Source organism: Gossypium arboreum, chromosome 11, assembly GCF_025698485.1.
Source record: "Gossypium arboreum isolate Shixiya-1 chromosome 11, ASM2569848v2, whole genome shotgun sequence".
Lineage (NCBI taxonomy): Eukaryota > Viridiplantae > Streptophyta > Magnoliopsida > Malvales > Malvaceae > Gossypium > Gossypium arboreum.
The window spans coordinates 93372756-93444844 of NC_069080.1; the positions used below are offsets into that span (position 1 = coordinate 93372756).

At 35.1% G+C, this 72089-nt stretch overlaps 1 protein-coding gene, 1 long non-coding RNA gene and 1 other non-coding gene across 3 annotated transcripts; 1 reads left to right on the plus strand and 2 right to left on the minus strand.

Moving 5' to 3' along the window:
* Positions 1-16731: 16731 nt before the first annotated feature.
* LOC128284666 (small nucleolar RNA R71) lies at positions 16732-16837 on the minus strand. The gene has a single exon (XR_008275088.1). It is a non-coding gene; the product is annotated as a small nucleolar RNA R71 (small nucleolar RNA).
* A 16248-nt stretch (positions 16838-33085) lies between these two features.
* LOC108471692 (F-box/kelch-repeat protein SKIP25-like) lies at positions 33086-34371 on the plus strand. Its single transcript, XM_017773272.2, has one exon. The coding sequence runs from the start codon at positions 33135-33137 to the stop codon at positions 34281-34283; it is 1149 nt and encodes a 382-aa protein (XP_017628761.2). The 5' UTR covers positions 33086-33134; the 3' UTR covers positions 34284-34371.
* A 4384-nt stretch (positions 34372-38755) lies between these two features.
* On the minus strand, positions 38756-39789 carry LOC128283509 (uncharacterized). Its single transcript, XR_008273872.1, has 2 exons — positions 39659-39789; positions 38756-39195 (listed from the first exon to the last, which is right to left on the minus strand). It is a non-coding gene; the product is annotated as an uncharacterized LOC128283509 (long non-coding RNA).
* Positions 39790-72089: the final 32300 nt, after the last annotated feature.

Sequence of the window (72089 nt, forward strand, 5' to 3'; positions counted from 1 at the left end):
AGTGTGCGTGCTAGAAATATAAGGCACTAAGTGTGCATGCTGGAAAAATATGACACTATGTGTGCAAGTGGAAAAATCTGACCTTTGGGTGTGCGAGCTCGGAGGGTATGGCAATTGTGTGTGCGGGCTTAAATTACGTGGCACTAAGTGTGCGAAATCGAGTAGTAAGCCTGTGTGTGCATACTCTATATATATGGAGGGTGTGTCTCCATTGAATTGAGTATGGACAGCAGATCGGGTAAGTACCAGAGCTCATGACGAATAGAGAATTCGTTCATGCTTGGGGATTGAATTTGGCAAGCCTTAAATCTATGTGATGATTGAAATTGTATGGTTGTGCTGGAAAATGAGTTAATGTGTAAAATGCTTGATTATCTTGTTGTGTAGAATATGAAATGTGGACGTATGACTTGGTGCGAGATTGGGCGAAAGGTCCGAGGTATTACTGTATAGATTCGATATGGATGAGTACCTAGCCTCGTTTGTTGTACATGTTGTAGTAACTTTATCGGTGGATTGATGAATGCTTATGACTTCTTGAGTTGTAAACTCACTCGGTGTTTTCTTGTCACCCATTTTAGGTCTCTCGGACTCTTATTGTTTGCGTGATCGGGACCGTCGTTGAAGTCATCACACCGGCTGAAATCTTGTGGTATTGTTTTCGTTGTTGAAGAACATTTGGCATGTATAGGCTATTATATTTTGTCGAATTGTGGGTTGTAAACTTTAAGCCATGTGAAAATGGCCTATGTAGTCGTCGAGTGGGATGCTAGAACCTATAGCCACGAGTCTTAGAAACTCTAATTTTGATAAGGTGGCCATAATTTGTGTCATGTATGATGGATGATTAAGGCCAAGGAAAGATTCATGAAATTGGCATAGTCTCTGCAGTAACTGTTGCGGACAGCAGCAGTGAGATGAGATTGAAAATCACTAAAAATAGTAGAAGTAGAATTAAATAGTGAGTAAATTATGAAATTGAACCTTGATGAATCTATTTTTATATGGACAAAACGAAACGACCATATGAGCAGTATACTGAGAAATATTAAAGTCCTCGTGAGACAGGGCCAGAACGGTTTCTGGGTCCCCTGTCACGACTTTGAAAATTTACCATAAATTATCCAGAAAGAATTAGGAGTCATGCCTTATATGTACAGATTCCATTTTGAGTCTAGTTTCATTAGAAACAAACGGCACCAGTATTAAAGCCCTGTACAGAGAGATATTCAAGTTGTAACACGCGAAGGTCAGAGCAGTCGATCCCTGTAACATGGGTGACTTTAACTAATAAAATGTACCAATTGGCCCAACCAAAAATTCTAGAAATAAATGCATGGATGGGTATGTGAGTCTAAATTCAGGGAAAATTTATGAAACCAGTTTCCGAGTTTTGAAACTCGAGATATGATTTTAAGGCGACGGTGATGCAGTTTTCCAGCTGACTGGAAATGTCAAATTGGTTGGTACCTTGAGAGGATTTGGCGTTAACCTCTCGTGTCCGACACCGGCGACGGTCACGAGTTAGGGTGTTACAATTTTATTGGTATCAGAGCTATGGTTTAGTCGGTTCTAGGACTACCATAGAGCGTGTGAGTCTAGCTATACATGCCAAATTGTTAGTGCTTAATAATGTGGTGACTTGACGGTGAAATTTTTGTTTTGATTAGCGATGGAACCCGGTAGAGAGACCCTTGGCGGATGACATCGAAAGTGTAGCGGCTGCCCTGCGCAAGGGACACCGCTGTTGAGCCTCGGTCATCCGCGAATAATCAAAATGAAGGCGAAACAAGCCTTCTTCACCATGATGAATGAGTGGGTCGCGTAATATGCCGAACCCATTCGGTGTCCAACCATTCCCGAATTTAAATAATCCACCCCAAGAGCCCGTAATGCCATCGATTCTTCGATCCCGTGAGGCTGAGTAAACCACCGTGGACTTGATTAGGAAGCGTGGGGTAGAGGAGTTTAAGGCCATAGTTACCGACGATGCCGAAAGGGCCGAAGTTCTGTCTTGATAACACCATTAGAGTGTTTGATGAATTGTCATGCACACCGATGAATGTCTTAAGTGTGCTATATCTTTGTTCTGAGACTCACCCTACTATTGGTGGAGGACCTTGATTTCCATAGTCCCAAAGGAACAAGTTACTTGGGATTTCTTTCTAACGAATTTCGGAAGAAATATATTAGTCAACGGTTCATCGATCGAAGCGTAAGGAGTTCCTGGAACTCAAGCAAGGCCGTATGATCAGATCTCGAATCTGAACATGAGTTCGTAAGACTTAGTCGGTATGCTCGAGGAGTGTGTGGCTGATGAGGTTGCTATGTGCAAAAGATTTGAAGAAGGATTGAATGAAGAGTTAAAGTTACTAGTGGGAATTTTGGAGATAAAGGAGTTCGTGACACTAGTCGAACGAGCCTGCAAGGCGGAAGAACTTGGGAAGGAGAAGAAGAAGGTTGAATTTGAAGCGAGAGATTACCGTAAAAGATCAATGAGTAAAGCTCCGTTCTCGACTGTAAAGAGGTTCAGGGAGGACACCAGTAAGTCGAGGGCGACTGCGGGAATTTCCATTAGAGCCCGACCATTGACGGACTCCCGAGCTACATCGGTAGCTAGTGTGGGCAATAATCATCAAGAGAGACCTGAATGTCCCCAATGTGGAAGACGACACCTAGGTGAATGTTGGGGTAAGTCTATTAATAGGGCTCACATTACGGATGTGGTTCAAGGACCACTTCATTAGAGATTGCACGAGCTAGATGAGAAGAATAAGATGCAAGGTGCAAGATCTAGTGGGCAACGGCTAGAGGTAGACCCCGAGGATTTCAGGAGGTAGGGGTGGTAATCGAGAGGAGCCACCGATACTGGCTGTTCGATCCGAGACCAGTGCTCTGCTAGAGCATATGCCATCCGCAAGCACGAGAGGAGGCATCCTCCCCGACGTTATCACCGGTACTTTTACTCTCTTTGATACTAGTGTGATTGCATTGATTGACCCCGCTCTACTCATTCATATGTATGTGAAACTTTAGCATCCAAGAAGACTCTACTGTTGAGTCTCTCGAGTTCGTAATTCAGTGTCAAACCCTTTGGGTCAATACATACTCGTTGATAAAGTGTGCAAAGAGATGCCCCTAATAATTCGAGAATCTGTTTCCTACCGATCCGATGCTTCTACCATTTGATGAATTCGATGTTATTCTTGGTATGGATTGGTGATGTACATGATGCGGTGGTGGATCGCAAAAGGAAAACTATTGATTTGAGGAGTGCAAATAATGAGGTAGTCCGAGTCGAGTCTATTGATTTAAAAGGAGTGCCGCGATAATATCTTCTATGACCGCTTCGGAGATATGTGAAAAGGGTGTGAAACATACCTTGCGTATGTGTTGGAAAGTAAAGAGCGAAAAAGAAACTCGAATCGGTATCGATGGTTTGTGAGTATTCGAGATGTCTTTCCGGAGGAGTTACTGGATTGCCACCGGTTTGAGAAGTGGAATTGACATCGGTTGTACCGCACTACGCCGATCTCAATAGCTCCGTATCGTATGGCATTAACGGAGTTAAAGGAATTGAAGGTTCAATTGCAAGAATTGACGGATAGAGGTTTCGCTCGACCGAGTTTTTCTCCATGGGCGCACCAAAGTATTGTTTGTGAAAAAGAAGGGCGGAAGCATGAGGTTGTGTATCGACTACCGTCAACTCAATAAAGTGACGATAAAGAATAAATATCCGTTGCCACGAATTGACGATTTGTTTGATCAATTAAAGGGAGCCTCGGTGTTTTCAAAGATAGATTTGAGGTCGGGATACTATCGGTTGAGGGTCCGAGAATCGGACATACCAAAACCGCTTTTAGAACAAGGTACGGTCACTACGAATTCTTGGTGATGCCGTTTGGGCTCACTAATGCCCTCACGGTGTTTATGGATTTAATGAATAGAATTTTCAGGCCATACTTGGGTCGGTTCGTAATTGTATTTATCGATGACATTTTGGTCTATTCGAGAGATGAAATCGAACATCTTTGAACACCTAAGGCTAGTGTTGCAAATCTTACGAGATAAGCGATTATCATAAAGTTCAAGAAATGTGAATTTTGGTTGAAAGAGGTTAGCTTTTTGGGGCACGTGGTGTCCGCATCGGGTGTCAGGGTGGACCCGAACAAAATTTCAGCCATAGTCAATTGGAAACCTCCAAGGAATGTTACCGAAGTTAGGAGCTTTTTGGGGCTTGCCGGTTACTACCGACGGTTTGTAAAAGGATTCTCGATGAAAGCCACATCAGAAAAATTATCCAACCCATGATCTCGAATTGGCTGCCATCGTATTCGCCTTAAAGATATGGCGACATTACTTATTTGGTGAGAAGTACCGTGTGTATTCGGATCACAAAAGTCTCAAATATTTGATGACTCAGAGAGACTTAAATCTGCGACAAAGACGATGGCTCAAGTTGTTAAAAGATTATGAACTCGTCATTGATTATCACCCGGGAAAGGCTAATGTGGTTGCGGATGCCTTAAGTCGAAATCACTTTGTTTGCTTTCTGACGATGAATGTACACTTGTCTATCCTACCCGACAATGTGTTAGTAGCCGAATTAAAGGCCAAACCATTGTTGGCTCATCAAATTCGGGAAGCTCGGAAAGTTAATGATGAGTTGGTTGCAAAATGGGATGAGTGTGTTCCGAACAAGGACTTGGAATTTCAAATCGATGATGACGATTGTTTGAGGTTCAAAAGTCGTCTGTGTGTTCCAAAGAATTCGGAACTTATTTCGATAATTCTGAACGAGGCCGAATGGCAATCCACCCGGGGAGTACGAAGATGTACAACGATTTGAGACGTCGGTTTTGGTGGTATGGTATGAAACGAGACATCTCGATTTTGTCTCGAAATGTTTAATATGTCAACAAGTGAAAGCGGAACATCAAGTGCCATCCGGATTACTTGATAGATCACGATACCCAAGTGGAAATGGGATCGAGTCACAATGGACTTTGTATCCGGACTGCCATTGTCAGCAAGTAAGAAGGATGCGATTTGGGTCTTTGTAGATAGATTGACTAAGTCGGCTCACTTTGTCCCCGTACGTACGGATTTCTCAATGGACAAACTAGCCGAATTGTACGTTTCTCAGATTGTGAGACTACACGGGGTGCCTATTTCCATCGTGTCGGATAGAGATCCGAGATTTACCTCGCGATTTTGGAAGAAGTTGCAAGAGGCTTTGGGTACCAAGTTGCATTTTAGCACTACTTTTCATCCCCAAACCGATGGTCAATCCGAACGGGTAATTCAAATCTTGGAGGATAGGTTGAGATGTTGCATCCTTGAATTTAGTGGTTCATGGGAAAGATATTTGCCTTTGATTGAATTCGCTTACAACAATAGCTTTCAATCAAGTATTAAGATGGCGCCTTACGAGGCTTTATACGGTCATAAATGCCGTACCCCATTATTCTGGACTGAACTTAGTGAAAGCAAAATCTTCGGGGTTGATTTGATTAAGGATGCCGAGCAGAAAGTTCGAGTAATTCGTGAAAGTTTGAAAGCTGCTTCGAATCGCCAAAAGTCGTATGCGGGTTTGAAAAGAAAAGACATTGAATATCAGGTTGGAGACAAGGTATTTCTCAAAGTCTCACCCTGGAAGAAGGTGCTTAGATTTGGCCGTAAGGGCAAATTGAGTCCGAGGTTCATCGGTCCGTATGAAATATCTGAACGAGTTGGGCGATGGCGTCGATTAATTTTACCCCCCTGAGCTCGAAAGGATCCACAATGTTTTTCGTGTCTCGATGCTTCGACGATATAGGTCTGACCCGACACACGTAATTACTCCATCTGAGGTCGAGGTTCAGCCTAATTTGAGTTATGAAGAAGAGCCGGTTCGCATTCGATGTGCGAAGTAAAAGAGTTGCTTAATAAGAAAATCCCATTAGTGAAGGTGTTGTGGCATAAACACGGAATTGAAGGAGCCACTTGGGAACTTGAGGACTCTAAGAAAGAGCGATACCCAAACCTATTTACTGGTAAGATTTTCGGGACGAAAATTTCTTAAGTGGGGAGAGTTGTGACACCCTAAAGTGACCCTAGTCGGAAACGGTTTGGGACCGCTAAACCGAGTCACTAAATTATTTGAGTATGATAGTTCTTGTCTAATATATGAATATGCATGTGTGATAATTTCTTTATTGAATTTTTGCCTAATTATAGGTGAATTTTTAGTGATTAGGACTTATGTGAGAAAATTTAGAAATGTGCTAGGCAAATGTAAGGTGGCCTATTAATACATGTGGGAAAAGGGTTGTCCTTGCATGTCAAATAACCCCTTTTCCTAAGGTGAGTGGCCGGCCATGACTAGGTGATGGGCAAGGAAAACATGTCCTAGACATGTTGGCCTAGTGCATGATGTAAGGGAGAATAGAATAATAAAAAAAAGAAAAGATAATGATGAAACAAAAAAAATGGGTGTGGATGCTCTTTTGCCGTGAGAAACAAAGAAGAAAAAGGGGAAGAAAAATTTGTTGCTCATCCTTGGGTGCCTTGGCTGAATAGAAGAAAGGAAATTGAAAAAAAAAAAAAATATTGGCTCATCTTCCTCCTAGCTTAGCCGATCCTTCAAGAAGAAAAGGAAGACTTAGCATTCGGTCACTTGAGCTTGAACTAAGGTATGGAATCCATGTTAGTCTTTGAAATCTTTGCATGTATGAAGCTAGTTACTAAGTCCTTTACTTGCTCATGTCAAAAAAAATTTGAAGGTGGTAGTAATACAAGTGTTCGGCCATGGAGGATGTTTAAGGAGATGGTTGTTGCCTTTATGATGTAAGGAATAATTAGAAATGGGTGAAAGAAACAAGCCCTTGTTCTTGATTCTTCTTGGCCGATTCTAAGGGAGAAAAAGAGAGCAACCATGTGGTTTCTAAGCCATAAATAAGGTGACCCATGTTAGAAATTGTGATTTTGAGGTGACTAGAACATTCGGCCATGCATGTTGTTTTCCTTGGTGAGTGTTTTGATGTTGTTGTGATGAAAGCATGGAGATGAGTGAGTTCGAATGTTTAACAAAAAGGAAATTTTGTGCCATTGAGTTCTTGTTGTTATGTGTGTGTGTGCATGAGTATTCACCATGCTATAGAATTTATGTTGCAAAATGATTAATTCTTAATGAGATGTATAATAGTACTTGTGAATGAGCTTGAGAGTATTTAAACAATTAGACATGAAAAGGGTGGTAATGAGGCTGAAAAATTGTTGGATGGTTAATTGGGTAAGGAATGAAGCATTCGGCCATATGGGGTATAAATGGGCATAGGTGTTAAATACCTTGTATTGGAAACTTTGATAAATAAGTAGCAATAAATTAAGATGAGATTGAGTAAATTTTCAACTTAGTTGTGTTAAGTATTCGGCAATAACCATAATAATGCATGTGAATGCCGTATGTTTGTGTTTGATGGAGAGATAAATTGTTTGATTTAGCTCAAAAGCAAAGGGAAACTAGATTGGACAAAGGAAAGGAGAAAGCAAACGAGTAGCCGATTTGGAACCATTCTACCCCAAACATGTAAGTCATTAAGCACGTATTTGATATTGCTTAAATGATTGTAAAAATTATGCAATTGTGTTTAATGGGATGATATATATATATAAATGAAAATGTATGTGTATGGAGTGATGACATTTGTTGAATGTAAAGAAATAGTGAAATGTGTAGAAAGTTTGCTTTCGGCACTAAGTGTCTTGAACAATACGTGTGTGCGGTGACGAGATCGGCACTAAGTGTGCGTCTTTGGAAATATATGGCACTAAGTGTGCGTGCTGGAAATATATGGCACTAAGTGTGCGTGCTGGAAATATAAGGCACTAAGTGTGCATGCTGGAAAAATATGACACTATGTGTGCAAGCTGGAAAAATCTGACCTTTGGGTGTGCGAGCTCGGAGGGTATGGCACTGTGTGTGCGGGCTTAAATTACGTGGCACTAAGTGTGCGAAATCGAGTAGTAAGCACTGTGTGTGCGTACTCTATATATATGGAGGTGTGTCTCCATTGAATTGAGTATGGACAGCGGATCGGGTAAGTACCCGAGCTCATGACGAATAGAGAATTCGTTCATGCTTGGGGATTGAATTTGGCAAGCCTTAAATCTATGTGATGATTGAAATTGTATGGTTGTGCTGGAAAATGAGTTAATGTGTAAAAATGCTTGATTATCTTGTTGTGTAGAATATGAAATGTGGACGTATGACTTGGTACGAGATTGGGCGAAAGGTCCGAGGTATTACTGTATAGATTCGATATGGATGAGTACCTAGCCTCGTTTGTTGTACATGTTGTAGTAACTTTATCGGTGGATTGATGAATGCTTATGACTTCTGAGTTGTAAACTCACTCGGTGTTTTCTTGTCACCCATTTTAGGTCTCTCGGACTCTTATTGTTTGCGTGATCGGGACCGTCGTTGAAGTCATCACACCGGCTGAAATCTTGTGGTATTGTTTTCGTTGTTGAAGAACATTTGGCATGTATAGGCTATTATATTTTGTCGAATTGTGGGTTGTAAACTTTAAGCCATGTGAAAATGGCCTATGTAGTCGTCGAGTGGGATGCTAGAACCTATAGCCACGAGTCTTAGAAACTCTAATTTTGATAAGGTGGCCATAATTTGTGTCATGTATGATGGATGATTAAGGCCAAGGAAAGATTCATGAAATTGGCATAGTCTCTGCAGTAACTGTTGCGGACAGCAGCAGTGAGATGAGATTGAAAAATCACTAAAAATAGTAGAAGTAGAATTAAATAGTGAGTAAATTATGAAATTGAACCTTGATGAATCTATTTTATATGGACAAAACGAAACGACCATATGAGCAGTATACTGAGAAATATTAAAGTCCTCGTGAGACAGGGCCAGAACGGTTTCTGGGTCCCCTGTCGCGACTTTGAAAATTTACCATAAATTATCCAGAAAGAATTAGGAGTCATGCCTTATATGTACAGATTCCATTTTGAGTCTAGTTTCATTAGAAACAAACGGCACCAGTATTAAAGCCCTGTACAGAGAGATATTCAAGTTGTAACACGCGAAGGTCAGAGCAGTCGATCCCTGTAACATGGGTGACTTTAACTAATAAACTGTACCAATTGGCCCAACCAAAAATTCTAGAAATAAATCCATGGATGGGTATGTGAGTCTAAATTCAGAGAAAATTTACGAAACCAGTTTCCAAGTTTTGAAACTCGAGATATGATTTTTAAGGCAACGGTGATGCAGTTTTCCAGCCTGACTGGAAATGTCAAATTGGTTGGTACCTTGAGAGGATTTGGCCGTTAACCTCTCGTGTCCGACACCGGCGACGGTCACGAGTTAGGGGTGTTACAATAGAAGCCATTTGGTATGGAGCTATTGAAATTGGAGTCGTCCCCAATACAAGATCTATTACAAATTCAATTTCTTTGGTCAGTGGTAACCCTAGTAACTCCTCGAGAAACACATCAGCAAATTCTTTAACTATTGGCACTTGATCAATTTTTTATTCTGAAACCCGTGAATCAAGAAGGTACGCAAGATACGTCTCACAACCCTTTTTGATCAATTTCTGAGTAGACAACGCTGAAATTATATTTGTAGCATAGCATGTTCCACAAGTTTCAACATAAACAAATTCACCATCTTGGCATTTCAAAGTAATCTGCTTCTGTTGACAATTTACTATTGCATCATGTTCATTCAACCAATACATACCCAAAATGAAATCAAAATCATCAAATGGAAACAGCATCAGATCGATAAGGAAATAGTGACCCCGGGTTTTCAGTGTACACATTCTACAAATTTGATTAACTAACACAATGACCAAACAGATTTGTGACTCTGACAGTGTAATTAGTTGACTTAACAGCTAAATTGTTTTTGTTTACTAATGCTATACATATATAAGAATGAGTTAACCTAGGGTCAATCAATGCATAAACATTAATATAAAAAAGGGAGAATGTACTGGTAACAACGTCTGGAGTAGAAGCTTCCTCACGAGCTCTAATAGCATAGGCCCTAACAGGTGCTCTAGCCTCTGATTGTTATGTTGTATTAAAAATTTTCCACGACTCGTGATACTACCTCTACTATAACCCGGCTTTTTACCTCTTTGAGAAGTAGTCTCAAGTTTGGAAGCTTAATTCACTAAATCGTTAAATTTCTTTGGACAATTTCTGAGGAAATGTTCATTGGAACCGCATTTAAAATAGGTTCCCAACTTGAATTGACATTCATCGAAATGACCTTTACCACAATGTTTGCAAATAGGTCTTTCAGTATTTCTAACACTGCCTACACTAGTAACCGGTGAATTTATAGATTTCAAGCTGCTCTATCTTGGTCTATCTCTACCAGTGAAACCTGAAGGAAAAGTGAAATAACTAGCATCAGTACAAAATTTCTTTTACGGAGAAGTCTTGGATGGCCCTCTTTTACTAAAATCCCATGACTTCATGTCTGATTGTCTTTTATCTTTGCAAATCTCTTCCATTTACTGTGCCTGCTCTGACAATTTTACAAACTCTCGCAGTTTTAATGCTCCCACCAACATTCAGATTTCATCATTTAGTCCATCTTCAAAACGAATACATATCTCTTCTTCTGATGATACGATGTTTCAAGCATACTTACTCAAACAAACAAATTCTCGTTCATACTCTGTTACTGACCGATTTCCTTGCTTTTGCTTAGGGAACTCTTTCTTCTTCCTATCCAGATACAATCGACTAACATATTTCTTTTTGAACTCTACCTGAAAGAAATCCTAGTTAACTCGATTATTTGGAACCATAGTTGTCAACATACACCACCATAAGTATGCTTCATCTTTCAATAGTGAAATCACACATTTCAGACTGCCCTTAGGTGAACACATAAGTTCAACAATTACTCTTTGTACATTCTCAAGACAATACTCAGCTTTAAAAGGATTATCGTCAACTTTACCCTTGAATTCTTCAACCATACATTTAGGGATTTTATCAATAGGGGGTGATGAACTATAGCAGATACAAGATTTTGAGCACCCGGAGGAGGTTAAAAAAATAGAGGAAAAAAATGGTGTTAAAAAATACGAGAATATTGGAGGAAAAAAAAAAGAAGGGTTAGACTTGAGTCAAGAGGTTAGAGGTACTCAGGGGTGAAGCCAAAAAAATTTATTGGGAGGCCAAAATTAAAATTTTCATTTTTACGATAGTAAAAATGCAATTTCACCATTTTAATAGCCTATATCTTTATAATTTTTAAAGCATCAAAACAAATTTTTATCATTTTGGGAGAAGGTCAAAGTGCAAATTTACCATTACTAATTTAAAATTTATAAAGTATAAAAGGGCCTAAATAGAAAATTTTCCATTTGAGGGAGTCGGGGCCCCTGCTATGTAACACCCCTTACCCGTTACCGTCGCCAGAACAGGATACAAGGTATTACCAGAACATAACACATACCATTAAACATAACCGAAATATAAATATGTCATCCAATTTGATAGTGCATCGTATAATATATGTCTTGAACAATATTAGCCAACTTTAATGGCTTGTACAAATTAGCTGGTCGAAATCTTGTAACTAATATTTTAAACCTAGACAAATATGACACATAACAAAATAATTAAGCCTACTATACATGCCATAATTCAAAACGTTTAGTTCAAATACCCTAAAGTATGATAGTGCGGGTAGATCTTCACGATCCTTAACTCCTGAGCAAGCCGAAGAACACTATAAGACAAAAGAGAGAAACAAAGTAAGCTTATAGCTTAGTAAGTAAGTATGTAAATACTAATTAAAAAAAAATCTAACATGTTTACACAACAATTCAAGTATATCTACTTTAACTTCACTATTCATTCCACTTTGTTTAAGCTGTCTCTGCTGCGTCATATTCACTAAATAAATCATAACTCGAGTTACAAAACTCGAAATTCAAATCCGTAAAATTTCCCTGAATCTAGACTCATAAAGCTTTTTGCTAATTGTTTTCTATAATTTTTGGTTCATCCGATTAGTACAGTTTATTAGTTAAAGTTTCCCCTGTTACACAGCTCGACTGATCTGACCTCTGTTCATTACAAATTGAATTTCTCTCAGTACACAATTCAAACAACCCTGAAGTCTGTTTCATTTAAAACTAGTCTCAATAAGGAATTTAGGCATGTAAACTATATTTCTTAATTTTCTTTGTACAATTTTAATGATTTTTCAAAGTTGGAACAGGGGATCACGTATTCATCCTGAGCAAGTCACATACAATTGTAAATATCTCAAAATATAGAATTCCTTTGCTTGCTCTGTTTCTTTTATATGAAAGTAGACTCATTAAAATTTAATTTCACATCTCATTCAACCTCTAATTATATTCCTCCTATTTTTGGTGATTTTTCAAAATCACGTCACTGCTACCATCTAAAAACAGTTTTAATGCTAATTTCACTCTTTCACACATTCTTTATGCTAACCTCATTTTATCTTATATATGTATATACCACAAATCATTTTCACCACATTTCATTCACCATAAGTGTAGGTCCAAACCACAATATCACCACAAAACCATCCCGTTGAACAATTCGGATCAATCCTCGATATTTAATGGTTTCAGCACACAGCCCCACCATCATACTTCGTTTAGTTCGGCTCTCTTGTACACATGGTGAACACTTAGTACCACTCATGCGACCCAACCGATTTGTCTCGTAGCTCTCTTGTCTACATGGTGTCCTTCACTTGGAATCACGCATGCGACCTAGCTACATTTATCTTTCACGTAGCTCTCTTGTCTACATGGTGTCCTTCACTTGGAATCACGCATGCGACCTAGCTACATTTATCTTTCACGTAGCTTTCTTGTCTACATGGGATACATCTCGTATCACACATGTGACCTAGCTACTACTGAGGTGTCTCGTAGCTTTCTTGTACACATGATGTGCACTCAGCATCATACATGTGACCTAGCTACGCTCCTCTATTTCATTCGATCTCTCCAATGTTCAACCGGATCTCTCTCTATATTTATTTCCATTCTTCCAATAGTCGATTTATATTTTAACATCAGCTAGTATATTTATATAATAGGCTGAAATATAAGAATGTACATGAAATTATTGTAATATTTACATACAAACTTACCTTGGTGCAAAATGTGGAAATTTTGCAATTTAGTCCAAAACTTTTTCCTTCCCCGTTCGAGATCAATTCGCGTCTTTCTTGATTATGGAGCTTGAAAATTGAAGAAACCCTAGCTATGGAGAGAGGAGAATTCGGCAGCAACTAAGGAGGATGATGATCAATTTTGTGTTATTTTTCCCATTTTATTTCATTTAATATCCAAATGACCAAAATGCCCTCCTTACTAAACTTTCAAAAATTCCTTCCATGTCCTAATTTTGTCCATGAACTTAAAATTGGTCAAATTGCTATTTAAGACCTCCTAATTAATATTCCAAAACAATTTCATACTAAAACTTCGGGATGCAAATTTTGCAACTTTTTCGATTTAATCCCTACTTTCAATTTAAGCACTTTAGGCATAGAATTTCACCACGAAATTTTCACACAATCATGCAATCATATCATAAACCCCAAAATAATTATAAAACAATTATTTCTATCTCGGATTTGTGGTCACGAAACCACTATTCCGATTAGGCCCTAATTCGGGTTGTCACATGCTAGCCCCCAGCTTTGCCATTAGAGCTGTTCCAGCAACTTGCTCACTGATCGTAACGGTCAAGAAAGAGGTATTGGTGAAGAGGAGCACACATAAAAAAATCGGGCCAACCTAGCGATTGGTGATGAACTTTTGGGCTTGGGTAGTCCAAAAATTGAAGATCTTTTTTAGATTTTTTGAAAGCATTAAACTGAGGGAAAGGTAGAGGAGAAAGAGATTTTTATTTTGGTGGCCTCTGATTGGAGCTATGGTGGCGTATTTGACAGTAGTGGCTAGGGTTACAAAGGGAAGAGAGGAGAAAAAAAAATGAAAGAGACAAGTGAGAGTAGTGAGAAACAAGAAAAACAATAAGAAAAAAAGGAAAATGGATAAAAAGGAAAAAAAATTGAAAAGGTTAAAAATTTAAAAAGATTTTAAAATATGTGTTGATGACATGGATGACAACTTTTAACTGTACAATTTGTGCCATGCCAAACTTTCATAACGCTGCTAATTTTGGGTAAGGACAAAATGACTGAAATGTTACATATTGATGACATTAGTAACAGAATCATAACAAATTAAATTTTAGTGACGAAATCGTAAACTTAACCATACATAAGTGACTATTTTTGTTGTTTACCCTAGTCTACAATATTGTAAAGGTTAAAATATGCCTATAGTCCTTATACTTTTAAAAAATTAGGATTTAGTCCTTATACTTTTATTTCTAAAATTTAGTTCCACTACTTTTCAAATTTCAAAATTAATGACTAATTGTAAATTTTTTGTTAAATTCAAGTTAATTACATCATCTTTTTTAATTAATGGCTACATAGTGAATAGTTTTCTTTTATTATTTCAAAATGTCATAACAAATTTAACAAAAAGATCAACAATATAGTTAAGTCTGAATTTTAAAACTTGAAAAATAAAGAAACTAAATTCCTAAAAGTGGGACTAAATTTCTTATTTTTGAAAAATACAAACATTTTAACTTAATGTGTTAGATACATAGGTATTTGATAAATCGTAATTTATACATATTTTTCTCTCAGGCTTAACGCATTTATGGATGATTTCTCCTTAGATTTGTTGAATTCGATGCCCCTAATCCTTTAATTTCATGTTTTACACTTAGGTGAGCATAAGAGAGTAAAAAGAGTGAGAAACGGACCGAAAATAGAGAAAATGGGCCAACGTGGGAAATTAACACGGCCAAGACTTCCTTACACGGGTAGACCACACGCCCGTGTCTATTCAATAGACTCGAACATGGGTTGAAGCACTTGCACACGAGCGTGTCCCTGTCAAGCCCAAGTCTAGTCCTATTCGGGAAAGGCCAGTCTTGAGGGTTTTGAAGCATCCTAAAGCCTATATAAACACCCCAGGAGGTACTTGAAAAGGGGACAGAGAAGAAGAAACAAGGAATTACTTGAAGGAAGCCGACTGATCCATCTCAGAAGCCGGATTCACCTTCAAGACTGAAGATCTCCCTTCAATTCCCTTCAAGATTTCTTGGGTTTTCTTTATGTTTTGTTATCATTATTCTTTTGATATGTTTTCTTTCATAAATATGAACTAAACCCCCTAAATACCTAAGGGGAATGAAACCTAAGATAGATCTTGTTATTATTATCTGAATTATATGATAAATATTTGATTTGTTCTTAATTATGTGTTCCTAATTCTTGCTTTGATATTCCAGGATATTAATTCAAGTTTTGATGTGCTTATCCAGTGGAGCAAAAGTCCCTGTCTAAGAGTAGATCTAACATAATTAAGTGGAGTTGATTGCATGCCTAGAGATTGCCGGATTAGGGTCAAACCTAATAAGGGAATCCATAAATCAAGTTAATGCAACACTAGAGGTTTTAATTAGAAAGAGATTTCAATTAATCAATCTAAGATTAGACGTTGTTAGTCTCGAGAGAGATAATAGTATAAATTAGGGATTTCTACGAATCAAGTCAAATGAATAAATCATCTAATTCAGAGTCAATAACAAGTGAAGTCTAGGTCGATTTTTCCTTAGGTATTGTCCAAATCATTCAGTTTTCCCAAAAGTTATTTCCCCAATTCACTTTCTGTGCATTCTTAGTTTAGTAATTAGTTTAGATAAAACAAATCCCTTTATTTTTAGGCTAGATAATAAAAAGAAAGTTAATACTAGTACTTTTAGTTCCTTTGGGTTCGACATTCCGGTCTTGCCATAAGCTATACTACTATTCGATAGGTGCGTTTGCCTTTGTCGTGATAATAGTTAGTTTTCAAGAACGGTCATTCATAAATTATAAAACTTATCACGATTTGTACCTCAATCAAGTTTTTGGCGCCGTTGCAGGGGAACTAAGATATTAGGAACACTTAATTTTTACTACTTTAGCCATTTATTTTATTGCAATTTAAATGTTATTTTGATTTTTGTTACTAAATTTTCTTTTTCCTTCTGGCAGGTTTTTTATAGTTTATGACTAGAAGAAATCCATTGGGACCATTACTTTTTGATAGTGAGATCGATCGCATAGCTCGCAGAAATCGAAAAGAAATAAGGCGAAGCCTAAGATACATAGAGGAAGAACAAGAGGACGATATTTCCACCACAACCGAGGAGATGGCTGAAAATCAAGAAAATCCGCTACCTCTTGCGATTGCTGCTGATCCAGTAAATCAGAATCCTGCTCCACGCACTATGTATGATTATGCTAAACCTACTTTAATAGGAACTGAGTCAAGTATAGTTAGGCCTATTGTTACTGCAAATAATAACACGATTCAAATGATACAACAGTTTGTTCAGTTTGATGGTTTGCAGGATGAGGATCCAAACACTCATTTGGCAATTTTTTTGGAATTCTGCAACACTTTTAAAATCAATGGCATTTCTAATGATACCATTCGCCTTTGGTTATTTCCCTTTTTGTTGAGGAACAAAGCTAAACAGTGGTTGAACTCGTTACCATGAGGGTCAATCACTACTTGGGAACAAATGACCAAAAAATTCTTACTTAAATATTTTCCGCCAGCTAAAACGGCTAAATTGAGAATAATATCTCTTCTTTTGTGCAGATGGATCTAGAAACACTCTATGATGCATGGGAGAGATACAAGGATTTATTGAAAAGGTGCCCTCACCATGGGTTACCTTTATGGTTGCAGGTTCAAATGTTTTACAACGATGTGAACCCCTCAACAAGGTAACTTATCGACGCAGCTGCTGGTGGGACTATCAATAACAAAACACCTGAAGTGGCATACGAATTTATTGAAGAGATGTCACTGAATAACTATCAGTGGCAAGTCATAAGAACAAAGTCGACAAAAGCAGCCGGTGTTTTTAACCTCGACGCGGTCACTATGCTATCAAATCAAGTAGAACTTTTAAATAAAAAGATTGACGATTTGTGTGGTTCTACTCGGGTACATCCAGTGATGAGGTGCAATTCAAATGGAGGAGGAGTACACACAGAATATCAATCCTTCAACCCTAGCACCAAGGAGGAGCAAGTTCAATATATGGGTAACAATAATTCTAGACCTCAAAATAACTCATACAGTAATACTTATAATTCAGGTTGGAGAAACCATCCCAATTTCTCGTGGGGTGGTCAAGGAAATCAAAGGCCACAACATCCCCCAGGTAGCAGGAAAAGAAGCCGAACCTTGAAGAGATGCTAACGAAATTTATCTCAGTGTCAGAGACTCGTTTTCAGAATACCAAAACAACATTTAATAATCAACAAGCGTCAATCCAAGGGCTCGAAACTCAGATATGCCAACTTGCTAAATTAATTTTTGAATGACCACAAGGTAGCTTGCCAAGTAACACTGAATCTAACCCAGGGGAACAACTCAATGCGATTACCGCTTGAGAAAAAGAAGGGTTAATTGAACTTGAACTAGAATCGACGCAAAGAATTGTGGTAAGTAAAGGTAAGGATGAGGTGGACCACAGTGAGCGGAAACCGGTAAGTAAAGAGTACAAACCTCGTGTGCCATACCCCAATGCGACAAGGAAAGACCATACAGACGAACAATTCGGTGAATTCCTTAAACTATTAAAGAAATTACATATTAACTTACCATTTATTGAAGCTCTTTCGCAGATGCCGAACGCAGTTAAATTCTTAAAAGAGCTTTTAAAAAATAAATGGAAGTTGGATGAGGCGTCGCATGTAAAATTAAACGCAGTTTGCTTAGCCATTCTACAGAATAAGCTACCCAACAAGTTGAAAGATCCAGAGAATTTTACGATTCCTTGTTTGATTGGTAGTCTGAACGTGAATAATGCATTGGCTGATTTAGGGGCGAGCATTAATGTAATGCCCTATAAAATGTTTAAACAGCTAGGTCTTGGGAAACTCAAACAAACTAGGATGAGCATTCAATTGGCTGATAAAACCATTAGATTTCCTAGGGGTATTATTGAAGATGTTCTTGTTAAAATCGATAAATTTATATACCCAGTAGACTTTGTTGTTCTAGATATGGAAGAGGATAGTAACATACCTTTGAGTTTAGGACGACCCATTTTAGAAACTACTAGAACCATTATTGATGTTGGTACGGGTGAACTCACACTTCGTGTGGATGATGAAACAATCATTCTTCAAGCTCGCAATTTGAATAACACATTGAATATTGAGGGTGGTTGTATTAATCATGCTACCAATTCTAATCATGTCGTGTAACCTCCTTTGCAGGAAACACGTTCGAGGAGCATACATGAGCCATGTTCAAGTAACAACAAAGAACCCATCTATGAACAACGAAGACTTTAGGTCGATGAACTAGATGAATGATAAACACCTGTCAAGGAGAAACCAAAAGCACACGAAAAATCGAAGCGACACTACAATGAACATAGGGATGAAACAAGGCAAATTAAAGTTGGGGACAAAGTATTGTTAGATGAAAATGACCCCCGAATTGCTACTCTAGAGCACAATACGGACAGAGTGACTTCCTTCATGGTAATGAACATCTTCCCACATGGTATAGTCGAGGTAACATATACTGTATTCGGAACTTTTAAGGTAAATAACACTCGACTCAGACCTTATTTTGATAAAATTGATAGCAGAATAAGGAGTTTCAACTCCTTAATCCACCGTAATCACACAAAATTGAGGTAAGTCAAGCTTAGACTACAAATAAGCGCTTCTCGGGGGCAACCCGAGCACTAACAGTATTGATTTCTTTAAGTTTTAGTTTTTAACATCTAAATCACTAACTGAATCCCTGAGCACAGATTTTCCACATCCACATGGCCAGGCACACGAGCGTGCCTTAGGCCATGCTCATACCATGGGAAGAGACACGGTCGTGCGGTATGGCCGTGTGAAAATAGAGCAAAATTTTTCCCCAACATGGGATTCAACACATTACCACGACCGTACGACATGGCCATGGGCAATTCTGCCAAATCAACACGGGCGTGCGACACGCCCGTGCCCCCCCATCCGTGGTCGAACCTGTCAAAGAACACTGGCGTACGCATACATACACGGGCGTGGGAGAAACGAACAAAGCAGGACACGGCCATGTGACACGACCGTGTGCACCAACACGCCCAAGGAACACGGGCGTGGGCCAAATTTCAGAGTGCCCAAATTTGAAAATCACGAAACGCATGGGCTAAAATAAGGGCACACCGACGTGCCCCGCGGCCGTGTGCCCCAAAATCTATATAAACCCCTCACTATTCATCATCCCCTTCCCCAAAACCTAACCCTAGCTGCCGAAATTCTCTTCCCCACCATCGACTGGCCACCCTTGGCCCTATTTTCTTCTCCTATTTTTCTCCCCTTTCTCCTCTTCTCCCCTTGCGCGACCCACACGGCCCCATCACCCACGCCCGTAGCCGACCCCAACTGCACCCAAACTTCACCCCGTCGCTCTTCCGACCACCGGTCCTCTTCTAACGGTTTTCTTTTCTCTTTTACTTTCTTTTGATGCTTACTAACATGATTTTTACCCTATCATTTTGCTACTAATTGTTTATCATCCTTATTCCTAGGATTTAGTTCACATACTTTGTACCATATTCTTACCATGCTTAGCTATTTTCATCTAGTTCGTTTTTAATTTAGTCATGCTATCACTTTGCCATTTGCCATAAAATCTCTGTCAAGTTTGATTGCTTTTGGTTGAGTCTTGCTAGTGTTAGTAAATTTTAATTGCATTTGTTAGTTTAATTCATGGTTAATTCCTTTTTGAATTTGTTGATATCTTTTACATTCATCAAGATATAAGAGTAGTTCTTCGTGCAGGTATATCATGTCAAATCCACGCGGCAAGAAGACTGCCATTCTCGCCTCGAAGAAACGCAAAGGAGCAACATCCTTCTTGAGTCCTACCGCCGAGATTAGGCACCCATTCCTTCAATTTCCACCGGGACCACAAGAGGAGCTATTCCAGTATTACGGGCCTAACCTCTAGGTGTGGGCCGTTGCATTGACTGGGCCGTACTAGAACAAATCCAACTGGCTGACGCAGTTTGGGCCTTCCTGACGACTGACCTATGAGGGCTATTCTTTGAAATCGTCGAGCCAACTTACCTTGAGCTCACACTCGAACTCTATTCGACCTTCTACCTTCAAGTTGTTATGATAGAGTTCGATAATCCTGGAACGGTCCAGTTCTATCTTGGCGGTTACGGAGGAGTTCATGGACGATGACGACTTCGTGAGTCTCCATCGCCACATTCACTACTCTACTTCAAACTGCTTGAGGGCCTTTATCCCTGCTTCGGCCACCTATGACCCGAGTCGCTCCAAGGCATCGGCTCTCACCCTATCCCTACGATACCTACATGCCATCCTAACCCACACCCTGGCAGGACAGCGAGAGAGCACTGGTGTTGTCAACACTCACGACGCCTATTTCTTATGGAGCATGGCAAATGGACATGTCTTCGACCTTACTTATTTCATCGCCCTCGTATTCGCCTTCAGACGGAGCAACACAGGAAGGGAGTCATATCTATCAGCCTTTTTGTGACTCGCCTGGCATGGTACTTCGGTCTCCTCAACATGGCGGCGCAAGCAACCTCCCTCACTCTCATCGGTTAGATGTCCCTCCAAGGCATCCCGAGTATGCTGCATATGAGGATGATCGAGCGATGACGTGGATTTGATCCTCCTTAGTACCGCCTAGTCCAGTCAGCCGAGCAGGAGGACCTAGAGGACATTGCCGATGATGTCCCTCTGCCTCACGAGGATCCAGCCTCTCAGCCACCACCTATTTATCGTCCAGTTCATGCGGCAACTTCACTCTCTGACATCTCTGAGCGCCTCACTCGATTTGAGCAACAATATTTTCAGCGTTTTGATCACATTGATGCAACTCTACATCAGATTTGTCAGCACCTTCACATCTCATCACCGCCCCCACTTATTGAACCATCTAGCGATAAAGATGTTTAAAGACTTATTTATTATTTTTATGTTTTTACTTTTATCTTTTTAAAACTACTTTTTATTTTATTTTTCTTTAATTCTATTTTTTACTATATCCTTAGGTTTTATAATTTATATTAAACAATTTATATTTTCGGCCATTTCTTTACAAGTAATCATGCTACTTTATATTTCCTAAAGAATTATTAATTTTATCGCAGTTATAAAGAGCTCCAAAGCTCACTATTACTTAGGAATTTGCAATTCTATTGGAAAAGGTTCTCCACGACTGCCATGTCCTGCTCGACCACAACCATAGCTATCACCAGATATAATAATCTCTTGGCGTAAGAATTGTGGACTAATGAACCTCTACCACCACCGGACTATCCTCCTCCAATCTCACACTTGCCTTAGCTGACCACTCTCCATGAATATGATTCAACGATTCCATTTAACATTCAGGAAGTTTCACTTCTCTCCCTATCTTATGATTTTATATCTATATTTTTTAGTAAATTTATCTTTTTACATTGAGGACAATGTACATCGTAAGTGTGGGGGGTTATTCATATCATTATCAGAAAAATCCCAAAATTTTGCCTTATTCTCAAATAATCTTCTCATATCATTATTAGAATGAATTTTGATTAATTTATGATTTTTATTGATATATCTTGAATTAAAACATAGACATTTATGCATTGACTGTTTAAACTTTAAGGAATTAGAGAATCAAGCATGATAAGTTGATTTTTGAGAATTAAAATTTTGAGGTTGTTCCCCCAAGTTTAGGTATTATCTTAGGTTGAAATTCACAGGTTTAACATTAAAAAGCCTTAATTTTTGTGAGATCTTAAGCCTTTAGAGCATCTATTATTTCTTTCATGCTCACTTTTATTATTGCTATGAGTGCGTCAATATTGATTTGTTATTCTAGAACTTGCTTCGATTATGCATGTCAAGACCACGCCATTAATTTGATATATTGAGATGATAAAGGCACCTAGGTTTAACCCACTCACTCCATAAAAGCCTACCTCCATAATTAACCCTTAGTGAACCCCCTTAAGCCTAACAAGCCATTCATTGAATTACCCTCAATATTAACCCATAACCCATTATTGTTGAAATCCCCTCAATTAATTTGATCCCTATTTTTTGTCGAGATTCGATTTGAATAAATTGCTTAGCTATGTTTTATTTTTAGCAAAGTTCTATAATATTTGATTTGTTCTTAAAAAAAAACATACATATTAGTAGTAACTTTTTATTTTTGAGCTTAAGTATTTAATTCCATATCCCATAAAGAAAAGCTCAATTCTAGGATCTTCTAATTAGGAATGTAATTTATCAAATTTTAGTATTTTTCTAGTTAAGTAATTTTTCAATTCAATCTCGATTCTAACCTTTTCTTTCAGCTTGTGACCACACCCCCTAACCAAAGCCACATTACAACCCTCTAAATACCTTTTGATTGATATATCATCTCATTATATAGTAGTGGAGATTTGATTTTCATGCAAGTTTATGGTAATAACTTTTCATATTGACTGTTGAGTGCTAAATTTCTTGTCCTTAAACACCTCGAGTGATTTGAGTGAATCTTTAGTGAGGATGTTGAATTATGTGATATTTTGAATCAAAGGTGATTACCTAGATGAGGGGGAGACACCTAATGTTTTCGTGATAAAATGCTCAACTTGGAATGCTTGAAACTTTGATGTTCTTTTAGTCGAATTCTCAATGTATGATTACTTATGGTTTATTCTGAGATATTATTGACAGGAATTATAAGTTGAGAAAAAATGAATTCTTAATTGTGAGTTGAGGATTTTGCTTGAGGACAAGTAAATGCTTAAGTTTGGGGGTATTTGATAAACCGTAATTTATACATATTTTTATCCCAGGCTTAACGCATTTATAGATGATTTCTCCTTAGATTTGGTGAATTCGATGTTCCTAATCCTTTAATTCCATGTTTTATAAGAGCAAGAAACGGGCCAAAAATAGAGAAAATGGGCCAATGTGGGAAATTAACACGGCCTGGACTTTCTTACACGGGTAGACCACAACCCCGTGTCTATTCAACAGACTCGAACACAGGTTGAAGCACTTGCACACGGGTATGTCCCTGTCAAGCCAAAGTCTAGTCCTATTCGAAAAAGGCCAGTCTTGAGGGTTTTGAAGCATCCTAAAGCCTATATAATCACCCCAGGAGATACCTGAAAGGGGGACAGAGAGAAAGAAGCAAGGAATTACTCGAAGGAATCCGATTGATCCATCTCAGAAGCCGGATTCGCCTTCAAGACTGAAGATCCCCCTTCAATTCCCTTCAAGAGTTCTTGGGTTTTCTTTATGTTTTGTTATCATTATTCTTTTGATATGTTTTCTTTCATAAATATGAACTAAACCTCCTAAATACCTAAGGGGAATGAAACCTAAGACAGATCTTGTTATTATTATCTGAATTATATGATAAATATTTGATTTGTTCTTAATTATGTTTTCTTAATTCTTGCTTTGATATTCCAGGATATTAATTCAAGTTTTGATGTGCTTGTTCAGAGGAGAAAAAGTCCCTGTCTAAGAGTAGATCTAACATAATTAAGCGGAGTTGATTGCACCCCTAGAGATAGGGTGACATAATTTTGTCGAATTAGGGTGAAACCTAATAAGGGAATCCATAAATCAAGTTAATGCAACACTAAGGATTTTAATTAGAAAGTGATTTCAATTAATCAACCTAGGGTTAGACGTTGTTAGTCTCGAGAGAGATAATAATATAAATTAGGGGTTTCTACGGATCAAGTTAAATGAATAAATCGTCTAATTTAGAGTCAATAACAAGTGAAGTCTAGGTGGATTTTTCCTTAGGTATTGTCCAAATCATTCAGTTTTCCCAAAAGTTATTTCCCCAATTCACTTTCCGTGCATTCTTAGTTTAGTATTTAGTTTAGATAAAACAATCCTTTATTTTTAGGCTAAATGATAAAAAAAAAGTTAATACTAGTACTTTTAGTTCCTTTGGGTTCGACATTCCGATCTTGCCATAAGCTATACTACTATTCGATAGGTGCGCTTGCCTTTGTTGTGATAATAGTTAGTTTTCAAGAACGGTCATTCATAAATTATAAAACTTATCACGATTTGTACATCAATCAGTCTTACACATGTATCTTTTTTTTTTGAAATAAATCACTGGATTTTTATTCAAAACCAGGATCAAAACAAACCCAATAAACCAAATAAACAAACAAAATAAAACAATAAGGTCCAAATCAAGCCCAAAAACAAAACAAATGAAAAAAATAACCCAATCAAATATCCAGCATACGATAAAGGGGAAGCTCTAGAGACTTCTCGCTCCAGCTGTACTCCATTAGATAACCCATCTTGAAAACAAGAAGCCATATAGGGAACAACAAACTACTACTTAATTATCATCCATTAAATCCATCAGATTACCTTTTCATTTCCCCCGAAACTCTCTTGAAGACACCACCCTTCTGGAATGCTCTAACCAACAGATTAATTCAAAAATCAATTCTATCTTCATCTACAGTTCTCCAACCCCTTGTCTCTCTCATGACCTCTGTCCACCTTCGATCGTCAACCACCACTTCCTCAGCACTAGAAGAAACCAGATTCATCAGATAAGTTGTCTCCCTCTTTTTAATTCCTTCAGATGCTATAAGATGAGCAAGCTTATTAGATTCCCTATTGGTAAAGAGGAAAGCACAATACCTTAAACCTAAACTCAGATTCTTAGAATCATTTATAAACACTGCAATTCTAGATCTGTCCTCCTTCTTCTCTTGTAGCTTACGAATCACCGACCGGGAGTCTCCCTCAACCTTTACCTCCCTCAACCCAAGGTGTAGCCTTAGATTCAGTGTCTGGAAACACGCCACCACTTCTGTTGCAAAAATGGACGGTATATTCTTGTTCATGACTATTTTTGAGCAAATAAACTCTGTTTTATCATTTCGAATCACTAACCCAGAACACGACTCGTTTCTATGTTTGTTGAAAGTTGCGTCGAAGTTTATTTTAACTTCAACCCCACCGGAGCAACCCATATACTGAACAACCCTTCTTTTAGGTACAGACATATTTAACCCATCAAGTTCCTTCAGATAATTTTTCACAAAAACAACAACTTAAGCACTTGATTTGATTTCACTCTCATGAATAAATCTATTCCTGGAAGTCCAAATCGCCCATAATGCATATGCTATCATTCTGCAATTAGCCATAGATCTGGACTCAAAGATAATTTTTTGCCAATCTCTGAAATCTTTGTTTTCATCTGGAATAGGCCAAAATATACTTAACTTCTCCCATGTTTCCTTTGCTATAGGGCATTCACGAAACAAGTGTTCCCTCATTTCCACTCCATTTTGACACCGCCGGCAAGTAGTAGAACCTATCAATCTTCAGTAGTGAAGGTTACTAAAAGTAGGTAGATAGTTACAGGAGAATCTCCAAATTGTAATTTTTATTTTAGGGGGTAGATCCAAGTTCCACAAATTCTTGTAAAATTATTTGTAATTTGCCTATAATTGACTCTGCCCATCATGTAAATAAATTTGTAACCACTATGGACCAAATACTCCCCAGTGAGCTCACCTCGCCAGATGAGAAAGTCTTCATACTCAAACAAAGGCAAAGCAATACAAAGAATCCTCTCTGCATCCTACTACGAAATGGTATTATAAACCAACTCAAATTTCCATTTCCTAGAATTAACATCAATCAAATTTGCAGCTTTTATAAGTCTCGAGTTAACATTGATATTCTAAATTCTAAAGTCGTCATTTTCAGGAACCCAAGCATCTACCAAATAGAAATTTTTCATCCATCCCCAATCCATAGGCTCTGCCAGGTAAAGGAAGGTAAATTTCCCAACCTGGAATTCAAGAAATCAAAATCTTTATAATACTTGGCTTTTAAAGTATGCACTAGTAAGAATTAGGACTACGTAACAAATACCAACCCTATTTGGCCAATAACGCGATACTTAAAATATTCAGATTACGAAAACCCATACAGCCCTTTTCCTTAAGTGCACATAAAGACTTCCAATCACACTAATGCATGCCTCGTTTTTCATGGATTTTTTCCACCAAAATGAACCTATTATGTTTTCCAACTCTAGACTTTGAGATTTTGGCAAAAGGAAATAAGCCATTGTATAAGTGGGAATTGCTTGGGAAACAACCTTTATAAAAACCTCTTTGCCTCCTTATGAAATATGCCTTATACTCTAGTTGTTTATCTTCTGTTTCAATCGATCTTTCAGAGTTTGGAAGGTCAATTTCCTTTTACGACCCACCATATTTGGAAGTCCTAAATATTTCTCCGAGTCAGTCGAACAATGAACATTAGGAACCTGAAAAATCACATTCTTATCGTGATCATTCACGTTCGAATTGAAGAAAGCCGTAAATTTTTCAAAATTAACACATTGCCCCGAGCAAGACTTATACTCCTCAAGGATATCCTTCAATACCTTAATCCCTCGATTCGAGACCTCTCCAAACGAATGATAAGCAATTAAAAAAAAAGAATTCTTCCCAAAGTATAAGATCAGTGATTGGTTTAACATAAACATAAAAAATGGAGTTACACTTTATTTTTTCCATTTTCATTCATTGATTCACTCATTATTACGACGAGACATGCATGTTTCTATCTCACACTAAGTCAGTAAATTAACAAAAAGTAAATAGGGAAGTTTTGGAAGAGGCAGCAAGAAGTTATCAAAAATTATGTGTATGTGTTTATACAGTTATCTACGAACATGAGGTGGGTGATTAGTGGAGCAGACCTACAAACCTTAGCACCACAAGTTTTCCTTTCCTGACTTGCCAATCTCATTAACTCAGATATCCCTTCTCCACAAAAAAATAAAAAGTTGGGACTCAATGGACCCCCTTGGCGCAATCCCCTAGAAGACTTGAAACTTGACCCTTCTTATCCATTAAGTAAAATAGAGTACTGGACAGAATTAACACATCAGAGAATAAAATCAATAAACCGATCTGCAAAACCCATTTTTGACATCATACCTTTGATAAAAGGTCACTCTACTCTATCATAGGCCTTACTCATGTCGAGTTTTAAAGCCATGAAACCTTTTCTCCCAAATCTTTTATTCTTCAACGAATGAAGTACCTCGTATGCTAGCAACACATTATCAGTAATGAGTCTACCAAGTACGAAAGTACTCTGAGAGTCATCAATACAATCGTCCAAAACCTTTTGTAACTGATTAGCAATAGTCTTGGCAATAATCTTATAGATAACTGTACACAAACTAATAAGAAGATAAATTTTCAAATTAATAGGATTAGCAGTTTGGGGAATTAGCATCAGCTGATTTTTATTAATTTCTTGCAAAGATTTTCCATGATTCAGAATATCCAAACAAAAGTCACTAGTATCCTTACCAATAATGTGCCAGTACTTTTGGTAAAAATTTGCCAAAAAACCATCAACACTTGAAGCTTTTGTAGGCACCATCCCTTTCAACGCCTCAATAATTTCATCCTCTGTGTAAGTGGCCATCAAGCTTTGATTCATGCTGTCCGAGATACATGAATGAACCCCTAATAGTATGTGTTCCAAATCACCAATTCCTCTAAAGACAAAAAGGTTAGAAGAATACTCACGAGCAATATTCTCCACCTCCCTACCATCCATAGCAAGAGACCCATTATTTCTTTGTAAACCACGAATCCAATTAATACATCTTCTCTTATAAGCATATTTATGAAAGAATGAAGTATTCTTGTCACCCATTTTCAACCAATTAGCTCTTGTTCATTGCTCCCAATATCTCTCATCCTTATCCATCTCCATATTCAAGTGAAGTTTGACCACAACAAGCTCACCCAAATTTTCCTCCGATCTCTCATCATAATTCAATTCTTCCAATCTCCTATTCAATTATTTCGCTTCACGCCCTCTTTTATACTTAATCTTACCTGCCCAAACTTTCAACCTATTAGCAAGATTTGTCATACAATTTTAAAAGGAACCAAAACTTTCCTCTCATAACTTCCTTATCTCTTCCTCACACAACTCCTCTAAAACCCACCAGACTTCAAAATGAAACCTAACAGATCTTCTACCCATCCCTTCGTCATCCATCTCAATGAGCAAAGGAAAATGGTCCGAGAAAGAATGCGAAAGATGCCTCAAAGAATACGTTAGGAAAAGTTGAAGCCAAGCATCTGTAGCCACCCCTCTATCGATTCTTTCTCTAATATTCCGTTCCATTATTTGACCCCTTCCCACGTGAACCACGCTTCAGAGAAACCTATATCCTCCAATTGACAATCTTCTAACATTCTACAGAAAGCCTCCATCTGAGCCTCATCTCTTAGCATTCCTCCCTATTTTTCATGTTCGTTAAAGTCGCCACCAAATAGCCAAGGTAGTGAATTATTTCTCCCCAGACGTCGAAGTAAATCCCATGTCTCTGATTTATTCCTAACATCTAGAGCCCTATAAAAATCGGTAAAACGCCATTGAGAAATTGCTTCATCTTCTTGAATTTCAACGTCAATATGATTCTTTGAGAGACTCTTCAAATTGACCAAGTTACTCCCATTCCAGCCTAAACTTAAACCCCCTCGAGAACCATTGGCAAGAACATCAATACCATTGAAGAAACCACAACGTCTCCTAACAACCTCCATTTTATTAGCACTCAATTTTGTCTCTATAAAGAAGACAATTTGAGGATGATAAATCTTCAGCATATACTGAAGCCTTCTTACTGCTTGCAGACTCCCCAATCCACGAACATTTCAGTACAAGATATTCATTTATTCCGGTCGACTTGCCTAATTGCAGCCACCGATATCTGTTTAATATGAGCTGAATGCCCACTAGAAACCTCTAATGAATCATGAACAGTAGAAACATTAGAGACCAAAATATCAAACCTCTGTCTTTTTCTACCTTCCTCATTGGTGAATGGCTCTTCCTCTAATTCACAGTCTATATTTGCCACATCCAATCCATTTGACTGACTCAGCCCACCTGGAGCTGTCCTTAGATCGTCACCATTCAGTGAAGGCCTCACCAATTGGCTTTTCCCACGTCCCAAATCCATTTCTCCATTATGACACAAATTATTTCCTTGTTGAAAGCCATTCAAAATAGTTAGAGATTTAGAACCTTCCAAAAATCCCAAGAATAGGGTTAATATTAGCCCTTGATTCACGCCCTTAATTATGTATTGAGTTTTGGCTGGATTGTTGCCCAAATCGAGACTTTCCAAAAAAAACTATTCTCTCCATCCCCTCTTAGCCAGATACTATTGACAATGGAAGCCTTCCTCCCCTGAGCCTTCAACGACAGATCTCATCTCATCTCTAATTCCTGCATTCCATTTTGTAGCCTCATCAGGCAAAAATTATCTCCATGACCAAGGCAGCCGCATAAAAAACAAAATAATGTTAATTTTTCATACTTAAATTTTGCATAAGTGAACTTTGAATCAGAAATCATAATTTTATTTCTTCTTTTTAGAGGATTTCGAACATCAAGTTGGACATGAATGCACATATAATTCATATACCCATTGGACAATTGCTTCATATCATATTCCAGAAATCTTCTAATAAAATTACCAAATTGCACTGCCATTGTATCCCTGAAAGACCCTGAGGCAAGTCATGAACCTGAATCCATCAATCTGGATACACCAAAGGAACAAACATCGGGTCTTCATTCTCCTGAATCCTATGGAAAATCAAAAGGTGATTATTGAATGTCCAAGGCGCGCTTGTAATAACCCGTGAAATATTTAACTCATTAAAAAATTTGAAGAGAAAACGTTTCTCCCCCAGATCAGAAATATGCACACCCTCCAAGGGATGCCAAATATTTTCCATAGTATTTCTCATTGCTGGAAAATGCACCACACTAATAGTAAGAAAACATCCCACCAAACAAAAACTATACATAGCATTTTGTTCTTCTGCCTCGCCCGGCATAGAGAACGCCTCTTCTTCACCATCATCCAAACTCAGATCTTCAATGCCTCGTTCCATTACTTTTCACACCAAAGGCAAAATCAACCCACCCAACAAGAGAGAGCAACAACCAGAAACAAGGCAATAGAAAGTCAAAGAAGAAAGAGAAGCAAGAAAAAAACAGGAAAAAGACAAAAATTGTGTCAAAGACGACAGACAGAGATGTGCCAAAACGACAAACTAATTTTCACTAAAAGGAAATTGATAAATTTTAAATCTATCAAATGATTCAAACTTTACTATCCTTAACTGAAGGTTGAATTCTTGAAAGCCTTACTTGCAAAGTTGCAGTCCTACGCATGTATCTTGTTTATTTATTTTTATTAAAAAAAATTATAGATTTTTTTGGTGAAATAGTTTTTTATGGACTTAATAATCTTTAATAGTGTAAAACACAAAAAAGCATACATATCTTTTTTTCGCCTTTCATTTTCGTTCTTTACTTGTTCTAAACATAAAATAAGTAAAAGGAAGAAATGTTGGATAGATGAGGAGGTACATCTACAGTGCCGTGCCTACCCATTATAGATTATAAAGCTTGAACCAGTCTCTCAAACCAAAAAAATAAATGTATTCAATTCCTTTGCGTTAAGAATTATTGAATTTTACCTTCAACTGCTCATTTATATATAACTTGTATTAAATTAGTTGAAATAATTTGGAAGAAATAAATTTTGGGTAAAAATATTGAGAGGCATAACAAAGAAGTCCCTTTAGGCCCCTCATAAGGGAAAATGTAACTGTTATTTGGGGACTATAAACATCTAATTAAGTGGTCGTACAAAATAGCAATAGTAGAAACATGAAAGCCTAATATGGCTATCTATAGTAGGCCACCACACCCAAAAAGTTATTGGAACATATACCATACATCATGCATGCCGGCCTTTATTTCAGGATTCTATATTTTTTCATGATTTTATTATTCCCTTCTAAAGGATTCTTTATACTTTTCAAAGAAGTTAAAAGTTTATTAAAGTATATATGATATACTTCGAATCGTTAGTTTGTATTTTTTTTGTCGTTAGTATTTGATATATTAGAAATATATATATATATATATATATTTAATATTAACTTCATTATAATTTTTACTATATCTATTTTTTATATAATTTCTAAAATTACTCATAGCCTAATTTTTAAATAGAAAAATAATGTACTTTAGCGTATTTAAACCTATATCTTCCTACACCGATAATAATATTAATGCCAATCGACTAAAACTCAACCGACTTTAAAATACATTTTTATTTCACAAGTAATTTTAAAAATTATCATGTCTTTTTTTAAAATATATTTTAATATTTTACTATATCTCTATTGAACATTTATTAATATTTAATCCTATACTTATAGAGTTTAAAACTCTATTGATACTGTACTAAATAATTTCCTATATGTTTTTTTTACACCAAAAGTCTAGAATTTTAATAGTATAAATAAAATTATTTAACTTAAAATATAAAGTTTAATATAAATTCATGAATACCTATTTGGAACATTGAGCTAGGCTCCCTTATTAGCATCTCAACAGAATTCAAAATTTGATATTGTTGTCTCCTCTCCCGTTTTGTAATTCTACCAAAAATATATATTATTTATTCATGCAATTTCTAAAATGTAATATTTAATAAATTACAAGATCTAAGAGTAAGTTAAGATGGGTAGTGCATTTAATTGCGTTAACGGTGAGATTAAATATTATAGCATGAGACAAAAAGTAAGCTAAACATACTACACCGCGCTCAATTATCCATCCTAACTCACCCTTAAGTCGATTAAATCATAAGGGTGATGATAGAAAGTTTGAGATTGCTATCTTTTGTTGACATTAATCCCAAGTATAATTACTAAATATTTTCTATCATTTGTAAAAAGAAAAAAAAAGGTAAATTCGTTATCCACTTTTTTTTTTGTAATTTTGTCGTTTAATTTTTAGAATATTTTTATTTTAGACATTCAAGTTAAATCTTGAATGGTGATTAATTATATACATTAAATCATTTCTATATTACGTTTATATTTTTATTTTGGTTACCGATTTTTCTTTAAAGTCTTAATTTAGGTAAAAATATTAAAGATTAAAGTAAAAAAAGATAGAAATTAAAATAATACATTTAAAATTTGTTATGTTGTATTTGTTTACTTCCTTTTCGAAAGTTCTAAAGAAGTACAATATGATAATTTTTAATGCATTACTTTAATTTTTACTTTTTTCACTTTAATCTTTTTTTACTCGAATCAAGACTTTAAAATAATATTATTTTGGTCACCAAAATAAAACTAAATTAGGAGTTAGGTGATCAAAATAAATATGTAAATATAATGTAGACATGATTTAACATGTACAATCAATTATTATTAAAGATTTACTTTTTAGGTGAGTAAAATAAAAACATTCTAAAAGTTGAGTGAAAAAATTTAAAATAAAACATCTTAGAAATGGACTAATCATCTAATTAATTTACTCTAAAAATAATTTATAGAAACTTCTATGTTTTTAGGAAGCATTTTCTACAAGAAAAGGCTAAACGTACGGTACGTTAAAGTTAGTGTTATTACAGCAAAAGATGTTAGTGTTATTAATGTATTGAAAAGCCAGTCAAATATCTGACCAAAAGCAAAGAAAAACATGATGGAGCTGTTGTACCAAAACTTAAATTATATTTTGTTTTTTTATTAAAAATAGCAAAATTAATCTATATATATTAAATTGGAAAGTAAATTAATTTTTTTATTAAAATTTTTATTTATTTAAATTGTTTAGTTGATAGAATAACCTAATAAATTTTAATAATAAAAATGAAAAATTTACTCTTTCATTTACTCACTCGGCTTCATGGTAATTTTATCTTCCATTATGTTTGAAGTTGAAATTCCAGTTGAGCCCCAACATGCAAGATAAAAGCCACCCCCTTCTCATCCCTCGCAGGCTCTCCTTCCAGTCCCTCATTGATCCACTGTTTTACTACAGTACCTCCTTCATGGAAATCACTGTTCAATGCTGCAAGCAATCTAAGAATGATCCCTTTGATGATAATGATTCTGAAAATGGAACCTTTTTGCCAGGCCTCCCTGACGATCTTGCTCAACGCTGTCTCTCTTCTCTTTCTCCTTCTCTTCTTTTCTCTGTTTGCCATTCATGGCGTCGCCTCCTTTACTCTCCTTCTTTCCCTCCCTTTTTCTCCCTCTATGCTCTTCTTTCTCCTTTGCATAATCCCACTATGGCACTCCCTAGAGAAGTTCCTCAATCCACAATTGTATTCTTCTCCTTTGATCCAATATCGTCATCTTGGAGATCTCTTCCTAGCCCTCCTCAAAACCCTTCTTTCCATCTCCTCCGTCGTCACCCTTCTTTTCTTTCTCGCAACCTTCCAATCCAATCCTTGACAGTCTCCAACCAATTAATCGTCATAGCTGCCACCACTCAAAATCTTTTCCCAGCTCTTTCCAGCCCTTTAGTCTTCCACCCAGAGTCTAACATCTGGTTTTATGGCCCCCAAATCTCCGCCCCTCGTCGGTGGTGTGCTGCAGGCTCAGCCCAAGGTGTGGTCTACATGGCAAGCGGTTTTGGCTCCCATTACCAAGGAGATGTAGCAAGGTCATTGGAACAGTGGGACCTAAACAAGAAGAGAGAAAATTGGGTATGGGAAAACAAGGCGGGGTTTAAAGATGGAAGGTTTAGTAGAGAAGCAGTGGAAGCAGTTGGGTGTAGAGGGAAACTTTGCATGGTTAATGTCAAAGGAAATGCATTGAAAGAAGGTGCAGTTTATAACGTGGGATTGGATAAGTGGGAAGACATGCCTGTAGGGATGGTTGCTGGTTGGAATGGACCAGCAGCCTCGATGGATGAAGATGAGATTTATGTGATTGATGAAGTGAAAGGAAGGTTAAGCAAATACGATGGTGAAAAAGATTGTTGGGTGAAAGTGATCGAGTTGGAACAGCTTAAACGTGCAGAACATATAGCAGCAGGGAGAGGGAAAATATGTGCAGTTTCAGCCAAAGGGGAAAGGATTATAGTGGTGGATGTAAGGGACAAGCCTACCAGGTTTTGGGAGGTGGAGCCACCATGTGGGTTGGAAGTGGTGGCTGTGCATGTTTTGCCTAGGATGATTAGTAGACAACACTAGTTAATGTCACAAATCAAGCACCATAATATATTGGTTGTATTTTCATGTTAGAAATAATATATATATATATATATTTAATATAATATAACATGAATCAGTTGAAATTTTAACATGCCAAAGTCACATGAACGTGCAAATAACTAAATCCATGATTGAATGCTCATCTCACAATCGCTTAAATACCCTTTATATATTTATATATGCATATGCATATGCTGGTTTACATGTATACTCAGCCTTAGCATTTCACTTCGATATCCAAGTTACCGGTTGTATCTCGACACGACTATACGAGTAAAACTAATTAAATTGACAAAACGAGCTAGAAACAGACTTGCATAGCACATTAGGGTGACATGCACTTCTCCACTCATAGCTAAATTTATAGTTTAGGTCACTCCATTTACCTTCGATTTTTATGTTCGACTATAAAATTTAAATTTTATGAAATTAATTATTAAATTCTTATTACTTATGCTGATTTGTGGATCGTAATTATGAATGCCCCCATAGCTTCCTTTTTCCTTCTTTAGTTGTGTAAGAATTTATTACAAATTTCCAAGTATATGAAGAAAAATGGTTCGTCAAAACCTTTTTAATTTTAATAATAAAGTGAAAGAAGGGCTGTTCAGCTATAAGTACTAGCTTGTTTGATGACCTGATCATATCCACTTTTACTAAACTGTTGGATCACTCCATATACGTATTTAATTTACAACCTTTTTTAATAAAAAATGAATATATAGATATGGAGGATAAGAGTGAGTATTCAATGGAATATAAAATAAAAAGATTTGAGTTAATTGAGTTTTATTTTATCATTCTAATTTGATTTAATTTTTTTAATTGAGTCGAGTGAAATGTAATTGAGTTGAGCTAAATCGAGTAAAATTATTAGAGTTAAATTAAAATTGTAAAAGATGTCAAATTAAAATCTTGTTACAATATAACTAATTCCATGTTAAAGCATATAAATTTAAAACCATATATATATTTGAAAGCTCTTTGAAATCAAAATAAGAGAAAAAATAATTATTAGTCTGATAAACTTGAATCATTAATTTAATTTTTAGCTCCAAAATTAAAATTTTAGATTTTTTAAAAATTAACTTTAAAAATATTCTTTTGGATTTTTTAGTTTTAGTTTTAATTTTTAGAATTTTTTAAAAATATATAAAATTTGTAATTTTTATAAATATTTTGAATTTTAAAATTAGTTTTAATTTTTGAAAATTATTTTGAATTATTTTGTAATTTTTGTTGAGAGAGAATAATTTGTTCATTTTCAAAATTGACATAGACCAAAGGAGTGTTTACACCAATCTGTTATTTGAGTTATTTGAATTGTGAAATTCAACTTGAACTCGAAACTTGAATTACTTATTCAAGTTAACTAAAAAAACAAATAACTCAATTCGATTAACTTAAAATTCGAAAAAAAAAAAAATTTTTCTAATTGAATCGAGTTTTGCTAACATCAAATGAGAGTTAAGTTTTTTTTAAAAAAAATTATTTCTTATTTTTAAAATGACTCTACGAACTCATAAATTTTTAAATTCCGATTTTTTAGCCTACAACCTGATAAAAGGAACAATTAGATAGTTACGAAAGGCACTATTTTAATTAGTTTCTATAAAGCTTCAAAAACTTTTATGAAAAGAAAGAAAAAGAAAACATAGAATATAATTTCACCGGACATTTTGTTCTTTCCATTTGTTTGATTCTCCTAATTCTACCAAACCCACCAATGCACTTCATATAATTTTGAGCCATAGTTAAGTTGACGCCCACTTTAACTAAGAATTTAGAATTAGAAATTTTGATCCTTAAGTAAATATTCGTGGAAATGCTATAAAATAAATAGCAAACAAGCAAAAAAACCTATTGCAATAAAAAAAATTCAATTTTAACTAACATATATATTAGCTATCATATACACTAAAAATATTATACTAAAGAACAAACTAAAAATGCATAAACTAAAATGAGAAAAAAAAATAGGGTGGAACTAATATTACATAGAACCCAATTTATTGATACAGTGCTCAACAATAGGGGAGTATAGAAGAGAAGAGAACGGTTTCTAAGAAGGTCGGTTTACTTAGTTGGGCAGAGAGCTAAAGGTTATAGAGAATGAAAGTGGAGAGAGTTTGAAGGCTGAGTGTAGAAAGAGTGTAGGCTAACTATATTCCCAGAGTCTATCCCTTTTTCATCGTTCTTGGGGCATTTATAGGCAAGGATCCCATGTAATATGGTGTTAGCGTGTTGGACTTGCCATCTAGCCATCATTACGGAGTGTGTGGGTGGGATGTCTTTGATAGGATGATGATATTTGTGACAGGAGAAATTTTGTTGTTGTTCTAACTTTGGTGGGATAAAACAATTGATCCCACATGATGTTTGGTGACCAAATGACTTCATGTTCCTAAAAAAGATCAAGCCATCCGTTATTCGAATAGTCCTTTCGGTAGGGTGAGTTCATAGGTGACCTCCTAGCTTGTTGATGGAAAGCTTACTATTCAGATGTCTTTTAGGCTTGCCATGTGTCTTATCACGAATGGGGATATAACAATATTCCCTCATTTTGAGTCGAGAGAAGGGTTACAAAAGTGGCCTTCCTTGAGATGCTCTGTTCTGATAACTTTCTCTTTTCCGAGTTATTCTAGGTAGGGGTTTATTCTATGGTGAAACATTATATCCAAATGTTTGAGATTCCATCAGAAGTTTATTTTGAGGATTGCATTTCTAGGGAGTTTTGATAATGATGAACAACATCCTTTTGGAACAAGTGGTAAGTTGCTATTGGATGCCACTTATTTTTCGAAACTATGTGTTTTGAGGGATAGGTCTATATATTCTCTGGGTGTTCTTCAAGATTACTTTGCCTCCTTTTATTTTTGAAATTTTTGTGACTTTTTTTATAGATTTACTAGTCTTTATTGATTTTTGGAACAATTTATACATTTTTTGGAATTCTTTCATTTCAATTTGCTTCATAATTTTTTTCTAATGTTATCAAAGTTACTTTGACATTTTTGTTAAAAATTTACTAATAAATGGCTAGGGGAAATGAGCAATCTGGTAAAACTCAAGGTTAATGTGGTGATGTTCTAGTCGTGTTCTGTCGAGAATAAAAAAAAAACAACCACAACAAAATCCAACAAAGTTACTGTCACGAGATCCGAAAGGGGATGATGAGCATGTTTTTAGTCTCAACTATCAGTGTCCCATGACTCATTAGGAGATGAAAATTTTGCTACTATGTCGTGGTTTGCTCGCTAAACATCACAAATATGAGTTTAGCATCCTAAAAGGGTTGCATAATCTAAGTGAAGTCTTCAATCCAGTTTCTACTGGTGGAAGGCCTGAGTTCTACCTCCCGTTATTTCATCTGGAAGCGAGTTTTACCTTTCCCATCCCAGATTTTATTTGAGATGTTCTGTACAAATTCCACATGGCACCAGGTTAGCTGATGGGTTTTTCTTAGTGGTTATTTATTGGTTTTTTCATCATAGATTATAAGAAAGGAATATATCTTTCTGATCGGTTGTTTTGATATATGTTTTTCTTGTTGGAGTTAAATGAAGACCAGTTTCTCGAGTTGTTCAAATTCAGTTCTCAAACAGACCCTGAATGATAAACTTACTTTGTAGTGGGAAAGTTACCATGCTAGTTGATTATAATAAGTTCATCCTCATAGAGTTAAATTTCGGAAAAAGATTTGGTTTTCCTATTGAATGGTTGCGTCTTTCCACTAGGATTTGCTATTATCATCCACACTTATAGGATATTCTTAATGGTTCTCATCATTTCAAAATGATGAACCAAGAAGATCCTCCTTGATATCACTTTAAGGAGTGTTTTCAAGTACTGTCTTGAGGATAGGGGTGTCAGTGGTTACACAACCAAATATATAGTAGATGGTTTTAAAAATGACAACATTGTGCCTCTAGCTTCTTATGCTTTTCCTTTTCATGTAATGTTTGTGTAACACCCCTCGCCCGCATCCGACGCTGGGACGGGGTTCGAGGTGCTACCTGACTTTTACTAACACTTCCATACTAAACAGGGCCATGAAATCTCAAATAATTAAAAACTTTTCTTTTCACATGCAATTTGTCCCTTATGCGAGCTTACGAGGCCCAATACATGCATTCGGGGCGGTTCGGAACCCAATCGAGAACTCATGAAAAACTTAGAAAAATCTCTTGCGTTAAGGCTTCACACGCCCATGTACTCAGGCCGTGTGGCCAGAAATAGTCTAATTATCAAGCCTTTTGTCACTCTCACACCACATGCATAGATACATACTTATCCAATAACATACAACGTGGCATAAATGAGCTCTTAAACATCTATAAACATGTTATGCTCGAGTTATTTTCTTATGTAATAAATATTATAGAATTTGCCCATATCATTACCACATACTAGACATAACTATCATTACATCACAAACCATTCATGAAGCATTATTAACTATTTACCAATCACTTAATCCTGCATTAGTTACTAGCTCATCAATGAATCTCAATTCAATCTCTAGGCATACATGTTGTAAGCCACATCACAAGAGATAATAACATACATGCATAAGAATAATCATATGGGCCCATAATGTCATTAGCCGGCATAGGCCAATTTACATGACTAATACTACCTTAATAACAAGCCAATGCCTTTGGCTAAATCATAATATTACATACTCACATTAAAACCCTATACATGCCATAGACTCGAATCACTTGAGTTTACTTACTCCGATAACGTTAACTCGATAGGGTGATAATATCTCTGACGGCCTCCAACCCGAGCTAACCTGGAAACTCTCGATACCACAAAGGTGAAAAGGACATACTCGTCCATAAATCGATTTCTTTCCGTTCTAGGTCCAAGTCTCAATTTTCATCATCTATAACATCACATTTAGCCTACCAATCAGTCACAATATTCATATGGGTCTAAAAATCATATTTTTACAAATTTTCATTTTGACCCCTAAACTTTTGCATATTTGCACTTTTGCCCCAATGCTCGTAAATTAATTTTATTCAATTTCTATAAGGTTTAAGACATGCTGAACATTTTTCTCTTCTATGGAAACTCTAAATTTTCACTAATTCACACACTTATGACCAATTTGTAACTTTCACAATTTAACCCTTTTGACATTTTTACCAAATTCATTGAATAAAACTCATATTTAACACATCAAACATTCATTATCCACTATAAATCATCAAAACACAACCATATCATGAATGGGTAAATTTTTAAACTCTAATTTCTCTTCAATCAATTTGTAGAAATAGAAAATTTAAGCTTCGGGGATCTCAAAAATACGAAAATCATTAAAAACGGGACAAAAACCGTACCTATATAAGCCATAGAAGCTTGGCTGAATGGAGCTCATCCATGGCTGCCATTTTCAGTTCTTTCCCACGGTTGAAGAAGAAAGAATGAAAAAAAAATGATAGCTTTTATCATTTGTCTAATATATTTTAATTAATTTACAAAATTACCCTTTTTATTTCAACCAAATTTCAAAAATACCAAACAAATATCCATTCACTAACTTATTAAAGGAATAATTGTCACATAAGGACTTTCAATTTAAAACTCATAACAATTAGGCACCTCATATATAAAGAACTCAACTTTTGCACTTTTTACAATTTAGTCCTTTTGACTAAATTGAGTGCTCAAACGTCAAAATTTTCGAATGAAATTTTTACAAAATATTTTCATAAATTTATAGACTATAAAAATATAATAAAAATAATTTTTTTTTTCGTCAGGTTTGTGGTCCCGAAACCACTGTTCCGACTAGACCCAAAATCGGGCTATTACAGTTTGTGTTAGTCAAACGTCTTCAATGTGTGACTAGAATCTATATGCTATATTACTAAGTTGTGCCACCTTCCTGATTGCGTGTGGGAGGTGCCACCAGATAGCAACCCAATTATTCCTCAACTCCAAGATGATCACCACATAGTTGCCTCAGAGCCTCTTTCTTCAAGTGATGGTGAGTCTAGTAATAACCATTCGAATGGTCATTTTATTGATAGGATCATCTGCTCTTTTAAAATTAACCATTGTATCGGCTATATAGTGCAAACGATGTCCCTTTTTCACGTGTCAAATGGCCAAAGAAAATCGATGATGAATCCGGGAGGAAGTGAACAAAAGAAGATTTTTCCTAAAGGGTGACTTTTGCCAAGCTTGCTAAGGCAGTGATTTATGACCTTACTAGCCCTGACCATGCCTCTCACTGTTTGGTTACTTCAAGTAAATAGTTGTGTCTTGCTCATGGAGTTCTCCTTTAGGTTGCTGCTAGTAAATCTTCAGCGTCGATTCCAGTTCGAAGTCTAATGGTTGTTAGTGCACAATCGAAGAGCCAAAGTCCTCATTTAGAAGGCCCTTTCTAAGCTTCCTCGAGCCACACACCTACGAGAGGTGTATCTTAGAGTGAGAAAGAGACATGACGGAAAGAGAAAGAGGAGTATGTGGTGTGGGTCCATGAGCAAGATAGAAAGATTTGTCAGCTGGGGGCACAACTTAACATTGTCACTGAAAGGTTGGAGAGGTGAACTCAATCCTTGAACGAGGAGAGAGTTTTTTGAAATAAATAAATGGGGAAACAGGTGGAAATTAAAAAAGTAATAGATACAGTGGAAATAGTTATCCTTGTTATTGTTGTGCTCGAGGTGCTCGTTGCTATGCAATTGGCTTCCAGTCCATTAAGCCTTGTTGCACTAAATTTTCAACCTTTCTTTTGACATGCTCTATGATGGTCATAACCATGGTTTCGATGTATACTGCCCTACAGACCTGAATAGGAGAAATTTCATAATTATTTTAGTAGGTGAGTATACTACGGGGGTGCTCTCACTGTAATCCTTTTCTACTCTCTGAAGATGTTGTAGCCCAAGCATAACCATTCGAGAAAGCTACTATGGATTATGTTATCAGTAACGTACTTCCAATTCTTTCGATGACGATGATGATGACGTTGATCCCAACACCTCTCGTAATAAGGGGAAAGGGCTTGCAAGTTCAAATGCTCTCACAATAAGGGGAAGGATCCTCAAGTAAGATAGAGTTCTGTAAAATTTTTTTTGTATAGTTTGCTTGTAATTCCTTCCTTTGTATATCATGTTGTTTTTGATGAAATATATACAAAATTTCCAATATTTGTATTTTTTCCTTTATCCTTTCGTTTCATAAAACCTGTTGGTGTCATGATATTATATTGATTGACAAATGACATTCGTAAGTTGTCTTTTATTTCTAAATGGCCTTCCGTTTTATGAAGTAGTGGGTATATAATTTCTTTTACTTGGGGTAATTTTAACTGTTAACAAATAACATCAACTATGTTTAAGAGCATTTAATTCGAGGCCCAATAGTGACACTTAGGAAAATGACACCAATGATGGCGTCTTACCTAGAATTTTATGTTCGGTCACATGCTACTTTTGTATTGGATGGTGTCAGGACATCATTTATTTCATCGAAACACACCGTTTTGTTGGGAAGGTCTATAAAAACCCTTTTATTCTTTTTCATTTGTTTATTTCTTGTGTTGTTCCTCTATTGGTTTGCTTTCATCAGTCTTTTGCTCAAATCCTCTTGATTTTACACTGTTTCTCTTCTTGTTCATTCAATTTTTCTTCTTAGAGTAAGAATTTTTCTTTTCTTACATTTATTTTTTTTTTGTTTACAATGTCTTTTTCTAGAACTCAGTCCAATTTGTCAGAAGTTTTTGAATCTTTAATGAAAAATTTTTCGGTTGAAGGCGTTGGTGGTGATAAGGTAGAGAATCCTCTTCGAATGACATGGATGGTTGCTCACAGTAAACATTTTTGGTATACCATTACAGGGTTGTTACAAGACAAGGGACTCTACCATAAGATAACTATCTACAAATATCTCGAGAGTAGAGGAAGAACAATCTTAACAAGAGTTTCCAAAATTCTTTGTGGTTCCTGCTCCCTTTGCATGCTTTGCATCCTTTTGCATGAGATGTGTTAAACTTTTATAAGATAACCCTCAAGAAATTATCTGATACTTTTTGGTTGTTGTTGACTAGCTTCATCATCTTGTGTCAAGAGAAGGGAATACATCTAAAGCTTAGAGTGTTTCAAAATTTGTTCCAACTATCTAAGGGAACTAAAAGAAACAACTAGGGTTACTATGGTTTTATTGTTTGCAGGGTCACCCTTAAGCAAAAAATATCTCATATGGGAAAGCAAGAAACATAGGAATTGATCGTTGCCAATATGTTGCTATCCAACTAAAATTCGGGGACGATTTGGGCATCCCCATCGAATGGCTTCTACCTCCTAGAGTTATCTGCAACTTCAAACCCTCTCTAACCAATGATCCAAAGGCTCAAATACAATTTACGATCATTAATTTGGAGGGTTTGCTTATTGCTCCTTAGGAAATCTCCCTCTGAAAGGTCTTCAAATATTATCTTTTTGATTAATGAGGTTTCATCTACACTAAAGAAGATCTCGCTAAAAGATTTAATCCAGAAGAACATTGGAGAATTCGAGTTGAATCATTTCCCTTTAATAGTGATTGCCATATAGCTTGAATGCTAATAGGAAGAGCACTTGAGCCTTGGACCCATCTTGTAGCTATAAGAGTTCACCTTGACTAGAAGTGGACCATTCCTGAGTTAGTAGAAGTGGATCCTTTGCCTAACTTCCCCAGGTAGAGGTCCTTATGGCACCATTTGACATTAGACTAACCAATTCTCAAAGAAGGCCACCTATGTTTTTCCTCCAGCTCGATTAACGAGGAAATGTCACCGTAAGATAAAATCTTATTTTCAATTTTTATTAAGTTACTAGTTCATATCTGACGTTCTTTGTTTATGTAAGATTAATCATAGCTAGCAAAATAGTTCAACAGGAGGTTGAAGTTGTTGCCAAAAACATGCTGAAAAGGGTAATTGCATTTCTTCTTGTCTCAAGGAAATAGGTCAGCAAGAAAAGGTAAAGAGTTCCCTCTGAAGAAGTTATGGGTGAAGAGCAACAGTGGGAGGTCATTCTTTACTATATTGAAGATTTTACTACTGGGGCTGATCTTCAAGGTAATGGTGATAATAACAACCTGACCCATCCGTTTACCATTAATGCTAGTTTGGCCATCATTTCTTCTACTAGAAAGGCTTTATCTCTTATTGTTGTTGCTATTGGAAACCCTTCTACTGCTTAAGGGTTCTTATTATTCCTCTTTTTCTTCTCCACCTTCTCCTCCTACCATTGTGCTTCCGTCTGTTATCTCTAATGCTTCAGATAATTTTATGAGCTTTGCTAATTTAGTTGAGTTGTGTTTATGTTGTTAACCTTAAATTCTAATGCAGGGTCTATGGATCTGTTGGTGATTTTGAACTTATTGCATGATTGATGGCTCAAGAAATTTTAACCCTTTAGACAATAGATGCCAAAGCGAAAGATGTTGCCAAATACTTAAAAGAGGAAAAGAGAAAATTTATTGTTGAAGCCAAAAAGGCAACCTCTATATCAAAAGAGAAAATGCAGAACTTAACTAAGGAAATGCAGATTCTAAAAAAATTAGCTAGAGGAGGAGAAGAAAATGAGCCTTCAGTTAGGAGAGAGTGTCAAGGAACTGGAGGATAAAAACACACAACTGAAGCTTGACTTAGATAAGGAAAAGGAGTCTTGTGCCATAGATAAGGCTTTTGTTGCTTTGGCCCAAAGGAAGGTGTTAGATCCCCTCAATGATTGACTAGTATTGGCATTTTAGGTTGTTTATGGCCTATTCGACTTCCATCGCGTGAACATAGCTCCTCTTTTGGAAGAAGATTTTGAAGTGATGAAATTTGACCTGCACAATCCATACCCCGAAGGATAAGGATTGGTAGGAGTTTTGAGATAGGCTTTTGGTTCCTTTGACTACTCTTAAGAAGGTCTTGACCCATCCTCAGTGTAATGATTGTAATGTTAAGCTTGAGAGTTTTGTAAATGTTATGGATTAATAAAATTTTTCTTCATCATTTATTTATTTTACTTTGTCATTTTTATATAATTGGCCATACTTTTTTTATTTCAAGTACATTGAATGGAACTTATCCTTTCACTATTTGAACCATTCCTTGCTAATAAAACTTGCAAAGCTACTAACTTTGAAAAAAGGATGTGCCGCATCTTTTCAAATTGTATCAGATGCCTTAAATTATTTGAAAGGGTTTAGATGGTTGGGAAAATGAGCAACCAACTACAAAGTCAGTTAGATCCTGTACTTTAACAACTTTTCATGGTAAATACTCTAACCCAAACTCACTTAACTCAACACTCCACTTGATCATTCTTCTAGAAATGCCAACTTTTCCTAGGATGTCTTTGAGAGGCTGGTCCAATAATACCGTGATATGGTGAGCTTGAAATTTGGGGCAGAGCTTCATTGTAGCCACAATCAAGGCAAAATAATTTTCTCCACCCGAAAGTAGTTTAATTCTCCTTCTTGCAAGACTCCGCTAACGTAATAGACCAAGTAATATTGCCTTCAACTTATTTGACCAACATTGCTATAACTATTTTGTCGAAGGAGGTGAGGTAGACATATAAAAAAATCTCCAGCTTTTTTTCATAATTGACCCAAATAAATATATTATTTAAGAAAATGACTCAAGTGCAAAATCTTGTAAGAAAATAACATGTTTTCTACAGTGTATGTTGGTGCCGACCATCTCATTGTTGGCACCAAATTCCATCATCCCCTAACGATTGCTCGATGATTACGTAGTCTATAAAAAATGGTTTTTTTTGTGCCGATACTGTGTTCACTAGCACTAATATGTATTTTTTTCAAAGTCACTTAAAAAATATGGGTATTTCGAGATTAGAAAAAAGAAAAAAATATTTTAATAGGTGTCAGCATTCTCGTCGCTGGCATCGATTCGAATTTAAAAAAAAATTAAGTTTTTACTTTTTTTGGTGTTGGCATTCTCTTTGCCAACATAAGTGTGATTTTTGATTTTTTTTTTTTTTTACTGACGTGCTTTGGTTGCAGGGATCAATGAAAAGATGAGAGGAAGCTAAAGAATTGAAGACTGTCTTTTAATTCAATTGTGGCGCATCGATAAATTGTATGGATAATGATAATAAAACGATAATAGTAATTGTGATGCATCAATTAAATCGAATGAGTAATTACAATAAAAATTAATTAATGCAAAATTGTGGTGCATCAATTAAATTGCATGAGTAATTACAATAAAATGATAATAATAATTGTGGTGAATTAATTAAATTGCATGGATAATTACAATAAAAATTAATTAATGAAAATTCTTTTAATTGATGCAAAATTATGGTGCAAAATCTTGTGCGTTTATTTAATTGATGCAATATTGCATTAATGTACTATGTTTTTTTTAAACTCTTCAATTCCTTGTATTGAAAAAAATGTTGTTCATGCATTTACCTTGCCTTCTCTTTTTGTTTTTTGATTTTTCCTTAACTTCCTCTCTTCACTATTCTTTTCACAAGTCCCGGCAACCAGAGCACGCCAGAATTTTTTTTTTCAAAAATCAAATCGAAGCCGACAAAGAGACCAATGACAACAATAAAGCAAAAAATCAATATATATTTTTTAAAATTTGAACTGGTGTACCGGCACCAAAAAAAGCAAAAAATTAATTTTTTAAATTTGAATCGGTGTTGACAATGAAAATGCCGGCACTTATTAAAATATTATTTTCTTTTTTTAATCTCGGAATGTGTATTTGAAAAAAATACATACCGGTGCTGGCGAACACAATGTCAACACTAAAAAAAATCATATTCTTTATATCGGGCAATCATTAGGGGATAATGAATGGTGGTACCGATGATGAGATGGCTGACACTAACATACACGGTAGAAAATATGTCATTTTCATAAATAATCAATTTTTTTTCCAAATACTACTGACTCTTTTTTATCCATTGAAAAATACCTTTCAAAGAACAACAAGCATCTGTCAGCCATGTTCGATACAAATTCATTTAGTGTCACTATTTTTTCAGTCAACTCCTGAATCTTTTTAGGCTTTTAAAAAGAGTTCATTTACAAGATAGCCTTGACATTCTCCAGGTTGGCTTTAATCCCTCTACTATATATCATGAAACCTAAAAATTTTCCAGTGCTTGCCTCGAATGTGCATTTTGCTCTGATTGAGCTACATACTGTATTTGCGCAACACTATAAACACCTCTCAAAGGTCATTTATATGTTGCTATTTAGAAGCACTTTTGGCCAACATGTCATCAACATACATTTCCATACATCTCTCTATCTGATTTTGAAACAACTTATTCACCAACCATTGATATGTAGGCCTTTAATCTAGAAACTGAGAGGCATCATCTTGTAATTAAACAACCAATCTTCAGTAATGAAAGTCGTCTTCTCTTGATCCTCCCTTGTCATAAGTATCTGGTTATAGCCTGAAAAGGCATCCATGAAGCTCATATGTTGATGGTTTACGGAGGCATTTACTAATTATCTATAGATGAGAGCGAGAAGTTGTCTTTTGGACATGCTTTATTTAGGTTGGTGAAGTTCACTTACATTTGCCAACTATTGTCGGACTTGGGTACCAGGAATTCATTGGAAATCTTATCCAAATAGGTGACATTTCAAATGAAACTGGCAACTAGGAGCTTTTTCACATCTTCTCTAGTAGTCGTGACCTTTCATTGAAAAATTATTTTTTTTTTTTGCTTCATTGATTGAGCACTATCCACCCTTATAGAGTGTTAAATGAATGACGGATGAATTATTAGGATATTTGTTGTCATTTAGGCGAAAACATCCTTACACTCTAAAAACAATGACTTCAAGCTTTCTTCCTCAAGGGAAAAGGTTGATGCTATTTGGGTGAACTTTTAAGGGCCCCCTTGGTATAACTAGACCAACTTTGACTCTTTTGTTTATTGTGGTTTCGAGAGTTGGGTCTCTGGTCTAGTTTCAATACTTTCTAGATCGATCCCTATCTTTCTAATTACATCGACCCCGATAAAAATGTGGTAATGTAATGCGCAACAAGCTAGAGTGATGGCAAAGGGTTCTGATCTTTCCTAACAAGTTGTAGGAAGACTATATGACATTCTTGTGTTTTCCTCTAGTTGAATTTCATGTATCCCTCAACTGTGGGAGTGGGGAAATTTTCCATCATACAGAAGGTGACAACCATCATATTCATCATCCTCATAATTAACTTCTCGAAAATGGCATTGTATGCCATAAGTTAGTCAACCACGGGAAATCCATCATCTCCCAATACCATTGAGAGGAAATGGACCCTTTGACCACAATGGGTTGGTTAGCAAAGCCGTAAATTGGGCTTGCAAGTTTGAGTTGTATACCATTGAACCACATTTGGTAGAAATCCTTGGTTGTTAGTATATCCACCAAGTTGCTTGTATCTACCAAGATCTTTCTAACTTGGAAGGTCGAGATATTAGCCGACGCTACCATATGGTCTTCACCATCCGCATCTAGGATATCTTCTTTATCTCGCTTTAAGAATCAAAGGTTCTATAGAGAAGGTTTAGGTTTTTTTACTGTGGCTAAAACTGATAGAACACTTTTTCTATAAGAGCCTTTCACTTTGAATTCGATGAAACCCACTCTACATACTTGCCTCCTACTTGAAAATCAATAATTCCCTTGAATGGTTGCTTCCCTCTATTATCGCCTTGCAATCCCGATGGCCTTGTTTCTTTATCTTGGGCCCTATTTAACTGGTTAGGGGTCTTGAGCTAAGAATTGGTCTTTCCAAATTGTCATTTTAGTACCAATTTTTAGATGTTTGCATTGTTTAGTTTGGTAGCCTTTGCAGTTATTATTGGAGTTATTGTAGTGCTTACTAGGCAGGAGGTATGGGACCAATTCCATGATTCCTTGGTTTTCTACTTGATCAAACACTTGGGTCGGGGAGTAGTTAAGCTCATGGTAGGTTTTAGAATAGTTGTATGGGGCTCTAAGTCATTGGTCTTAGCCTTCTCTATGATTGTGGATAGGTCCTTTGTGGTCTATGGCATAAACATTGTTCACCTGTTGATTACTTCTCTAGTTTGACTAATTATAATGTTCATGTCCACATACACCTACCATTGGACTAATCATTGGCTGTTGGTAGCCTTGAAATCTCTTAGAAGACAATCTTCGAGGATGGTTGCTCTAGCGGGATACTGGTGCAAAGAAATCAATACGAACCTTCAGAACCTCATCTCCTTCCAAAAACTAGTACACCATTTCGTGGAGTTAGGAGAGTTCAGTTGTAGTGTTTTCGATGATTATGTATTTGAGATGCTTATGTGAGGTCTCAGCGATGAAGGCTTAGATTACCCACTCATTAGTGACTCCCTCTTTTACCTCTTGAAGGCTTAGATTGCACAATAATTTTGGGAACTTGAAGGAATTAGAGATGTGGTTTTCTAGATATCTAGGTGCCATTGGTTCATTAAAGTAGTTCTAGAAAGATTTGTCTGGTCTTTCTTCTTTTACCTTTTGCATTATCTCTACTCTGAAAGCCTTGAGTTATTCTTCCATGGAGATATTGTTGTTGCCTTAAGAACATTGGGATGCTACTGGGATATCAGTGCTATGACTATAAAGGCCTTCCAAATTATCATGCTCATTACCCCCTAGATCATAGATTGAGCTTCCTACTCTTAATGCTTCGGTTTTTCTCATATTGGGACTCTTCGTGCTCTCAACTCTATGAAGAGCTGCTTATTCTGAGGGTTCCTTCAAGGGTATGCTAATACTCTCGGTGCTCCTTGAAGCAGTGTTCATACTGAGAAAACTGTTATTCCAAGTGTTGTAGTTTCTCTTAGGTCTTTAAGTTGTGTGGCTAGAGGCCTGATGTCTATTGATAGGAATCCTAGTCTAATGAAATAGAGGTTACTGCTGGTGGAGAGGGTGTGGTTATGACATAGGTTACAACTTCTTGTAAGCAATGTGATATATGATCAAAAGGTCTAAGAGAAGTTACACTAGGCTATGACTAAAGCGTGTTAATTATCGGGGGGATGAGAGTAGTTGGAGGAACTATTCCTACCGGTGTAACAGAAATGGTAGATTTGGAGGCTAGAGGGTCTTTAGGGCCTTTACCAGTTGTTCCAATGTGGGAAGAAGAACGCTTGCATATTGCAACTGGGTTCTAGCAGAAATGGAGCCAAGTGGAGGGGCTTGTGTAGAGCCCAAGCTAGTAGAAACACCTGGGATAAGTGGTATGGATATGTTAAGTGAAAAGGAAGAGTTGACTTGGTCAATTGAGTCGTTGATCTAGTTGGCTTAATCAGTTGGAGTACCATTTTAGGATTGAGATGCAATGTCATCTATGTTCATCGAACAATTGTTGGTACAATGCTCAACAAGGAGAGAATATAGAAGGGCAGAGAATGGTTGTTGAGAAGGCTAGTTCATCCAACCAAGGTAGAGAGTCGAAGGTTATAAAGAATGGAGGTGGAGAGTTTGAAAGTTAAGTGTAGAGAGAGTGTAGGTTTAGTATCCTCTTAGAGTAGATCCTTTCTTCATCGTTCTTGAGGGTTTTTACAAGCTAGGGTCCTATGTCATATAGTGTTAACATGTTGGACTTGCCATCTAGTCATTATTACAGAGTGTGTGGGAGGGATGTCTTCAATGGGATGAGGATGCTTGTGGCAACCTTACTAGGTGAGTTTAGATAGTCTCCCTAGGAAGGTGAGTTCACAGGTGACCTCACGGCTTTCTGATGGCAAGCTTACTATTCAGGTGTCTTTTAAACTTACCATATGTTTTATCGCGGATGAGGGTATAACATAAATGTTTCAAGACCTTATATCATTATGATATAGCTTCTTTTTTTTCCCCTTTTTGGATCTTAAATTTGGTTTCCAAAGTATAGAAAACTTGCAATCAAGTCACTAATATTCAAATTTGCCATCAAGTATAAACACATGAACCATATCAAACTAAATTTTGATAAAAAAAAATGGATATATTTGTAATCTATTAGCTCAGTTAACATAATTGTTATTGTAACAATAAAAAGGACATGAAATCAACTACATTTAAGTGTGATTTTTAACAATTTGAGTGATTTATATATAAAAATAAGCATTATATAAAAAAATTAAAAATTAAATTCTAACAATAAATTAAAGCGGATCAAGTTTATATAATTGGATAATAACCTGATTCTTAGTGTGGTGTATTCCTTCCCCCATCCCATGCGTTTGAAGATTCGACGTGGAAATGATGAGTCCTCTTTAGATATGCCAAGAGAAAGAATAAATAAATAAAGGGGTCAATATTATATAGAGAAAAGAAAGAGATAAATCAAAGGGAGGCTTCACATGATGAAAAGCTAAAAAATTGAAGATTCAAAGACAAATGGATACAAAAAGGTTTCCATCCTTAACTTTTCATACGAGCCAATAAATACCCAACAACTCCCACCTTTATTTATTTATTATTCTCATCAATAAACTATCCTTAAAAAAAGTAAAAAGTTTGACGTAGACTTTTTCAATCTTTTCTTTCTATTTCACAGTTCATGAATCAAACTTTAGGATTTTTCTTATCTAAAAGTTATTTATTATAATAGTTAATAAATTTATTCTTTAAATTAAATAGGATTAAATCATATTTTGAGTTTAAAGTTGGTATTTTTTTATCTCAGGATCTGAATTTTTTTATTTAAATTAGATTATGAACTTGATCATTGTTTTCGTATTAGGGTCTAAGTTTTGTTTTGGTCCAAGTTAAGCCTTAAACTTAACAAATATTTTCACATTAAGACTTAAATTTTTTTGTTCAAGTTAGTCATTAAAAATCATATAGTTTAGGCCCTAATATAATAACAATTACTAAGCTCAAGGCCTAACTTGGACAAAAAAAAAGTTTAACCCTGTGGCAAAAGTTATAAGTTCAGATCCTAATATAGGAATATTTATCAAGTTTAAGGTCTGACTTAGAAAAAAATAGATCCCAAACCTAAATAATGATTTAACCCTATATTTATAATTTTATATTTTATATCGCAATTTTATTTTCTAATTTGAAAAACTAATGTCCTTTTAAACATCACATGACATTGTAAATGTAATTACTCTAAAATTCTTCTTTCTTTTCTTTTTGTTTATGTTCACTAAAGTGAACCTAGTGACCAATTCTTTACAAGTAACCGTTCCTCTTTTTATTCTTGGGTTTAGTAATACTTTGGTAGGATTATGATCTATCCTCATTTCTGAAAACTTTCAAATCTGACATTTTATTGAAGAGTAAATCCCGTTTTGTTTTTAATTTTCTTTTGACAATTAAAGAAAAACATTTAATAAATAAAAATAAAAACAATATTTTTAATAATGAAAGGATGAAAACTAGTTTTATTTGTATTTACTCATAATACAACATAATAATTTTTAAAAAAAATTATTTGTACGAATTTATATTTGATATTTAAAAATTAAGCAAAAGGATTTCGTTTAGTGAAGAAATGTTGGATAATATGGGTCTCATATATATAGTAATTATATGTTAGTATTTATTTTATAAAATATTAGTCCAAATTAAAAGTAATCTAATATGGTTTAGTTTTATTGGGCTTGGATATTAAATAGAGTATAAGTTAAATATGTATAAATACTCTAGGAATTAAATTCTAATTGATGATGGACTGATTAGAAATTAATATTAATGTGCAAAAGTTATATATTACGGTTATGGTTCCCAAATTATATATAGGCAACTTTTCGACATATGATCATTAGAAAAGAAAGATTTACTTTCTCTAAAATGCTTATGTTAATTTGAAAGATCAAAATCATAAGACTTAAAGAGTTCAAGATATCGATGGATTTATGTACGCTTCCACATCTAGTTTTTGTTCTTAGTGATCTGACATAACAAATTGTGATATATTTTTATATTAGAGTTTTTATGGATATAACAAGCGGTATTCAAGATGTTTCATGTCGAATTATTGGGAATAAATTGACTTTCTAATATTTTGAATTGTTTTATTTTAAGAATTTATGGGTTTCATATATGGATTTGGTGTTTGATTAATATACTTTGAATCTTTGAGATATTTATTTTTAAATTTTTATTTTTATAATTAATGAATTTAGTATTTAAGGATTTATGAAAACACCTTTGCTAGATAGAAAAATTGCTTTTCATATTGAAAATATGAAAATGGGTTTGATTCATATATATTTTTTTAAAATAGAAACATAATAAATAAAATAAAAAACCTTACATCTATACGGATTCAAACAAGGTTAAAATTTTGATATTTAAAAATTGAGAGAAAGGATGTAAAAAAGCTCATGCTAAGAAATCAAAATATCAATTGAGCCTTAGGAAAAAGTTGCACCGGATTGAGTCCTCAATGACCAAAATTAAATCAAGTGAGCTTTTCTATCAACGGGAACCATCATTGACAATTATGATTGTTAACAAATGCTGATATGGCAAACATAAATCCTAACATGTTGAAATGTGACACACCATATGGATTAGTGTGCTACATGGCATGCCACAAAAATTCTTTAAAATTATAAAAATTATTAAAAATGTGGTTTGGTTAAATGTTCGGCTCATCTAGGTAGCATTTTGGAATCGTTTTATTGCATATTTTCGTTTGTATTTTGGAAATATGTATAAAGTATTGGTACCTTATAGCTGGTATTTAAACATCATAAGTTGGGCATCGATACCCAACCCTTAGTTTTGATTCTTTCGAAGCTAGTAGCCTAGAAAATTAGGGACATGTATCAGAACATGGCTTCATGTATTGATTCGATACTAGCCCTTGGAGTATTTGTACTTCAAACACTGGAGCTTACTGACTTGAATATTTATCACTCGAATCAATACCGATGACCCTTGTGTAGGTACTGAAGGTCATGAGGTATGGGCCCTAAATGCCTTTGTAAAGCTAGTTTAAACTTGGATTTTGTTTGTTTATGTTCCATGGATGATTAAGATGCATCTATATGATTAATAATTGTGTTTTAACATGAATTTATTGAATGAATGATTTATTGGATTATTCCAGGGGCTGATGTGACTCTTCATATTCGATCCGGGCATCCTGACCAAGTATGGGGTGCTACATTTTGGATAAGAAGAGCTATAAATTTCACTAATTGAGGAAAGTTATGCATAGAATGATAAAATTTACTGTTTTAGTGGGACTTTATATGTAAAAGGACAACAAACTTCAAAAACTTTTATAAGGAGATGATGGGTAGGACGACTTTATGTTGAGGACATTAAAAAAATTGAAGCATCATGTGATTATTACTCACAAAAACCAACAAAGGATGAACTCTAGTAGAGGCAAAGAAATAAGAGCTTTCATTTGCTAATACTAAATTTTGTTTTAGCTTTCCTTAACATAGTTTAAGTTTATATTGTTTAATTCCTTTTATGCTTTGATTGGGTACCCAAAAGAAAAAAAAATTGTTTGACTTCAATAAGAAATATATAGTTAGATTTTTTTCTTTTCTAGAATTTTATATATATAAAATCTTTATTGGCAATACTTGTATTGCCTTTAAAAAAGTAAAATCAGAATATTGACAATGAAGATTTTTCTTTTAAATCTGGCTAGTTCTCTCAAATTCAAGGTACATAAGACCAAAGTTGTAATCTCAACACAAGAAGTATTCCATGAAATCCATCAAGATACCTTTTAAAATCATTATCTTTATTCGAGATCATGAGATCAAGTTATGATCGTTTTAATGAAATTGCGACAACATAATTTTTTGACGGGATTATTAAGAAAAATTACGAGTTTCGAGCTTTAATTCAAGTTTAAATCATATTGGGTTCGATTTTTAAGCTTAATTTTTACTATATATAAGCCCAGTATTGTATATATTACGTTTTATTATTTATTTATTTAGAATTTTAGGATATTTGTAAGTTCTTAGAGTTGTTTAGTTCTGAATTTAAAATTGTTTAGAAGTTTTATGTTTCTTAGTTAAGAATAAAGTTTAGTTGTGCTAAAACTACTACTTTTTTAGATTAATTAAAGTTTTATTATACTTTAGAGTTTTATTTTAATGTAATAAGCTACCCTATCTAAAGGTCTCTTCATTCCTATTAGAAAAACTTTAATTAATAAATTTCAACTCTTTAAGTTATTTCTCTTTGTGAGATTTCTCTTTTGTTTATTTTAAAAGTATGTTTTATTTTAGAAGTATATTTTCTTTTTGGTTTTGAAGCAGTGAGAGAACTCTTCACCCTCTAATTTACTAGGGTTCGGTCTTAGGGGGTTGATTAGAGCCATTTGTGGAGCTTTTTGAAGTCTTCAAAGGGTTTTATAGGACATCAACTTTTCATCACCATTGGTTGTTATTATTGAACCTTTGTTCTTCAAGGGGGATAATCTTTCCACCCTCAATCTTATTTTTGTTTTCTTTCATTCTTCATCCTTCAATTTACCAATGATTAATTTTTGGATGATTTATTAGAGCCAATAATTGAATTTGTTGTGGTTTATGTCTCAAAGGATTCAATTCCACACTTATCAGCCTACCAAGAAAAAAGAAGGTGATTCAATCAAGAGTGAGGCATTCAAATACCAAATGATCTCTATAATAAAATGTATGCCCTAGTTGTAACACTTCAACCTCGGCCTAGACGATACGACCAAGTCTAGAGAGCTACACTAAACCTTTTCTGGAAAGTCCAACTTTTAATAATGAAGTTCAAACAATTCAAAGTCATATAAAAGATTATAAACTATCCAAAAATCTAGTCGTTAAAATCAACAAACTTAGAAAGAATTAACCATAAAAAAAATATTGATAACATAATAAGATAATTGCGTAGAATGATTGATGTAACGACCCAAAAGTCATGGGTGTTGAGAAATGTATTTATATAAATCTGTTTCTGTGAATTGGGCTCATAAATATTTTATAAAATATTATGGGATTACCTTAAAAGTGAATTGAATGTTAGTTAGATAATTTTAATTATTGGTGTTCAATTAAAGTACAAGGGAAAATTGAAGAAGATAATAAAAGTAGTGATTAATACTAAATTACATGGTGAGACTATTGTAAGGGACTTATTAAATAAATGGCCATTAGTGTTATTAGTTGTTGATAGTGGATGATATATGATAAATATAATATGATAGTTAACTAATAAATTATATGAGAATAAGTGAAAAATGAAGTAATAAAATAAAGGAAAACAATAATATAGTGGGAAAGAGAAACAAAATTGAAAGTCTTCATCTTCTTTGCATGCGAAATTAAGAAGAAAAGTTAGCACCATTTGCCCATTGCTTTTAAACTTTGAAGCTCAATTTTGTTAGTATACTTTAGTCCTTTTTAATTAAACTTTATATTTTTGGAACCTTAAAGTCATGTAGTAGATTACCCATGTTGAAATTTTAAGAACTAATGATATTTTTGGAAGTTGCCATTATTGAGAAATTCAAATTCTTGGTGCTACCTTTGTTAGGTCTTAAATTTGGGAGTTAAATAGACATATTTATGGAATGATTCTTGATTATTTTAAAGTTTAGGGACTTATTTATGAAAATGGTAAACTCAAGGATTATTTTGTGAATTAATTGAAAATATGAATTGTGTTGAATCTTTGGGAAAAATGGTTAACATGATATTTTGTTGATTGTGATTTGAATTTCATGATTTTTTGTTGAGGCTTAATTTGTATTAAAAGTTTATGTTGAGAGAAAATGTGGAAAATGTAATTAAAAGTTTAATGGCTTCTGTATAAATATTTTGGATGGTTGAATTAAGTAAATTAATTAAGCTATTGATTTTAGATCGAGAAGCAAGAGGATCAGTTCATAACCGTGGAAAGGAGAAGGTTGTCGAGTAATCATCTTTGATCTTAGTAGCCATCGTAATTCGGTAAGTTCGTAGTCCTTGACTCGAACTCTTTATTTTAATTATTTTATTTATATTTAATATCAAACTATATCCTTTAATATGATCGGTTAATTCTATTGAATGAAGTATTATGGAGTAAGATATGAACGATTATGAAATAGATCAAAGGTGTTCTCATGGTCGTTGTTGTGACTGATTAAATTATGAAATGTGTTATTGAGAACTTAATTATTGGTGAGCAAATCTTCGTTAGTTTACCTTACTAGTGCTGGGAACATCATTATATTCATCGATTTATCCGACTAGCACTGGTGCAAATCTTCGTCAGTTTACCTAACTAGTACTGGGCACATCATTATATTCAACAGTTTCTCTGACTAGTGCTGGATGCAAATCTTCGTCAGTTTATCTGACTAGTTTTGGGCACAACCTCTATAACTGTCAGTTTACCCGACTAGCTCTAGGCGCAAAAATTATTTACGGTTTAACCGTTAGGCACTGGGTGTCATTCATTGAATGAGTCATATCGATTAATAATTCCATTGGAGAAGGTTGGTATGTGATAGAAGATGTACAATATGAATTATTGAGTTGTATGGTAAATTCCATAAAGATAAGCTTATATGTTATGGAATGTAAACTTTAGGCCACTAGGTGTAAATGTGATTTTTTGAATAAATGAGTTGCTTAATGTTTGAACCTTTCCTTGAATGCAGGTTAGGTACTTGCTTTTGTTCAACAACTCAGCATCCACAACAAATCCCCAACTTAATGTTAGTGATGTATTTCTTTTTGTGTCTTAGCATGTACCTAGGTGATTTTGGTTATATATAATCACCTTAATGTCTAAATATTCCATTAAAAGGTAGCTTTTATAAAGATGATTTTTTGTAAAATTTTTAAAATTTTTTTGGTTTAAAGCTGTATGCTTCTGGATATGTAAGTTTTGATGTTTTTGAATGACGTATGTTCATAAATTGAAGGTTAATGTCATGAATTATCTTAGTTTGTTTGATTAAATGTTTGGTATTGTTTGAGGTTCCTTTGAATGGCATATTGGTTAATGGTATTGTTTGAGGTTCCTTTGAATGGCATATTGGTTAAGTATAGGGTGAATGAAATTTTGGCTTGTAATTGATGACTTCAATGTGGTGTCATTGAAGGCACAGTGGTTAGGCACTTAGGTTGTATGTAATTGACATGTTTTGACTTGTTTTGAGGTGTATTTGATGATGTTTAAAGGGTGGTTTTAGGCTTAGATTGGTGGCCAAGTTAGGTGTAAAGTTTACCTTGTTTTTGAAGCAATATGGAGTACACATAGCCTAGGACACGGGTTGCAACACGGTCATGTGTCTTATTGTCTTTAGGTGCAGGTTTCACACAGCCTGGCACACGGCCTATGAAATGATCGTGTGTCTTAAAATGGTTTGATACATGGTTTGCGACACGACCGTGTGACCATCGACAACACATATGGGCAGGCACACGGGTTGGGACACAACCGTGTGTCTAGACTTTGAATATCCACACAGTCTGGGTTGTGACACATGACCTTGTGTCCCTTATTTTTAAGATTTTCAACTTTTTCCTAACTTTCTCATTTTGTTTTGAATTGACCCTAAAATGTTTCTAATATATTTTTTGGGCCCCATAAGCTTTTTTAATACCCGTAAGTGTACGCTTAATTATGAATGGAATGTGATTTGATTAATTATTATTATGATTGATTAATTATTTGTAAATAATGTCAAATGTTTAAAATGTTATTGTAATACTCTATGACTCCAATCTGACGACGGAGACAAGTTAGGAGTGTTACATTTAGTGGTAACAGAGCCATAGGTTTATATGATTCTTAGACTAAATTAAGCTTAGAATTGAGTCTAGAGGTACATGCCAAAGTTGAATGGAGTGTGAGTCGGGATTGAATGTTGATTAATATTATTCCTATTTTATAGTTAAAAGATGTCGAATGACATTAATAATGTTATCGATCAAGAAATTCATATTGGTGATGATTCTATTAAGGAATTTGATGAAATCGAGGTGGTAACACCGAGTATTCAATCTGATGGTGCTCAACAACCAGATACTAGTATAGGCACTAATGAAGCTCAAAGTTATACAAACTTATTGCATTCCATTTCTGGCGGGAGTCACTCCTCTGATAATAACTGCACCTTCGGTTAAACGACATGCTATTAAAGAATTAATGAGACACGATGCTTCAGAATTTGCTAGGTTAAAAGGAGTTGATCTGTTAAAGGCTAAGTTATGGTTGGAATCAACCACTAGGGTTGTTCAATAACTTGAATATAATTCTTGAGAAAAGTGTTATCTATGTTGTTTCGTTATTGTAAGGGGAAGCCTACACATGATGCCAAATTATCACACGACACATTCATATAGAAGCTATAAATTGGAAGTTCTTCCAAGCAGAGTTTCAAAAGAAATATGTCGGGAACTATACCTCGAAGATAGAAAACAAGAATTTCTTTTGTTGTGACAAGGAAATTTATCTGTAGTGGATTACGAATGAGAGTATATGCGCCTTAAAAAGTATACTATGGAACTTTTCTCTACCAAAGAAGCAGGCTATAAATGTTTCCTACAAGAAATTAACACCCCTCACCCGTATTCAACGTCAAAATAAGGTTACGGAGTATTACTAGACTTACAACATAAATAACCATCCAATTTGAATAAAAAATTATCAACCAAATTTAATTCCAATCAAATGCAATCACATTGTCCCTATTACGAGCCTACAAAGCCCTAAACATACTTTGGGAGTGGCTTGAGACTAAATCGACAACTCAAGAAATTTTTACAAAACTTAGAAAATTTTCTTAAAAACAGGGGACATACACCCGTATGGCCTAGCCTTGTGTCTCATATGGCCAAAGACACACCCATGTCACAGGTCGTGTGGACATTTGAAATGGGATCACCTAGCCGTGTCCCAGCTTGTGTCTGACCCCGTGTAACTCTCTGACTTAGGTCACACAGCCAACATACATGCCTGTGTGGCTAGCCCGTGTGCTCTAAAAATGGCAATACACGCCCATGTGCTAGGCCGTGCCAAACCTATAGGGTATACTGACTTATGCCACACAGCCATGTCACAGACCTGTGTGTGGGGCTGTGTGGGGCTGTGTGGAGCATACTGACTTGATTTCTAATTCAACACCAGGGGACACACGGCCGTGTAACCTAATCGTGTATCACACACGACTGAGACACAAGCCCGTGTCTCTACCCGTGTGGACAAAAATAGGCTATTTACCAAGTCAATTTGCGACCCAAATTTGAATGTACCTACACAAACCAAATGGTACAAATTCATAGCATAAATGAACATCTAACTTAACCACAATCAAGGCTAAATCATACCATTTCCAATACTAGCAACCAACATGCCTATAAAACTCATGTTTTACTCATTCAAAACATACCAAATACACATATACGAATCAATTAACTAAACCTTTCCCAAACATATATCATTTTGTACCCATTCACAAACACAATTCATATCTAATATCAACCATTTAACAACCATATTACCTATCACAAGCAATTATGAACTCATCAATAAAAAGCATTAACATATATATACATATCACCATCTTAGACAAAATAAGCCAACACAAATGGCCGAAATACATATACCAAAAAGACCAAATCCCTATACATGCCATGTACTTAAAATACCAAATTTCATAGGTACCAAGTGATAAGTGGATAGTGTGATGCAATCCTTGACGATTCCCAGAAATCTGAGCTAGCTTGATAACACTATAAAACACAGAAAAATAAACAAAGTAAGCTATAAAGCTTAGTAAGCTTGTATAAAATAAACTCAATTCAATCTCAAGATTATAATTTAATAATTTGAATATATCAACATTTAGCATTTATTAGATAACAAACATTTCATATACTCAATTATGATATTTATCACATTCTTTACAAGTTTCTTTGAACTAAAACTTATACATGTCACGTACGTACCTGTACCATCTCATAACATTCTCATACTCAATCACATCTTTCGTTTACCCGTTGAACCATCCGGAATAGAAGTCAGAAACTCAAGGGTCTCGCATACTAAGTGCCTATACCATATCCTGAAGCCAAATTAATGTAGCTTATATACAAAGTACTGATATCATGGCTGGAAGCCAAATCAGGCGATATTCATGACCCGAAACCAAATCGGTATAACTCACACCCGAAGTGCTAATATCATGGCCCAAAGCCAACTCAATGTCTCCCCTAATGACATGTCACTAGTATCCTAAAATATTCCTAAGGTTCAATTGGGATTTCGAATGTCGAATTATCGTCAAATCACTATCGAACATATTCATAGTCTCGTATTCACAATTTATGCAATATCAAAGCATATGAAATACATTTGTATTAAAACTTATAATATACGAACTTACCTCAGATGTAAAAACGACAACACGGGTCAACTATTCAGTAACTTTGTTGACAACACAAGTCAACTATTCCGTAACTTTGTTCTTTCCCCGATCTAAGTCCGTATTTCACCTTTCTTGATCTAAATATAATCAAAATTAATTTATTTAATCACCTCTCTATTCAATTTAGTCCAAAATTCACTTTAAGGTATTTTTACACTTTTACCCCTAATGTTTAACATATTTTACAATTTAGTCCTTATTCCATAAAAACACAAATTCATGCAATTTAACCACAACCCATGCTAGCCGAATTAATATTATACCCCTAGCAACCCATATTTTTCATTTATTTCACATTTTAACCACTAAATTTACGCATTACACAATTTAATCCCTAATTTACATTTTCACTAAAAATCACTTAACAAAACTTGTGTATATATGAACAAGCATTCATAATCTATCAAGAAACTTCAAAACTCATGCTTATTCATCAATGGAAACATCTAAAATCTTTAAAAGTTTTGCAAAATAGTTTCTGGGCTAGCTAGACCTAGTTGCAACGATATAAAAAACATAGAAATCATTAAAAACAGGATAAAAATCATACCTTAATTGATGGAAATGAAAATGTCAAATGAAACCCTAAAATTTTTACGTTTCTTTTCTTCAATTCATGGCAATGAAGAAGATGGACACAAAATTTGATTTTGTTTTATTTATTTTAACTTATTTTATTAAAAACCTCCAAACTTACAACAAACTAGATATCAAACGAGCGAAAAGACAATAGTAGAATATCACCTTTGAAAACTAAAATTGACCAACATAATAATACAATTCATCAATTCATACAACTGTAAGACAGTACGAGAGATCACAAAACAAAAAAAAGAGAGGGAAGAATGATAGTAAAGAAAAAGAAAAGAAAGGAAAATATAAGAGGGAAAAATTTTAGGAAAAAAAAGTGTAATTAGTTAAAAGAAGAAACTAATTACTACAAAGTGAAAAAATATTCCCTCATCGCCTATGCAGAGACTTGAACACTAGACCAAGGAGAATACAAAAGCTTAACCATTGAACCAGCAGGCTCATTCTTAACGCAAGTTAATGCAGAAATAAACTTAAGTTGGAAGTTCAAGAATACGGGTTAAATCAAAATAAATAGTAAAAATTCAAGAAGCAAAACTCAAACCCCAGATCTCAACCACTTATGCAGAGCACTTAACAACAGATATAGAGACTTAATTATAACAGAATTTAGTAATCAAGCATTCAATTTTTTTGGACATTACACTAGTGGCAATAGGATTGCACTTGTGATATATGAGTTAATAAAGTAAAATCACTTACTAACAAGTACTATTGCAAAGGTTTTTCTTCGTGTTAGTACAAATAACATACAAGTTTTTCAAAGTACTAATAAAATGAAGCCCAAGGAACAAATAAGGTCTTGAAAAGTATTTACAAATAAGTTGCAATTATGAAATCTTTATGCATTAAAGCCATGCTCTTAAAAAATGTTTCTAGTTAATGTATTGCCAAGACATTAATATTACACTAAAGGCTAGTATATATTAGGCCTTCAAGCATTATATGCATGTAGCTGGTTTAATAGGTTGAAGTATGTTAGATACTTAATGATAACAATTGGTGCTTTTATTTTTCAGAATGATCCACTATGAGAACTCTACTTGGTAGAACCACTTAAGTGTCTTGGAATAGGTTCTCACATGATCACCATGCAAAATTAGTCCACTGAATTGAGATACTGAGTCATCTTATATGAGGAAGGTTATGCTTTGATTCATCATGAAGCGAGTTCTGTAACACCCCTAACCCATATCCATCACCAGAACAGGGTTACAGAGCATTACCGGAGTTTACAGAACAAATACAGTTAATTCATGTCATTTGTAACAGCCTAATTTCAGTGAAATCGGAATAGTAGTTTTGGGACCACAAATCTGAGTCGAAAATAAAAAAGTTTATTTTAATTTTATTACATGGTCCGTATTATGTTAGAAATGTCATGTGAAAATTCTGATAAGAAAATTTTACCTATTATGTGTTTAATTACGGGAAGGACCAAATCGCATAAAATGCAAAAGTTAAATTCTAGTAGCTAGAAGGATTAAATTGCTATGGAATTCAAAACTTGAGGTCCTTATATGGTAATTAGACCATTAAAGAAAATTATGTAGATATTTTTGGTGACTTATCCATGGAAATTTAGAAAAAGGGCAATGACTAAATTAGAAATTTAATTAATTTAATAAATTAAAAGATGATAAAAGAAATATCATTTTATTTATGTCATCTTCATCCCAAAAATACATGAAAACCCTATGAGAGAGAGAAGGAACTTTCTTGGCTTAATTGGGTAAGTTTTTAGTAATTTTGATATTTTTGAAACCGGGATAGTTTAATCTATCTATTTGGGGGATCGATTTGAAAAGTTATCAAAGTATGAAAGTTAGGTCATGGATGAATATGATGAAAATTTGAAATATATGGTAGAAAATGAAAGGTTTTTGATAGATAAACAACTTTTACAAAGTGATTTTTTATGAAAACATGATTTAGGGACTAAAATGTAAAGTTTTGAAAATTGAAGAAAAAATTTGAATTTTATAGAATGTGTGTGCTGTAAATATTATATTGAAATTTTGGTTAGGCTTGGAATAGGGAGTAAACTACATAAATTTTATTTTTCGAGCTTAGGGACGAAATTGGAATTTATGGAAAAGTTGGGGGCAAAATGGTAATTTTGCCTTGGATATAAATTGATTCCACTTGAATGTGAAATGTGATAAATTAATGAATAAATTCATTTATATAGATCCGGATAACACAAATTCAAAGATAGATCGAAGAAAAGAGAAAGTTTCAAATTAGTAGATTTATATACACAAATAAGTGTTGAGGTAAGTTCATGTCACTTAATTGAGCTTGTAAATATGATAAGTTGAATGTTGTGTTGTATGGAATGTGTTTTATATTTATGTGAGTTGATTTGAATGTTATAACATAAGAAATGATTAGATGCTTGAGATTGTTTTGAAAAGGGTCAAATTCCATTTGAATATTGGATTTCGATGGATAAACGAAATTTCCTTACTGCATGAGGTCCTGCATTGTTGCTGATGGGATTTAGCCTAGACTGGTAATCTTGATATAATCCCTCTCGAGCATATGTTACAATTAGGATTTTTCCTGGATTGGTAATCCTAATTGAGCTCTTCTGAGCATATATTACAAAAAGGATTTAGTATGAACTGGTAAACTTGTTATATGTATGAGGCTTGAGAGTGTGCTTTCCAATTAAGTGCCCTAATGGGTACTCCTGAATATGAATTGGTAAGTTATTAAATTATACACCTTGAGTGTATTATTTGAATATCCATCGGAATTTCAATGATTCAACGGATAAAATACTTGACATGATATGAGGATTATGAGACAAATTAAATAATGTCTTGAAAGAATATAGTATGATGAGCTCATCTATGCTTACTTGATGCTTATGTGAACATTTATGTAACTAACTTTTTGATTGAGTGTATGTGTATAGGTAAATTTGCCGAATTGATGAAAAAACATGTTATTAAATGCTTAATGTTAATAAATGTAAATTGGTAAGTTTTAATTCCTGTTATACAAACTTACTAAGCATGTAATGCTTATTTAGTTTTATTTTCCTTGTTTTATAGTGCTTGGAAGCTCGCGAAGGTTGGAGATCAGTTGGAGCATCATCACAGTATCCACTAGCTTATTTTAGGTATATATAGTAAAAATCATTTTGATATAATGGCATATATAGGATACTTGGCCATTAGTGGCTTGAAAATGATGTTTGTAACCAAGCCATTGGGATGGCTAGTAATGGTTTATTTTGGTATTATAAAGTGAGTTATGATGATAAATACACATATGTTATGTTAAGTGTCTGTAGTCAAATGATGTTAATGCCTAGGTTAAACTAAGGTAAGATTATAAACATATGCATACGTTATGTTATACCATATTTAGATGTTAAAGTTTGCTTGAATCAATGCTTGAATTGTTCTTGAAATGATGCTTGGATTGTTTGGTATTTGGTTGTAAGTTTTAGTGCAGGATATTGGTAAAATTTTGGGTGAAAAATAAAGCTAGAAATGACTTTATTTTGTCCACATGGGCAGACACAGGGCGTGTGTTTAAACCGTGTGTGACACACGGCTTGGTACATGGGCATGTAGTTAGGCCGTATGTCCCTTGTATCTTAAATTCAAAAAATAGAATGCTCAAAATTTAACACACGGGCAGAGACACAGGCGTGTGTCTCAGCCGTGTGTGCGACACGGCCTAGAACATGGGCGTGTGTCTTGTCCGTGTGAAAGATGCACCTAATTTCGAAGAAAATCAATTAACCATATGGCATACTCACACGAGCGTGCGGCTGGCCCCGTGGCACAAGTCAAAGAGTTACATGGGGTCGAACATGGCCTGCAGCACGGGCGTGTCTTAGGGTCACACCGGCGTGTCCCTAGACCACACGGTGTGTGAGCCTTGCACCTAGGAAAATTTTAGAAAATTTTGCAAAAAATTCTTGGAGCTCCCGATTAAGCCCCGACTCGACTCTAATGCTCGAATTGGGCCTCGGGGGTCTATTTAAAGGACATTATGAATAATTTTGGTAAAATAATAGTGATTAACATGAATCATGTGTAAATGTTCTGAATGTTCTGATAATGCTCCGTAACCCTGTTCCAATGACGGATACGAGTTAGGGGTGTTACATTATTTACTATTCATATCCAAAATCAATCATACTCAATCATATTGTCCCTTATGTGGTCCTCGGGGCCCATTTTATACGTTAGAAACAAGTTGGGATTAAATAAAAAACTCAGTGAATTTTTCACAAAATTTCAAAATTTTTCTTAGGTACAAGGGTCACACACCGGTGTGGGTAGGCCGTGTGGCTCACACGACCAAGTGACACGCCCGTGTCTTAGGCCATGTAGGCATTCGATGTGAGGCACACGGCCGTGTCCCAGCCCGTGTCCATACACAGATAATTTTTACAAATTTTATCTACCATCACATACTAGCCCAGGGGGTTTGAAACTTTAACCACAAATTCAGTGGATTCGATAGGTAAATTTTTAACAGACACTAAATTCATGCATATATATGAATGTGTTGAACCAGGATCAATCAAAGCAGTAATATCAGTGTCAAGAAAAGAAAAAGTACCAGTAATGACGTCTGGTGTATAGGCATCTTCTCTTGCACGAATAGCATATGTCCTTGTCAGTGCTCATGCTTCAGATTTAACAGTTGAATCTTTTGTCGCACCACGGCTACCACTGACATTACTGGGGAGACGGGGTGGTTTACCTCTCTAGGTGGGGTTACTTGGCTTTGAAGTCTAAACAGTATCTTTTTTAGGCGGTTTTAGACAATTTCTGAGATAGTGGTCAAAAGAACCACTTCTAAAGCAGGCTCTGCTTCTCATACGGCACTTCCCAAAATGAAATTTATTACAATGTTTACATCTAGGTTTGGGGTTTCCAACACTTCCTACACTTGTTACAGATGGGGATAGAGATATTGAATTAGAGCGTTGAGAGCGTCGTTCTTTTCCAGAATACCACACAAATGTGGAAGAACGATCATGGTATTTCTTTGATTTCTTTGAAGCCGAAGATTGTGGTTTTCCCATAAATCTTTTACTAGAAGTTCGGGCTTCCATCTCTACTTGTCTCTTTTCTTTACTTAATTCATCGGCTTTATGTGCTCGGTCAACCAATACAAGAAATTCTTTTAATTCCTATATCTCAGCTAGTAGCTTGATGTTTTCATTTAATCCCTCTTCACACTGTTTACACATGGCAGCTTCAATCAGGATACACTCTCTGGCATATTTGCTTAATCTGAAAAATTCCCACTCGTATTCTGATACTGTCATATTCCCCTATTTGAGCTCTAAAAATTACTTCTTTTTCTGATCAAGAAATCTCTGGCTATACTTCTTTTTGAATTCTATTTGGAAAAATTCTCTTGTGACACTCTCCCTTAGTACAACAGAAACTAGAGTATTCCACCACTGATAAGCCGAATCTTTTTGGAAAGACACAGCACATTTCAAACATTCAGCAGGTGTGCAAGATAATTCATCCAAAACTCTGATGGTATTTTTTAACAAGAACTCAGCCCTTTTCGGATCACCTGTAGTAGTAGCCCAAAATTTTTCTACCCCATACATACGAATTTTATTTACTGGAGGCTTCCCAATTCTATCAAGTTTAGCACCTTGTGGCATCTCATGAATCAGTTGAGGAGCAGGAGGGGGACGTTGTTGTACAGTAGGATTTGTTCTTAAACAGTCAGTGAACCACTCATTCATCATTTGAAAGTAGGCTTCTTTAGCCTTCTCACCTCGACCATCAGATATGGGCCTTTTACTAAATGTAGCTCTTTGAACTGAAGCTTGAGCATTGCTCTCAGCTTCCTTGGATTCAGCTTGGTTGTGTAAACTGAAAAATATATAGGATTTTTCATATGTAATTATCACCTTTTTACTTAAATTCGTTGTTAAAACTAAGTAATTGTTTAATAAATTAATTAAATATTTGAAAATATGAAATTAGGACATAGAAATTATTAAAATGTGATTTTATGCTTTATTATATAGTTTTCATGCATAAAATGGCTTATTTTATATTTATTTGAACATATTATATTTTTAAGACATAAAATGGGCCATGCATGATTAAATTAATTAATAAAATATAAAATTATATTTAATAATTAATTTTAAAATATTTCATTAATAATTTGGGTTTGAATTAATTATTTAAATTGGATAAATTTTGTTCTTTGGTCCTTTAATTTATCTATTTATTTTGGATAGCTCTGATAGCTTTGCTTGATTACAAAAAAACTGTCCAAATTGAAGACCAAGTCAACCCAAATTCGGATACACATGGCTGCCCACATAAACCACTTTTTGGTTTAGTTACACAAGGTCCTTGCAATGTTGAAGAAATTAGAGTTTGCCCGAAGATTTACATTTGATTGAGTCTCAAATCGGAGTTGTTATGGCATTTAAATTTCTTAAAAATCAATAAAATTCAACTCAAATCCACTAAGCATGATCGACCACTCATTGGAAAAGCTTAAAGAGACTAAACCTTTCTATTTTTAGCAAACTACCCTCCTCTCTTCACCTATAAATAAGACCTCATTTGATCCCTCAAAAATCATCCCTCATCATTCTCTTCTCTCTCAATTCCCTTTAGCATTTTCCATTCCCCATGCCTAGCATCATCTCTTGATAGAGATTTTAGCAATTAAGCCTCTTAAAGAGCCCTTGGTCAGCCCACCTGGAGAGCCATCAGCAAAGGAGCAAAGTGAAGGAGTGAAGGAGCCTCGTCGGTCAGAGTCTTGGATGACAGCCACTCTGATTCGGGTTTAATCTTTCTTTTCTTTAATTTAATCTAAAAATGTTTTCTATGTGTTCTTTGTTCTTGTTTACAACAATGTTAGCTTAATTTTATTTAAGCTAGGATGATTGCTTTGATTAAAAAATATTTATTTGATTCATGCTTATAGTGTTTGTACCTCAATCGATCATGTTTTCAATTAAAATCAAGTCTATATTTCGTTCATACGTGATTGAAATACACCTGAATTAGCTGAGCGATCCTTACCAGACGATGACTAGTGGACTCATAATTGAAATGTGTATGCTCAATTTAGATCCTAACTTAATTAAATTACAGGTTGAATAACAACTCTAACCAAGCTCTGTTATCTGCATAGTTTTTTGATTTGTGTGATTAAACTATTTCAAACCTAACACGTCCTTGTTGCCTTACACGAATTGATACGATCTCGACTCGTGAGTTTATTTTGAGTCATAGTGTTGCCCGATCGTAAAATAGAGAAGTTTCGTTCAATTTAGAGTTGAGTGAATTAGGCTAAGTGTAGGCTAAAGCAAAGATGGTTTTTAAGTGTTTTGGAATAGTCTAAGTGAATGTTTCGGTTAGACAAAGAAAAATAAGATAACTTTGAATGGAATAATTCGGGTGGATGGAAAAAGGCTTAAGGTCCAAGAAAGAACCAATATTATAAGGAGTATTGACCCAAATCTTATATTGACTTTTAAGGTGGAAAAGTTGATAGTTAAAAAGGACATTGACCCACTATCTATGGGGAGATAGGAACCAAAGGAACCGGGGTTGAACGCCACACTCAAAGAGTGATAAGTTCACAAAAAAAAAACAAGTTGGACGCCACTAGCAATGCTAGATAAATCATCTTAAGTCTTAGAAGAACAATGAGAGTTGAATTAAACTCAAAAATATGTAAAAATTCATAAAAGTATCAAAAGTTGTCTTCCCCAAAATAATGTCTTCTTACAATCTATTTATAGGCACTATTATGACTATTCAAATGCCTATTTGTGACCTTTCACCTTTAGCAATTAACTAAGGTTATTATAAGATTTAATTTCGTTTTTAACTCATGTAGGAAATCCAATGGTCATGTCTCTTCATTTGATCCTAGTGTAGATGAAAATACATGACTCTTTCCATTAATGAAAACTTAATGTGTTCTTATTGTGCTTAGTTTATGTCCCTTCAACTCCCTTGTAACCGAATCATAAATCTTGTGTAACTTCCTCTTTTAATGGCGTCATAATGAAGGAAAAAGACTCCAAAAACTAATTAGACTTGAAGAGACACTCTTGAAAGCCATCATAATGAGCTTTGAGTGCTTCAAAATCCAAAAAAAACATTCTTTTTATGCACCAGCAATTAAGTGACCAAATGCACACTCTTTTATGCCAAACTGAACAGCCATTTGAATGTGACAACATTTGATTCTTCTTGGCAAACGAATAACCCTATTATAGCTTTAAAATATGTGTCCAACCTTTTGAACTTTCCTACAACACAAATTGAACACACAACTAATTTTATTTAAGAAAAATTAAACACACTATAACTTATGCATTAAAAAGTAACAAACCAAATTAAATAACACTCTAATACAAATAAATAAGATGTTTAAATGCATAATTTAATTAAGATGTAAACTAAATGAACAAATGAGTTACTTAATGCATGACTTAATTTAATGATTCAAACTTAACTAACATGAAAGTTACATAATCACGTGACTTTATTAAATGCGAATACATATTAATGATGTTCAAACTATGACATAATTAAAACTCATATTAATGATGTTCAAACTATGACATAATTAAAGACACAATCTAAAATAACTAAAATGGATTGAAATCCTTATTTCCAGCAGCAAAATATTGCTAAGTTAAAAATGAGCTGGAGTTGAGCTCAATGGGCTATGAATGAACAAGATGGGCTTGTAGAAGTTTGCAAGGCTTGCTCAGGTGACTTGTCCACGTTCGTTCAATGAGCCAAGAAACATTTTCTCCCCATACTCATCAGCTAGAGCCGAAATAGCCTATTTGAATCTTTTGGCTTGAGCTATAGTTATCGGTCCTAAGGGTAGCTATAAAGGTTCCTTGTCAGCCCTTGATGAGTCTTGGGGCTTGGCCGTATCACGAATGGTAAGAAACCCTTAGTAAATAAGGATTAGTAAAATGCGTATTTACTAAGTAAAAGGTTTCCGAAAGGACCTAATGTGGTTTCCAAACTCATGAAAGATCGAGTTGCCATGGAATGTTTTTCCAAATGTTATTAAGCATGTTGATAATAAATAGAGTTTAATTAAAATAATTGTCATAGTTTATTTATGTTATAATTGTTGCAAATTGTGTTTAATTTTGCTAAAATCTATTTCATTCATATAGTTTGCATACTTAGGATAATTTGCATTAGGGATCATTACATTTTGTGACAGCCCAAAATAGACCCTAGCCGGAATGTGGTTTCGGGACCACAAAACCGAGGCATAACAATAATTTAAAATTTATTTCGATGCCTATAATATGTGTGTATTCATGTATGACATTTTTGATGATTGATTTAGTGTTATAAAGGTGAATTCCACTAGAAAGGACTTAGTAGTGAACTTTGAAAATACGATAGGGAAAGGGTGATGACTAATTAAAGCATGCATGCAAAATAATGGACTTGCATGTCAAATTCCCCTTTTACAAGTAATGGCCGCCATGACAAAGAGATATGGGTTAAACATGTCATGAAACATGTTTTGTTGGGCATTAGGGAGAAATAGTAAACAAATAAGCATGGGTAAGAAAAGAATGAAAAAAAATGTGTGTGAGAGAGTGGCATACCCCATTGCCGGTGCAACCAAGAAGAGAAAACAAAAAATTTGTTCATGCTTGCTCTCTCCTTTTGGCCGAAAATACTAAGAGGAAGAAGGGATTTTGCTTCATTTCCTTTGTTTAGAAGAGATCTAGAAGGTGATTTGGCTAAATTTGCATCAAGATTAAGGTATGTATGAGGTTGTGTTGGGAGTTTCATGCATGTTTTGGTTGCTAACTTGATGTGCATGTTAGCCATGGCTCAAATCTTTGTTATGCCATGGAAATGGTATTTGGCCAAAGTTGTTATAGTGATAAAGCCATTGCATGCTAAGTGTGAAGCTTGATGATGATGCATGCAAAGATGGATTGCCTACTCTTGAGTAAGACTTTGAGTTTTCTCTTTGTTTTATCATGATTGAAGTTGAAGAGGAGCATGATTGTCATATTCGGCCATGATGCATTCTTGAGCATGATTCATGCTTCTTGCATGTTAGTTAAGAATTTGTGTTTTGGATGGCTATGGACACCTTGAAAATTCGGCCATGCTCATATATGCATATATATGATTGCACATTATGTTTGGTTATGAACTAAGTGATGAATATATTGGTTTAAAGAAGAAAATGTGGAAGAATGCTTGTGAAATTGCAAGCACAATTGACCTAGCACACATATAAGTGCTTGATGCTATATTATAAGTTTTAATACAATGTGCAAAGCATTAATTAGTAAATTGCATGCTGTTTTTGTGAGGTATTAAGTGCAAAATTGACCTCAACATGTACATGAATATTCGGCCTTGGGTAGCCTATTGAAGGCCTTAGCATTTCCTTGATGCTCAAATAAATTGTATTGAATTGCTTGATGTAGTATAAAATGTGCATGACCATTGTGTATTCAAGCTAAAGAGTGGCCATATGACCATTTAAAATCCTTGTCATATTCGCCATAAGCAAGCACAATGAGGTTTTAATAAATTGAATTTGTTTGAATTAGCTCAAGAGCTAAGAGGGCCACAATTGGACAAGGGAAGGAAAAGGTGATCGAATAGCGAAAAAGCCGTTTGACAACATCCGAGGTAAGTCCTCAAGAAGTGACCTTACTTGAATTATGTGAGATGAAATATGGATGTGTATGATTATTGATTATGTGTGTATGAGTATTTGAATTCTACCCGGCTAAGTCCCAAGGCGAATATGCTAATGATTATAATTGTGTTTGAGCC

Bases quoted from the DNA above. Each gene is read 5' to 3' on its own strand.
- LOC108471692 (XM_017773272.2), top strand. From the start codon at position 33,135: ATGGAAATCACTGTTCAATGCTGCAAGCAATCTAAGAATGATCCCTTT.